Below are 52931 nucleotides of genomic sequence, written 5' to 3'. Positions count from 1 at the left end.
TTAAGGCAAAATATGTTACTGAAATATTAGAATATAAAGATACAAACCAAGCAATTACAAAAAATGTAGATGTAGATGACTGTAAAATATTTGAAGATTTAAAACCCATCCCCCAGACAGGGTTAACTTATAATGAAAAAATTCTTGAATAAAGCACAAAATGTTGTTTGTAATTGAATAATCCATGGTTTAAAGGAAACGATATTGCAGAAATTTTAGAATATAAAGACATTGATAAAGTAATTAGAAATAATGTAGATTGTTGATGACACAAATAATTATGAAAATTTAAAGGGGGACTCTGAGTCCCCATTAAGACGCAATGAAAAATCTTCAATATTTATCAGGAGTGAAAAAAATTCACCCCTGAAAAACGCTGTAATATTTATGGAAAACTAGGGGTGAGTAAATCACCCACCCCTTTAAACATGCAGCCAAGTACTTATACTGTTTTAAAGTTAATCTCGATAAAATCGAAACAATGCCAAATAAGAATAAAGAAAGAGTTGTGTTTTTGTGAGTGCACTGAAACATTAGAAACTTCAAAGTGGAGGAAAACGCACCCTTTAACAGGCAATGAATGACCAATACATAATTTGCTGTACATGTTTATGTATCTATTTTAACTGTTTTGATTTTCTCAGGAGTACCTGTATTATGCTGTTTAAAAAAATCTAGCATTAATGGTGGATATTCGTAATAAGTGCAACTAAACGTGCAATGTATTTATGAATATAATAATCTCAAAAAATGTAATATGGACGAATTAAATTCCACCTTCTACACAGTAAATATGGTAAACATTATACCCTAAACAACTAAACAATAGTAGATACCATTATCTTTCTATAGTTACCTTGGTTATGTAAACAAATACATCTGTTTTCCTAGGTGTGTTATCTTTAGAATAATTAATTTCTCCATTTAATCTAATTAAACTTGTTTATAAATTCCTAATAATCTGTAGTAATAAAGGGCAGAAGACAGAAACGCTAAAATCATAGATCTATTTTTTAAGAATAAAATCCATTTCGAAGATATGCGAGAAAAAATCAATAGTTTGTTGGACAAAGAATACCAAATACAATGTTTGGATTTAGTTTCACTTAAAAATGGTTGTGCAAAAATTATGGTAAACGACAAGGAAGACGATCTTTTGTAAAATTAAAAGATTTAAATAAAGTAGAAACAAATATATTAAAAAGATTCTTAAGGCAATTAATAAATGTTATTTGGAAGAAAATGGTTCGGATTCAAGCGAAGAAAGCGTAACAGATATCGATAACTATTATAAAGGCAATTTTCCATATTAAGAAGTTGTAAAAGTGCACATGGTCGAATTTACAGAAGACGGATTTAAGGTTTTGTGTATTTTTAGGTAGCACTGTTTTAGTGATACCAAATGTTTTATAAATTTTTATTCCAATTATTGGTTGGAGGAAGAGATTAAAGTAGTTCAAAATGGTTCAAATGGCTCTGAGCACTATACGACTTAACTTCTGAGGTCATCAGTCGCGATTAAAGTAGTTAATTCGCAATTCAATGTTACAGTAAAACATCAAAAAATGTATTAGAACTTAAAGCGGTAATGAAAAATCAGCTATTTTTTTCTGTCTGCTTTACATTCTTTAATTTGTTTTGTTTAACATCTGCAAGGACTAAATTTTTAATCTCTGGAATTCCATAATGACTTTCCTTAAAAAAGGAAGACATCGATTTTTATGCAATGCAGTGGCCAGAAAATCGACCAATAAACTCAAAACGAAGATAAGTTAACTACGTTCGAAAGGAAGATGAATTAAACTTGGAACGAAGATTAATTAAATTAGAAGCGACAATAAAACAACCAACCGTTAAACAAACTGACTGTACAACTAAATGACTAAGACTGACTAACAAACAAATTAACTGACTAACTAATTGACTAACTGAGTGACTAACCAACTCACTAACTGCTTTAAACCATGGATTATTCTCTTTATCAGTTATCACAAACACATCTTCATTCTTATAAACAATGCTATTGTTATTCTGGATAAATTCAAACAAATTCATTGTAGATGGAACCTATTGGTAAATTATCTGCGAGTGCGCTCAATTCACCCAGTTACCACTACCAGAGTTTAATTTAAGTCAGTCATTCATTTAACCAGTAATACCATATATTTTTGCTTTCAAAATTTAGTTGTTAAGAATAAATAACATCAAACTCAGTGCTTCCACATTCATTTATTATCACGTGTGCTGTTGTGTTGTGGAAAAGAGTGACAAACTTCTGTTGCCACGCCAGTAATTAATTATTTGCTTAAATTTCTTTGCTATTACCTTTCTAAAGATGCTTGAGATTCATTCCCCTAGCGGACTGGCGACCGCTGATTATTCACTTTTTAGTCAATCAGTGTTTTCTTTGTGTTATCAGTGATTTTTGTTGTGAATATTACATGGTACCCATTTTTCCCTGTGTGGTTCGTGAGCGATTGTACTATAATCCACGCATTTCAAAATTATCATCAGTATTTAGTTTAAGTTTAGAACAGATGCTTCCTTCAGAAGAGCCTGTTGTGCACTATCCTAGAACTAACCGGCGTTATTTTCCTTCGGTAACGATAGCCTTACTCACTGTAAAATTTCGCTTGGCATATGCGATCACAGTCAGTTATATCGCAATCCAGTAGGCCGATTAGGAAGTGGGAGGTTACAATGGGAGGTTACAATGGGACCGTCACCACCCAGAATTTGAGTCAGAAAACAATTAGTTCTTTATAGGGCGAATCGACAAACCTAAAAGTAAATTTTGGAGAACCCTACTATCTGCAACAACATGTAGATAAATTAGCCACCCACTCCGGATTCGCACTGGTAACACTAAGTATCAACCGTTGGATGGTTCTTCTGGGGTGGCAGTAATGATTTACATACAAGAACCTTCCTCGTGAATCAGTCTGTCTATTAATGAAAACTATATTCAAACAAAACCTTTACTGTCGTTCCTGAGATAGGACTTCACTTTTCTTTCTTTCTTACCTTTCTTTTTTTTTAATCATCAGTCTTCTGTTTTCATGCGGCCCGCCATGAATTTCTCTTCTCCATTGCCAACCTTTTCATCTCAGAGTAGCACTTTTAACCTACGTGCTCAATTATCTACTGGATGTATTCCAATCTCTGTCTTCCTCTACAGTTTGTGTCCGCTAGAGCTCCTTCTAGTACAGTGGAAGTCAGTGCCTGATGCTTAAGAGATGTCCTATCATCCTGTCCCTTCTCCTTGTCAGTGTTTTCCACATATTCCTTTCCTCTCCGATTCTGCGCAAAACCTCCTCATTCCTTACGTTATCAGGCCACCTAGTTTTCAACACTCGTCTGTAGCACCCACCCTCAAACGCTTCGATTCTCTTCTGTTCCGGTTTTTCCACACTCCATGTTTCACTACCGTACAATGCTGTGCCCCAACCATATATTGTCAGATATATCATCCTCAAGACCTATGTTTGATACTAGTAGAATTTTCTTGGCGAGGAGTGCCCTTTTCGCCAGTGCTCGTCTGCTATTGATGTCCTCCTTGCTTCGTCCGTCATTGGTTATTTTGCTGCCTACGTATCAGAATTCCTTAGCTTCATTTACTTCGTGACCATCAATCGTGATGTTAATTTTCTCGCTGTTCTCATTTCTGCTACTTTTCATTACTTCCGTATTTCTTCGATTTACTCTCAATCCCTATTCTGTACTCATTAGACAGTACAGTCATTCAGCAGATCATGTAATTTTTGAAACTTCCTGGCTGATTGAAACTGTGTGCCAGACCGAGACTAGAACTCGGGACCTTTGCCTTTCGCGGGCAAGTGCTCTACCAACTGAGTTTCCCAAGCACGACCCACGCCCCGGCCTCACAGCTTTACTTCCGCCAGTACCTCGTCTCCTTCCTTCCAAACTTTACAAAAATCTCTCCTGCGAGAGGTTGAGCACTTGCCCGCGAATGGCAAAGGTCGTGTGTTGGAGCCTCGGTCCAGCACACAGTTTTAATCTGCCAAGAAGTTTCATATCAGCGCACACTCCGCTGCAGAGTGATAATCTCATTCTGGAAACATCCCCTAGACTGTCGCTAAGCCATGTCTCCGCAGTATCCTTTCTTTCAGGATTGCTAGTCCTGCATGGTTCGCAGGAGAGCATCTGTAAAGTTTGGAAGGTAGGAGACGAGGTACTGGCGGAAGTAAAGCTGTGAGTACCGGGCGTGAGTCGTGCTTGGGTAGCTCAGTTGGTAGAGCACTTGCCCACGAAAGGCAAAGGTCCCGAGTTCGAGTCTCGGTCCGGCACACAGTTTTAATCTGCCAGTAAGTTTCATATAAGCGCACACTCCGCTGCAGAGTGAAAATCTCATTCATGTAACTCTTCTTCACTTTCACTCAGGATAGCAATGTCATCAGCGGATCGCATCATTGATATCCTTTGACCTTGAATTTTAATTCAACTTGTCAACATTTCTTTTGTTTCCGTCATTCCTTCTTCGATGTACAGATTGATAAGAAGGGCGAAAGACTACATGTCTGTCTTACATACTTTTTAATCCGAGCATTCCATTCTTGATCGTCTCTCTTGATTCTTTTACATATTGTATATTACCCTTCACATACAGACAGATAAAAGCGGTAGCGGACTTCAGTGCCTCATAGACGAGCAACATGCACGAAATAGCTATCAACTGCACATCTGAATCTTCCTTCTAAATCATCTACCTATTACTGAAAACCGTATCAAAATCCCTATAGTAGTTCCTGAGAGAAAGGCGGCAGTAGACTTCACTTTACAATATGTTCTAGTATACATGATGTTTTTGGTAACATCGAAAGCTCTGTGACACTGTTCCTGAAAGACGCCGTTGTGTAAACTTGCTGTGAGTCTAGAAGACTGTAGTGAAATTTAGCAAGACCTAGAGACGATCCACAGTTGGTGTTGTTTTCTTCATTCTAAAGAATGGTTTGAAGCTGTTCTCCATGCTAGAGTAATCCTGTGCGTACCTCTTCATCTCCGAATACCTACTGCAACCTGCATTCTTCGGCATCTGCTAACTGTATTCATCTCTTGGTCTCCCTCTAAAATTTTTACCGACCACACTTCCCTCCAGTACTAAATTCATGACCCCTTGATATCTCAGAATATATCTTATCAACTGATCCGTTCTTTTGGTCAAGTCGTGCCAAACATTTATTTTCTCCCCAGATCTATTCAGCACCTCCTCATTAGCTTCGTGTTCTAATCATGTAACCTTCAACATTCTTCTGTAGCATCACATTTCAAAAGATTCAGTTTTTGTAGTCAATGCTTCACTTCCATACATGGCTAGACTCCAGACATATACCGTCAGAAAATCATAGCTAACACTAAAGCCTACAGTCGACAACAAATTTATCTTCTACAGAAATGCTTTTTTTGCCATTACTAGCCTATATATTACATCCTCTCTACTTTAGCAATCGTCAGTTATTTTGCTGCCCAGATAGCAAAACTTATCTACTACTTTAAGTGTCTCGCTTCCTAATCCAATTCCCTTAGCATCACCTATTTTAATTTGACTATATTCTGTTGTCACTGTTTTGCTTTTGTTAACGTTCATTTTATATCCTAGTTTTAAGACACTATCCATTCCGTTTAACTGCTCTTACAGGTTCATTGCCGTCTCTGACAGACTTTCTGCCTCATCAGCGAAACTCAACTTTTTTTTTCTTCTTCCTGAACTTTAGTTTCTACTCCAAAATTTTCTTTGATTTCCTTTAATGCTTGCTCAGTGTACTTATTGAATAACACCAGGGACAGGTTATAACCCTGTCACACTCCCCCCTCCACCACTTCTACCCCTTCATACCTACACCTCGTCTCTTGTAACTACCGTCTGGTTTCTACACAAGTTGTAGATAGCCCTTCGCTCCCTATATATTACCTCTGCTACATTTAGAATTTCAGAGAAGGGTAATCCTAGTCATCTTTGTCAAAAGCTTTTGCTAAGTCTACAAATGTAATAACCGTACGTTTCTCATTCCTTAAACTACACTCCTGGAAATGGAAAAAAGAACACATTGACACCGGTGTGTCAGACCCACCATACTTGCTCCGGCCACTGCGAGAGGGCTGTACAAGCATTGATCACACGCACGGCACAGCGGACACACCAGGAACCGCGGTGTTGGCCGCCGAATGGCGCTAGCTGCGCAGCATTTGTGCACCGCCGCCGTCAGTGTCAGCCAGTTTGCCGTGGCATACGGAGCTCCATCGCAGTCTTTGACACTGGTAGCATGCCGCGACAGCGTGGACGTGAACCGTATGTGCAGTTGGCGGACTTTGAGCGAGGGCGTATAGTGGGCATGCGGGAGGCCGGGTGGACGTACCGCCGAATTGCTCAACACGTGGGGCGTGAGGTCTCCACAGTACATCGATGTTGTCGCCAGTGGTCGGCGGAAGGTGCACGTGCCCGTCGACCTGGGACCGAACCGCAGCGACGCACGGATGCACGCCAAGACCGTAGGATCCTACGCAGTGCCGTAGGGGACCGCACCGCCACTTCCCAGCAAATTAGGGACACTGTTGCTCCTGGGGTATCGGCGAGGACCATTCGCAACCGTCTCCATGAAGCTGGGCTACGGTCCCGCACACCGTTAGGCCGTCTTCCGCTCACGCCCCAACATCGTGCAGCCCGCCTCCAGTGGTGTCGCGACAGGCGTGAATGGAGGGACGAATGGAGACGTGTCGTCTTCAGCGATGAGAGTCGCTTCTGCCTTGGTGCCGTGATGGTCGTATGCGTGTTTGGCGCCGTGCAGGTGAGCGCCACAATCAGGACTGCATACGACCGAGGCACACAGGGCCAACACCCGGCATCATGGTGTGGGGAGCGATCTCCTACACTGGCCGTACACCACTGGTGATCGTCGAGGGGACACTGAATAGTGCACGGTACATCCAAACCGTCATCGAACCCATCGTTCTACCATTCCTAGACCGGCAAGGGAACTTGCTGTTCCAACAGGACAATGTACGTCCGCATGTATCCCGTGCCACCCAACGTGCTCTAGAAGGTGTAAGTCAACTACCCTGGCCAGCAAGATCTCCGGATCTGTCCCCCATTGAGCATGTTTGGGACTGGATGAAGCGTCGTCTCACGCGGTCTGCACGTCCAGCACGATCGCTGGTCCAACTGAGGCGCCAGGTGGAAATGGCATGGCAAGCCGTTCCACAGGACTACATCCAGCATCTCTACGATCGTCTCCATGGGAGAATAGCAGCCTGCATTGCTGCGAAAGGTGGATATACACTGTACTAGTGCCGACATTGTGCATGCTCTGTTGCCTGTGTCTATGTGCCTGTGGTTCTGTCAGTGTGATCATGTGATGTATCTGACCCCAGGAATGTGTCAATAAAGTTTCCCCTTCCTGGGACAGTGGATTCACGGTGTTCTTATTTCAATTTCCAGGAGTGTATCTTGTAAACAAGTTCGCGTGTTCCAACATTTGTCCGGAATTCAAACTGATCTTGCCCGAGATCGGCTTGTACCAGTTTTTCCAATCTTCTGTAAAGAAATCGTGTTGGTATTTTGCAACCATGACTTATTTAACTGATAGTTCGGTAACTTTCACACATATTACTAACTGCTTTCTTTGGAATTTGAATTAATGTATTCTTCATGAAAACTAAGGATATTTAGCGTGTCTCATACATCTCTGACACCAGAGGAAGAGTTTTGTCATGACTGACTCTCCCAAGGCTATCAATAGTTCTAGGGGATGTCATCTATTCCCAGAGCCTTGTTTCGACGTAGGTCCCTCAGATCTCTGTCAAATTCTCCTCGACGTATCATATCCCCCATCTCATCTCCATCTACATCCACTTCGTTTTCTGTAATATTGCATTAAAGTTTATCTCCCTTGTATAGACCCTCTATACACCCCTTCCAACTTTCAACTTTCTCGTCTTTGCTTAAGACTGTTTTACCATCTGAGCTGCTGGTGTTCATACAGCTGCTTCTCTCTTCACCAAAGGTCTGTTTAATTTTCCTGTAGGCGGTGTCTACCTTATTCTAGTGAAAATACTTCTAAAAACCTACATCTCGCCCCTAGCCATTCCCGATTAACACCTTGTATTTCATGTCAGTCTCATTTTTTAAACGTTTTTATTCCCTTTTCCTGCTTCATTTGATACATTTTTAAATTTTCGTCTTTCATCAGTTAAATTCGATATTTCTTGTGTTATACACAGATTTCTACCAGCCCTAGTCTTTTTACCTGTTTGATCCTCTACTGACTTCACTATATCATCTGTTAAAGTTTCCCATTCGTTTTGTACTGCATTCCTTTTCCCTCCTCTAGTCATGTTGTCTAATGCACGCTCTGAAACTCTCCACAACCTCTGGTTCTTTCAACGTATTCACGCACAAATTACTTAATTTCATACCTTTTTGGAATTTCGTCGGTTTTAATCTAGAGTTCATAACCAATAAATTGTGATCAGAGTCGACATCTGCCCCTGGAAATGTCTTACAATGAAAAATATCGTTCCAAAACCTCTGTCTTATGATTATATAATGCCCGAAACCTTATGGTGTGTCCAGGTCTCTTCCATGTATAGAAACTTCTTTCATGATTCTTAAATCAAGTGTTAGCGACGATTAAATTATGCTCTGTGCAAAATTCTTTCTTGTGGCTTCCTGTTTCATTCCTTTCCGCAAGTCTATAATCATCTATTATTTTTCCATTAATATTGTGCAGCCTAAAATCGTTTGGTATTCTCTAGGAGAGTTTGCCTTTGAGTAGCATGCAAACAGTGGGATTCTGTTTTATTTCCTGTGTAGCAGGTGCTTTATTATTGCTTTTTCTTTAGTGTATGAAGTAGTTAATAAGTTGCCAGCATAGACCCTTGCTGCAGCTTCACTTTCAGGGGCAAAAAATTATTCTCATCACACTCTGGATCATCCGTTTCGCAGCTGAGAACTGCTCTACAGCGGTGCCCACATGTGTGTGCTGTCGGGACGCTCCACACGGCAGCGCACGCCGTGCTGGACACGACACGGCTCTGAGCACCGCGCAAACATTTCTATATTCATTCTCACCAATAAACTCTCAAATTAAATACAGTTCTGAATATTGAGTATTTTTGGAGCTCCCGTAACTAGTTGACATGACAAAGAAGCACATAATATAACATATATAAGAAGGGTAGAAGGACGGATCCTCAAAATTACGGACCAATATCCTTAACATCGGTTTGTTGTAGGATTCTCGAACATATTCTCAGTTCGAATATAATGAATTTCCTTGAGACAGAGAAGTTTCCGTCCATGCATCAGCACGGCTTCAGAAAGCATCGCTCCTGCGAAACGCAACTCGCTCTTTTTTCACATGATATCTTGCGAACCATGGATGAAGGGTATCAGACGGATGCCATATTCCTTGACTTCCGGAAAGCGTGTGACTCGGTGCCCCACTGCCGACTGCTAACTAAGGTAAGAGCATATGGGATTGGTTCCCAAGTGTGTGAGTGGCTCGAAGACTTCTTAAGTAATAGAACCCAGTACGTTGTCCTCGATGGTGAGTGTTCATCAGAGGTGAGGGTATCATCTGGAGTGCCGCAGGGAAGTGTGGTAGGTCCGCTGTTGTTTTCTATCTACATAAATGATGTTTTGGATAGGGTGGATAGCAATGTACGGCTGTTTGCTGATGATGCTGTGGTGTACGGGAAGGTGTCGTCGTTGAGTGACTGTAGGAGGATACAAGACGATTTGGACAGGATTTGTGATTGTTGTAAAGAATGGCAGCTAACTCTAAATATAGATAAATGTAAATTAATTCAAATGGATAGGAAAAAGAATCCTGTAATGTTTGAATACTCCATTAGTAGTGTAGCGCTTCACACAGTCACGTCGATTAAATATTTGGGCATAACATTACAGAACGATATGAAGTGGGACAAGCATGTAATGGCAGTTGTGGGGAAGGCGGATAGTCGTCTTCGGTTCATTGGTAGAATTTTGGGAAGATGTGGTTCATCTGTAAAGGAGACCGCTTATAAAACACTAATACGACCTATTCTTGAGTACTGCTCGAGCGTTTGAGATCCCTATCAGGTCGGATTGAGGGAGTACGTAGAAGCAATTCAGAGGTGGGCTGCTAGATTTGTTACTGGTAGGTTTGTTCATCACGCGAGTGTTACGGAAATGCTTCAGAAACTCGGGTGGGAGTCTCTAGAGAACCAGCATTTGAGGCTGACTGCAGTACAATTTTACTGCCGCCAACTTACATTTCGCGGAAAGACCACAAAGATAAGATAAGAGAGATCAGGGCTCGTACAGAGGCATATAGGCAGTCGTTTTTTCCTCGTTCTGTTTGGGAGTGGAACAGGGAGAGAAGATCCTAGTTGTGGTACGAGGTACCCTCCGCTTCGTACCGTATGGAGGATTGCGTAGTATGTATATAGATGCAGATGTAGGTTTCAGAATGAACTGTTGCTTGACATATTCTGAAAGAAGGAACAACACGCAATTGCACATCGCATTGTTCACGGCACTTACGCGACTGCTTCCCTCTTTTGTTCTTGATGCACGTTACGCGTCTCCCTACTAGTCCGTGTCGGTTTGCTGACGTTTCAGCTTTCCTTGGAAACTGCCATTCCGCAATGGGCGTTCCCCACCAGATTAACGACCTCCAGATGCTTTCCTTTCTTGCTTCTATGTCTCTAACTACCGCAGGGTGCTCCCTTCTTGGCAGTATGTGGGTGGCAACCACACCGGCCCTTAAGCCGTCGGCACACGGACCGTGCTGTCGAACGTCAACGTTGAGCGTGCCAAGTTCAACGTGCTGCTGAACGCTCAGGAACGATGCGACTTGTGCATACGGTACGTGGGCCCCAATGTGGTTTCGTCATTCCCAAATTTTAGTAAAACCCCAGGGTCAGTCTTACTTGATCACTGTTCCTACCCAGTAGCAGAATCTTTGCAACATGTGAATTACGAAGCGTAAAAGGAGCAAAATATCTTTATACAAGTAGCGCAAGCTGTCCCGTAGATTAAGCCAATCGGACAAAGTCACCCCTCAAAAAAAAAGGTGAACTTATATTTACATAACATCAAATATTATAGTATATACTTATATCAAACTAATAATAAAGTATCAGAACCTAATAAAAACGCGAATGTTAGGAAAAAAATTTGGAAGTGTTACGACGCGAACCACCGCCCCATCAAAAACTCATTATTGGACAGAGACGCTACTCACTACGCTCAACCTACGATAGCCCTGCATTGCGTCATATTATCTTAGCCATTGGTAAAAACGTTAATCGTAGGTAATTATGTTACTAATTGAAATTTAATTATAACAAATTGTATCAAGAACAATGCATTTTGGGTGGATCTTCAGTGTGTCGCTGCCTTCAAATAGCCTACTCTCATAATACGCAGGTTACAATAATTCTTTGGCTTCGAATATGATGTTTCTCATTAATTTATTGGATAGAATCACACAACTAACAACGGGTTTTCCAGTGATTCTCAATTTGCTGGTGGTCAGAAACGGTATATATACATATAGGCTTGAAATGAATGCCAATATGGCGCCTCACAACTCTGTACTGAAGGAAGACGGCGTGCGTGTGACGTAGGTGGCGTTGTTCCATCTCATTGGTCAACGCTCAGACGCACGCTCAGAATATCTGACATGCCAGATATTGCTCTGCACTTTCGGAAAGACTCCCGAACGTGCTATTCCACGCTATGACGTCAGAAACTCGGCACGCTCAACGCTCAACGTTCGGATGCACGGTCCGTGTGCTGACGGCTTTAGCTAAGTCTGGCATTGCTTCCACTTACTTGTGTCAGACTTCTGCTTCCTTCTTTCCTGTCGGCCTCTCTTGGTCAACTCTTGCTGCTTCGACCCCGACGGTATTAGGTTGCGAGGCTCAAGAGTGTCTTTCATTTTCATTTTCTTTTCTGGCTATAACCGAATGACTCCCGGTATAAGGAGACCGACCTTACCAAGAGCCAACAGCCAGTAAGGGGCGGATGAGCGGGTAAGCAAGGTGCACCTTCTTGTCCCAGGGATGAGCAATTGTCCCTAAAGGCGGAGGAACCATTAACATGGTAAACGGCAGGAGGATGCAGAAGGCAACGGGAAACTACTGCATTAACGATCCCATACAGGATTCCCAAATTGAAATATGGGTATATCCAATTCAAAATTTTCCGGAGTTTCAATTCCCACATTCGGATCTCGGATCTCCGGGGGGTGGGGGGGGGAGGTTGTGGGTGGGGGGAATGTCTTGCGAAAGGCTGCAAGGAGTAAAGGAATGAAAGAACACTTCCTGGCAGATTAAAACTGTGTGCCGGACCGAGACTCGAACTAAAGACCTTTGCCTTTCGCGGGCAAGTGCTCTAAAATGAAAAATGAAAATTTCATTCTGGAATAAAAGAACAGATGAAAATTGGAACATGGAAGGTCAGAACCCTATTAAAATCTGGGAAACTAGAAGAGGTTAAGATGTTAATGGAAAAGTCACAGCTGGATGTACTAGGAGTCCGTGAAACTAGATGGGGCGTCAACGGTGATTTTATGTCAGGGAATTTCAGGATCATTCGCAGTGGTAGTGCTCGAACAGGAAGCAATGGCGTCGCTATAATTTTGAGAGGAAAATGGAAGAACAGTGTGTTGAACACATACCACTGCAGTGATAGGATAATGACGATTAAAATTAAAGCACAACCCACGGATTTGTGTGTAATTGCAATTTACTTACCAACAACAAATAGCAAGGATAAGGAAGTAGAAGTAGTATATGAGCAAATTGATGACTTAATGAAACTGGTTAAAGAAACTGACAATCTTACCATAACTGGTGCTTTCAATGCATCGATTGGTGAAGATAACAAAGGATTGTAGAATGGCAAGTTCGGGCTAGGAAAAATTAATGCTAGAGGACAAAGGTTGCTAGATTTCTGTGAACAGTATGAGATGACAGTCACCAAAACGTGTTTTGAAATGCCCAAGAGAAGAAGAAATACATGAAAAAGTCTAGCAGATGGCACAAGGTATCAGATAGATTATATCCTAGTCAAGAAGAAATTTATGAATCAAATAAAGTCTATCCACTCATACCCTGGATATGACGGAGACAGTGACCATGTTCTACTGATAAAAGACTATAGTAACAGATTTAGGAACTAAGCAACACAGATGGTTTGTAGAAAAACTTACGGAAAAGCAAGTAACTACGGACATGAAAGAATTGACCGATAACGTGATAAGTAACAGTTAAGGATGGGAAGGATTCAAAGAGACCGTAGAAGTAGCTGCTAAAAGACTATTAGGATTAAGGAAACTAGAACCGGGGAAACCATGGATGACCAAGAAAATACTAGACCTTACTGAAGAACGAAACAGGCCGAAGAAAAAAGATTTCGATAAGTACAAAAGTGTAAAAAATGCAATTACAGAGAAATGTAGATCTGAAAAAGGAAAGTGGATGCACGACAAACATAAGGAAATTCAACAAGATCTAAGTAGAGGTCAAATTGATAGGTCCTACTCTAAAATTAGATCAATGCAGATGAATCCAAGAACAAAAACAAATATGGTCAAGAATAAAAACGGTGACCTACTTTTCGAATTAGAGGATGTATGCGAAAGATTAGGAAGACGAATTGGAGTTAATAGGAAAACCTACTTGAGCTTTATAGATTTACAAAAAGCATTTGACATGGTTAATTGGAAATTGTTACTCCGAACAATGTAGGAAATAAATCTTGATTGGAGGGACAGAAGATTAATCTGGAACCTGTATGAAAGGCAGGAAGCAGAGATAGAAGTGAATGGTGTGAAGAAGAAAGCAAAAATAAGGAGGGGAGTAAGGCAAGGATGCCCATTGTCACCATATTTGTTCAACTTATATATTGAAAAAACCACTGAAAAACTGAAAAGAATAACCAAAGGAATTAAAATTAACGGGGAACGAATACACTGTATCAGTTTGGCAGATGATATAGTAGTACTTGCTGACTCAGTAAAGGAAATGGAGTTTAAGTTGCTAAAATTTGCCAAAATTCTAAGAGAATATAATCTAAAAATAAATAAGAATAAAACAAAAACTATGATAGTAGGGAAGACAAAAGAAAATGGTAAACTTAATATAAAACTAGAAAATGATGTTCTAAAGCAGGTTGAGAACTTCTGTTATTTGGGGAGCACAACCACTGACGACAATAAATGTATCACAGATATAAAGACAAGAGTAGCCTTGGCAAAGCAAGCTTTCCAAAATAAAAGGAATTTTCTAACAGACAATTATATAAGCATAGAAAGTAGGAAAAAGTTTGCCAAAACTTTTGTCTGGAGTGTCTTAACATACGGATGTGAAGCGTGGACTCTGGGAAAGGCAGAGAAAAAGAGACTGCAAGCAATGGAAATGTGAAACTTCCTGGCAGATCAAAACTGTGTGCCCGACCGAGCCTCGAACTCGGGACCTTTGCCTTTCGCGGGCAAGTGCCGCGAAAGGCAAAGATCCCGAGTTCGAGTCTCGGTCGGGCACAGAGTTTTAATCTGCCAGGAAGTTTCATATCAGCGCACACTCCGCTGCAGAGTGAAAATCTCATTCTGGAATGGAAATGTGGATGTGGAGAAGGATGACGAAAACAAGCGGGGTAGACAGAAAAAGTAATGAACAGGTCTTAAGAGAAGTGAACGCGAACAGAACGCTGCTAAATCACATCGGAAGAAGAAAATCAAAAATGAAAGGGCACATATTGAGACACAACCAGTTCCTAAAGAATGTATTTAAAGGAAAAGTTTTAGGGAAAAAACCAAGAAGCAGGCCAAGTGAAACGTATTTTAATAACATCTAAGAAGATATGGGGATAAAATCGTATGAAGAATTGAAGAGGATGACAAGGGAGAGAGGGACGTGGCTAAATCAAAAAGTCATAGCCTTTAGTTTATGATGATGATGATGTCTCTAAGTCTCTTGAATGAAGCTGAGATGAAATTCGGTGACAGAATTATTTTTTCGGGAATGCGGCTTGTAAATGACATGAGTATTTAGCACGCAAATGTCCAAGTGGTAAATAAAGAGCTTTTTGTACCATTTCAGTGGTTGTGTACACATTCCGCTGAGCTAAGTAGCGTGTCGTATTTATCCACTGAACCCTTAGACTCGTTGTAATCCACATCAAATTTTGTTAAATTTTTCGGTATTAGTTCTGCTGTCCATATCCACGACTGATATCACTGCAACTGTTTGATTGTGTGTGTCTTTACGTATTACACCAACCACTGTTGAATACCATCCACATGCGATGTGGCCATCATATGGCTGGATTAACAGGGGGCATCGAGTGTGTATTTAGAGTAGTAGTGTAACTTGTTTCGTCGACTAGAGAATGTAACAGAAATTTTTCTCCCAAAGCACAGTGCTAATATACAGCTTAATGTTATTCATTCTTATGGCAGCTAAATTTAATAAAGTGGCACGGCTGGTGCTTTAAAAAAAATCTGCTGCCGCTGCACTTATATCACACACGTTCTGTCTATATGTTATTGGTAGCTTAATATTACTACATCACAATGGTATATTTCAAAGAAAATGAGTCTTACTTATAGTACATCACTGCCTGTGATACATATAAATTAAGAAAACGTCAGTCAGTTTTATAAAATGTTAGTTTATTTCATTAATTAATTTTCTAACCCATTCAGCCTCATCTTCAGATGGTGTATATGGAAATCACATGTTTATTTCTAGTGTGTGATGCTGGGTACGCTGTGGAAACAAACACGTAAGTACCAAGAGTACCATTGGAAGATGAGACTCGAAAAGTTAGTAAACTAATTAATTGATGGAATAAATGAACATTTCAAAAAACTGGATGATTGCAGGTTTCTGTATTTATATTCAGTTCATAGTCACATGACCTACAACATCTGTAACGGATAAGCTTGATTTTTCAGGAAACTTTACAAAGAACAGTTGTTATGTAGCCAACAGTAATTTCTATCCCTACGCCAAGCACTTCACGTGAGTTCGCAGACTATAGGTGTAGACGTGGAAGATGGAAGGCTCTACAAGCGGAATTAGAGAAAAAGGATGAAGGTATTAGCTACTATCAGCATTTCGTGGAAGTTTTTTATAAATGAACTTGAGTATTTCAAGCTTTATTCGTAGCCATTTTGAGTATATTCGCAGCACATACATTCAAATATCAACATTTATGAAGCAGCAGACCATTTCTCCCGGTCAAGTCTTCAGCGGCAGCCGACCTGGCCACGGGATACAGGTCACGCGAATGTAAGACCACCACCTGGAACATGGAAGTGTTAGATTCAGACTGCATATCAGTGATACAATAATTACATAGTTTTCTAGTTTCGTCAGTTTATTACTGGTGTTTCTCGTCGCTATTTCCCATAATTTACTATACCATTTGACAACTGTTAAGCGATATATATCTGCTCCTATATATCAGAAATATAAATGAAAGAACTTCGTCACACAATACGAATGTGAAACATATAATAATCAAATTTAGTTAAGCACTGTATACTTAAGCGAAACTCTTAGACACTTGTGTGTGCTACAATTCTAATTTTAATTCTCTTTCTAAGAGCTGTGTCATTGTGTGAGTTTAACGTAAATTGTCTGGTTAGATGTAAGACAGGACCTGGTGACATTAATCATGTTAGGATAAATAAGATAAGTGCTGGGTTGGAATGACTAATTGACGTAAAATCGGAAATATTTAGCCTGCACGAAAAGATTTACGCATCAATTTTTTCCACTTGCTGATGTCGGGTCGAGAGACAGAGATGTCAGTTGAAAATCAGGCCTTCTAAATTCTATTATGTAACTGTGTGTGAATTGCAGAATAATTAACGTTGCTTCTCTGACTAAGAAACATGCGAACTCATGAGCAACACACTTTAGTTGCAGTATCGAGAATAGGGTACAAACGTTTGCAGAGACAGAACAAAATGGAGCCTTAATGCTGAATGAGAAAGAGTTTGGAATGCAGCCCTTGAGTGGTGTTATACATTAAATGAATTCATCAGCTGTAGAATGGAATGACGACAATGAAAACTTGTATCCGGCCAGAGCTAGAACCCGGATTTTCAGCTTATCGCAAGCGGTCGCCCCACCATTTGGCTATCCGTGTACCACCCTCTGCCAGACCCAAACTTCCATATGTCGTAAATATGCGTGCATGTCGAAAGAAACTTTGCATCGTAATCGGAATAACACAGGCATTGCGATATCGTATCAAGTCGTGTTGGGCACTCACCGCTGGAGGGCGGGCAGTACTTGAGCGTGCAGGTCCAGGCGCCGCCACTGGAGCACGTGCACCAATTGCAGCCGTCGTACTTGCGGGAGCCCGGCGTGCAGGCTGCAACAGCACACACAGCACTGCTATCACACTTCTCCGCCACTTGGCAACTCACACACACACACACACACACACACACACACAGCAGCTCATGTAATCTAATACACGGCTCGCGTACTATACGTGCCGTAATGTTGATGGACCCGTTCCTCGGCACTCGCTACACGAACTATTCTTTCGTGTCAGTCCACTTACATGAGATAATTACAGAAACTTCCCAATAACTACACTACTGGCCATTAAAATTGTTACACCAAAAAGAAATGCAGATGATAAACGGGTATTCATTGGACAAATATATTATACTGGAACTGACCTGTGATTACATTTTCACGCAATTTGGGGGCATCGATCCTGAGTAATCAGTACCCAGAACAACCACATCTGGCCGTGATAACGGCCTTGATACGCGTGCGCATTGAGTCAAACAGAGCTTGGATGGCGTGTACAGGTACAGCTGCCCATGCAGCTTCAACGCGATACCACAGTTCATCAAGAGTAGTGACTGGCGTATTGTGACGAGCCAATTGCTCGGCCACCATTGACCAGACGTTTTCAGTTGGTGAGAGACCTGGAGAATGTGCTTGCCAGGGCAGCAGTCAAACATTTTCTGTATCCAGAGAGGCCCGTACGGGACCTGCAACATGCGGTCGTGCATTATCCTGCCGAAATGTCAGGTTTTGTAGGGATCGAATGAAGCGTAGAGCCACGGGTCGTAACACATCTGAAATGTAACGTCCACTGTTCAAAGTGCCGTCAATGGGAACAAGAGGTGACTGAGACGTGTACCCAATGGCACCCCATACCATCACGCCAGGTGATACGCCAGTATGGCGATGACGAATACACGCTTCCAATGTGCGTTCACCGCGATGTCGCCAAACACGGATGCGACCATCATGATGCTGTAAACAGAACCTGGATTCATCCGAAAAAAAATGACGTTTTGCCATTCGTGCACCCAGGTTCGTCGTTGAGTACACCATCACAGGCGCTCCTGTCTGTGATGCAGCGTCAAGGGTAACCGCAGCTATGGTCTCCGAGCTCACAGTCCATGCTGCTGCAAACGTCGTCGAACTGTTCGTGCAGATGATAGTTGTCTTGCAAACGTCCGCAACTGTTGACTCAGGGATCGAGACGTGGCTGCACGATCCGTTACAGCCATGTGGATAAGATGCCTGTCATCTCGACAGCTAGTGATACGAGGCCGTTGGGATCCAGCACGGCGTTCCGTATTACCAACCTAAACCCATCGATTCCATATTCTGCTAACAGTCATTGGATCTCGACCAATGCGAGCAGCATTGTCGCGATACGATAATCCGCAATCGCGATAGGCTACAATCCGACTTTTATCAAAGTCTGAAACGTAATGGTATGCATTTCTCCTCCTTACACGAGGCATCACAACAACGTTTCACCAGGCAACGCCGGTCAGCTGCTGTTTGTATGAGAGATCGGTTGGAAACTTTCCTCATGTCAGTACGTTGTAGGTGTCGCCACTGGCGCCAACCTTGTGTGAATGCCCTGGAAAGCTAATCATCTGCATATCACAGCATCTTCTTCCTGTCGCTTAAATTTCGCGTCTGTAGCACGTTATCTTCGTGGTATAGCAATTGTAATGGCCAGTAGTGTATGTAAACTTACTGGGTATAGACTATGATAAAATATTACGTAAACACTTTTGTTCACTTACGAGTAAAGGTGCTTTTATGTGGTCAGGATGATCCACCCGTGGTCTACGGTAGCATGAGTGAGTGCCTGGGGTAGAAATGGTGCAAGAGAGAGTGTAGGCTTTCGCCCCTATGACGGAAAGAAAACGGAGGTGAAAACTGGGATTAAAATTTAAGGTGAAAGGGTATCAATGGTAAGATTCGCTGAGGACATTGCTATCCTCAGAGAAAGTGAAGGAAAATTACAAGACCTGTTGAGTGGAACGAACAGTCTAATGAATAGAGAAGATGAGTTGATAGCAAAACTAAGAGAAATGAAAGTAATATGAAATGGAAAAAATGATAACAGCGAGAAACTTAACGTCAAAATTGCTGATCACGAAGGAATTCTGCTACCTATGCAGGAAATTAGCCCATGTTGGGCGCAACAAGGATGACATAAAAAGTAGACTATCACTGGCGTTCCCGGCATAAAGAAGTATCAAACATAGATCGTAATTTGAGAAAGAAATTTCTGATAATGTACGTTTGGAGCAGAGCGTTGTATGGTAATAAAACATCTTCTTTGGCAGAACTGGAACAGAAGAGGATCGAAGCATTTGAGATGTGGTGCCACAGAAGAACGTTGAAGAAGAATGTTGAAAAATAGGTGGATTGATAAGGAATGACAAGATCCTATGCAGAATCGGTGATGAAAATAAAATATACGAAAAAAACGCTGGAAAAAAGGAGGGACATGACGATAGGACATTTGTTAAGACGTCAGGGAATAACTTCCAATGTACTAGAGGTGGCTATGGATGGTAAGTTGTAGAGGGAGCCAGAGACTGGAATATATCCAGTAAATAATTGAGGATGTAAGCTGCAACTGGTACTTTGAGATGAAAAGGTTAGCACAAAAGAGGAATACATTGCAGGCCACTTCAATCGTGTCAGAAAGTTTTATAGCAATAGCTAGACTTCACATGAGAACTTTTGTTTTGGACAGTCCATTTTCCGCATCATACATCGAATTTTAAATTGGAAATGGAATAAGTTGACAAACTGCCTATTCGCTTCTGTCTCGGGTTCTTCGGCCGACGTTCATCACTCAGTGGCCGCGAGCTCGGCTCCAGTCACCACCGGCAATGGAGGGTGAAGCTTTCACAATGCCAGCCACTCGTGCTGGCGAAACGTCAGTAAAATCAAGATGAACGTCGGCCGAAGAACCCAAGATAGTAGTCAATAGGCAGTTTGTCAACAAGTGGCCACGAAAGCCTTAATAATTTTGGAATAAGTTGCCTTGGATCGCTAGCAGTTTGTCAGCAAAATAATACCGGGTGGCCCCATTTTTCCTGACTTTAAAAACGTAGTGCCGAAGTGACCTAGAGTCTGCCGTAGCAGTATACAATGTAGCTAACCAAGGTAGCGTAATTCGTCCACTTGCTGGAGTTGACAAAAAACAGTTGTACACACAAGGAAAATACATGATCCTCGACTGAAGGTTTATGTGAGTAGTATGCACACAAGTGAAGAAAAGGTAGAAATAAGGCTGATCTGTGGAGAATGCAGTTTCGCCGAATGTACGAGTGTGTCCAATAACTAATAAAACATATTTTTCTTCTGAAAGCAGGTTGGTTTTCTTCAGCATTCCAATAAACAATATTACTCCCCTCTTTTATAGTTACAAAACGCCATCTTTCAACATAATCTACGTTCAGTGCTACGAGCTTACGCCACCTTACTGTGAAGGCCTGTGAGCTCGCACGGTTCTACTCTACTGGTCGACGTCGAAAGCACCGTCTTGCCGCATCAGTAGCCTGCGAAGAGCATGCTTCATTGGGCCGAACGGATGGAAGTCGGAAGATGCGAAATTCGGGCTGTATGGTCGAAGACTACAAACAGTCCAGCGAAGTTTTGTGAGCTTTTCTCGGATGCGCAGACTTGTGCGAGGCCTTGCGTTCTCATGGCGAAGGAGAAGTTCGTTTGTGTTTCTGTGGCGACGAACACACTGATGTCGTTTCTTCAGTTTCCTGGTGCTAGCACAGCACATTTCAGAGTTGAGCGTTGCACCATGAGGAAGAACAGAAAACAGAATTACCCCCTCACAGTCCCAGAAGACTGTCGCCCCGACTTTACCATCTGAGGGAGCGGCTTTGAACTCTTTCTTCCGAGGGGAGGTTGTGTGGTTCCACTCCATGGATTACCATTTTATTTCCGTTTTCAAGGGATGAACCCATGTTTCATCGCCGCGACGATTTTCTCCATTCGTCTTCTAACGCATAAGGAATTCCATCCAGATGGTCTTCGTGTTCTTCTATTAAGCGGCGCGGAACTCATCGGGCACACAGCTTCGTGTAACCCAACTGGAGTCAGCACTACCAACACAGAAGTCCCAGTTGAGAGGAGAGCTATTTGATTATGATTCGTCGATCATCTCGAATGCGAGTGTTCGCACGTTCTAATATTGCAGGAGTCACAACTGTATGCAACCGGCCACGGTGCGGACGATGTGGCAGGTTTGGGCGACCTTGTTGCGATTATGGCGGACGCCTCGCCCAACGACTCACCGCGGTTTTTATCACTGCCAGGACTCCATAGACGTACTGAAGGCGCCTGTGAACAGCTACGATACTCTGGTTTTCCACCAAAAGATAATCAGTGACAGTTCTCTGCCTGGAACGTGCCTCCGTTACAGACGCCATTCTGAGGCTACGGATAGCGGCACAACCTATCGGAACTTTCTAGTAGCTGAAGCGTAAATATTCCACGTCGTCCCACATTTCGCATTATCTCAACCGATACTGTCCGAAAAAGAAATGTGTTCCGCTGGTTACTGAACGTCTCTTGTAAGTTAGCAAAACATTACTGCAGTTACTGTTCTGTTAACCTGCACTGTCCACAGATCAGTAGCCCTTCCACTTACTTTTCGTTGCTGCACGCTGTACTCAGACAAACTTTCAGCTGAAGGCGGTTGACCGAATCACCAGTGTGCATTTTCCTTGTACTTCTATTTGTTTACTCTGAGCTCCAGCAAGTGTATGAGCATCGTTATCCCCAGGTGCCATCACTGTGAGCTGCCACAGGACATTCAAAGTCAGCTTTGTGTTAGTTTGTGACCTTCTACAGAAACAGTTCCTTAGAGAATAAGCAGCAAGAAAGATTTCGTGAGCGAATGGCCAGACCTGCTTGCGTGGGAGGTACAACCATATAGGGGTGGAGATAAAAGATCTTTTGGATAGGGTGGATAGCAATGTGCGGCTGTTTGCTGATGATGCTGTGGTGTACGGGAAGGTGTCGTCGTTGAGTGACTGTTGGAGGATACAAGATGACTTGGACAGCATTTCTGATTCGTGTAAAGAATGGCAGCTAACTATAACTATAGATAAATGTAAATTAATGCAGATGAATAGGAAAAAGAATCGTGTAATGTTTGAATACTCCATTAGTAGTGTAGCGCTTCACACAGTCACGTCGATGAAATATTTGGGCATAACATTACAGAACGATATGAAGTGGGACAAGCATGTAATGGCAGTTGTGGGGAAGGCGGATAGTCGTCTTCGGTTCATTGGTAGAATTTTAGGAAGATGTGGTTCATCTGTAAAGGAGACCGCTTATAAAACACTAATACGACCTATTCTTGAGTACTGCTCGAGCGTTTGGGATCCCTACCAGGTCGGATTGAGGGAGGACATAGAAGCAATTCAGGGGCGGGCAGCTAGATTTGTTACTGGTAGGTTTGATCATCATGCAAGTGTTACGGAAATGCTTCGTGAACTCGGGTGGGAGTCTCTAGAGGAAAGGAGGCGTTCTTTTCGTGAATCGCTACTGAGGAAATTTAGAGAACCAGCATTTGAGGTTGACTGCAGTACAATTTTACTGCCGTCAACTTACATTTCGCGGAAAGACCACAAAGATAAGATAAGAGAGATTAGGGCTCGCACAGAGGCATATAGGCAGTCATTTTTCCCCCGTTCTGTTAGGGAGTGGAACGGAGAGAAGATGCTAGTTGTGGTACGAGGTACCCTCCGCCACGCACCGTATGGTGGATTGCGAAGTACTTATGTACATGTAGATGTAGATCTTTGACACTGTAGGTTTTAGTTATTGAAAATAGATGACACAAGATTTAAGTAGGAATGTTTTGTTTGTTAGCTAAGCACTCAAGAGAGCAGGGAGGTGGAGCACCGTCGTGTGGCATCTGCATTATTGTCCATACCACGCTTGTGAGGGGCTTTGTGGGATGATTGCTTGTTCCACACGGTGGTCGACAGTAGCTCCGCCCACTCATTGAAGTTAAACCTGTGGTGTTAGTTCGCTGCCAGCATACCATGTGGATTCTCCGCAGCCCAAAGGTGTTTGTGGAGGGACTGACGAAGTCACTCCTTGTAAACACTGCCTCATCTGCTAATAGGGCGGTTGACAGAAATCCCAGACCCATGACGGCCCGGGCGGTAAACCAGCTACAAAACCGTCCCACCAGATGCAAGTGTAAATCTAATGATGCATGCACACGTCGTAAGTCATACAGACAGTGGCAGCTGCCCCACACCGTCGTCTGGCTAATCCCACGCTGGCGGGCCACCTGTCTGTAGCTGACGCAGCGGTCGTTTTCAAAAATCTTTTACCTCCACCTTCAAGTGGCCGTACCTTGGAACCCATTTCCGCCCATGTACTGTCCTTATCGCCTGTTTTTGTCCCTTATCCTATCATTCGTTCAGTTTTTCCATATTTAGCAAACTCTACCTTATATATGGTATTGAAAAACGTTTTGTAACAACTCACTTCCCTAGATAAATACCGAATCCCAAAGTCCAGTTGACTGAGAGCTCTGTTCAAACACCACTCACCTAAAGCCTGCTCGCAGACCAGGGCAGCAATCAGCAGCACCAGGAAGAGGGCCAGTAGTTTCGCCATGTCGCGCTGAGCGAATGATACTTCAGCGGTCCCCTGTCGCCGTCTTATATACGCGGGACTGTGACCCAGCACGCTACATATTGCACGCAGGGATATACACAAAACAAGTGCATGGGGCATGTGTGCTTCCCCGCAGGCGTGGAAAATACAGATGCAGCAATTTGTCACGCGCGGCACAGTTTCCTCGTGTTATCACGCAGGCTGAACGTCAACAAGAGCAAACTGCCATTCAGATCGCATCACGATATCCTTCTCTAAGGCGTTCTCGTGTGCCAGTTCTATACGCGATCAAACGCTTGCTATACCTGCCTATAAACAGGCATAGTGTGAACACTAAGACCGAAACGGCCCGATTTAGATGAGTGTCGGAGTACTAATCAGGGGCCACCAGAAAGTAAAAGCTGTTGAAGATTTTGAGTTACTACACTTCCGTTTTAGAAATACTACCGAGTTCGGACGTCATTACTTAGGATCATTTGCTGGCTCTGCTCTGTCATTTAGAGAACAAAACAGGAGCTTGCTGCGTATCAGACGGTGACTACATTCAGTATTTCGTAGCCGATTAAAAAGTTTGTTTTTTCGAGGATGTAATGGAGAAATCAAAACGTAATTTTGTATGTACATATACTAGTGGCCATTAAAATTGCTACACAAAGAAGAAATGCAGATGATAAACGGGTATTCAATGGACAAATATACCATACTAGAACTGACATGTGATTACATTTTCACGCAATTTGGGTGCATAGAGCCTGAGAAATCAGTACCCAGAACAACCACCTCTGGCCGTGATAACGGCCATGATACGCGTGCGCATTGAGTGAAACAGAGCTTGAATGGAGTATACAGGTACAGCTGCCCATGCAGCTTCAACACAATACCACAGTTCATCAAGAGTAGTGACTGGCGTATTGTGACGAGCCAGTTGCTCGGCCACCATTGACCAGACGTTTTCAGTTGGTGAGAGATCTGGAGAACGTGCTGGCCAGGGCAGCAGTCGAACATTTTCGGTATCCAGAAAGGCCCGGCCGTGCATTATGCTGCTGAAATGTAGGGTTTCGCAGGGATCGAATGAGGGGTAGAGCCACGGGTCGTAACACATTTGAAATGTAACGCCCACTGTTCAAAGTGCCGTCATTGCGAACAAGAGGTGACCGAGACGTGTAACCAATGGCACCCCATGCCATCACGCCAGATGATACGCGAGTATGGCGATGACGAATACACGCTTCCAATGTGTGTTCACCGCGATGTAGCCAAACACGGATGCGACCATCATGATGCTGTAAACAGAACCTGGATTCATCGGAAAAAATGACGTTTTTCCATTCGTGCACCCAGGTTCGTCGTTGAGTACACCATCGCAGGCGCTCTTGTCTGTATTGCAGCGTCAAGGGTAACCGCAGCCATGGGCACCGAGCTGATAGTCCTTGCTGCTGCAAACGTCGTCGAACTGTTCGTGCAAACATCCCCATCTATTGACTCAGGGATCGAGACGTGGCTGCACGATCCGTTACAGCCATGTGGGTAATATGCCTGTCATCTCGACTGCTAGTGATACGAGGAAGTTGGGATCCAGCACGGCGTTCCGTATCACACTCCTGAACCCAGCGATTCCATATTCTGCTAACAGTCATGGGATCTCGACCAACGCGAGCAGCAATGTCGCGATACGATAAACTGCAATCGCGATAGGGTACAATCCGACCTTTATCAAAGTCGGAATCGTGATGGTATGCCTTTCTTCTCCTTACACGAGGCATCACAACAACGCTTCACCAGGCAACGCCGGTTAACTGCTGTTTGTGTGTGAGAAATCGGTTGGAAACTTTCCTCATGTCAGCACGTTGTAGGTGTCGCCACCGTCGCCAACCTCGTGTGAATGCTCTGAAAAGCTAATCATTTGCATATCGCAGCATCTTCTTCCTGTCGGTTAAATTTCGCGTCTGTAGCACGTCATCTTCGTGGTGTAGCAATTTTAATGGCCAGTAGTGTATATATACAGGTTGCCCCATTTATCTTTACCACCCTAAATAACTGTCTGTTCAGATGCAAATTACAAAACGTTTCAAGCAAATGTTCTTTAGCCGTCAGGGTGACATCAATCAGCATGATTGCCTTCGTTGTAGCTTTGTTTTTTACAAAGATATGAACAGCGGTATGATTTTGTAAAATGCACCCTGTATTTTTTATTCGTCCTCTCCTAAAGACCTATTCAAAAACGTATCACAGTTTACCACTCACTGAAACACAACCATTATTAATTACTTAACACAGCATTGACGTTGCGGTCCCAGCGCTTAGTGCAGGTACTCGGGGTAATGGAACACATCCACGTGCTGACGTTGACAGAGGGCAAGTGTAAACATAAGTAGAATGCACACCCGTCATTCTGTCAACCATCGTCAGTTGGAGAGTTGTATGAATAGAATGTACACCAACGAAAACCAGGTAGAATGTAACTTAGCAGAACAGTAATTGCAACACAGTTTTCTTATATATGGGTACATTTAGTACAGTAGCTTAGTTCTTTTAAACGCTAGTGTGTAGAATAGGCATACAGTAAAGGCTGTCCTTTCTACAACCTGCATCGACATGACGTTCCTTTTATAGTTGTTGTTGTTGTTGTTGTTGAAAGTAGGTGAAATGCTACGCAGGCAGCGGAACTGTACAGAGAACGATATCCTGACAAGAACCTACCTTCCCGACAGATGTTTTCTCGTCTTGATGCGATGCTTCAGGATACGGGAAGTTTCAACCCACGGCAACGCAATCGCCGTAACACTCGCACAGACGAAGCTCCTGAAGTTACTGTTCTCGCTTCCGTTGCTATGAATCCACATGTGGGCACACGACAGCTTGAACACGAGATTGGCATTCCTAAAACCAGTGTACATCGTATTCTCACGCGTCACACGTCACCGGATCTATCCTTACCATGTACACCTACATCAAGAACTGCGCGGAATGACTTCCAGAATGGTTTACAATTCTGTGAGTGGGCACAGCAGCAAATCCTCGCCAACCCGAACTTCTTCTCCGATGTTCTATTTACCGACGAATGTTCCTTCTCAAACAAAGGACAGGTAAATACAAGGAACACGCATTTCTTGCCAGCGACAATCCATCATGGCTTAGACAGGTGGAACATCAGCGTCAATGGAGAGTTAACGTCTGGTGTGGGATGCTTGGTACTACAATTATTAGCCCTTATTTCATCAATGGTAGTCTAAACGGCACAGCGAACGCCAACTTCCTGAGACGAATTTTTCCTGCTCTTCTAGATGAAGTGCCGCTAAGAGTCAGAATGTTTATGTGGTATCAACACGATGGATGTCCAGCACATAATGCCTTTCGTGCACGTCGTGTTCTCTGAACCGAAGGTATCCTGCTAGATGGATTGGTCGAGGAGGAACAGTTAATGGCCTGCTAGGTCTCCTGGTTTAAATCATCTTGACTTTTTTCTTTGGGGGTGCATTAAAGATGTTGTCTATAGCGATATTCCAACAACTCCAGAGGACATGCAGAAACGTATCGTGCTTACTTTTAATTCTCTTCAACAGGCAACACTGGAAGCCGTAAATAATTCTTTCATTCAACGTGTGCATCAGTGTATCGGTGTCCAGGATCACCACTGAGAGCAACTTTGAATGTTCTACTCCTGGGCAATGCTACAGGAGAGTGAAAGCCAATTTTGTGTAATGTTTTTACTTGGTTTTCTTTCCTTTTCTGACAACTCCAGCAGGTGGACGACTGATCCCGGGCTCAAAGTGAATGTTGTGTTACGTAATTAATAACGTTGTATTTCTGTGAATGGTACACTGTGTCATATTTTTGAATAGGTTTTTAGGAGAGGAAATGAATTACCGAATAAAAAATGCAGGGGGCCATTAAAAATGTCATACCGGTGTTCATATTTTTGAAAAAAACAAAGCTACAACGAAGGCAATCATGCTGATTGATGTCACCCTGATGGTTAAAGAACATTTCCTTGAAACATTTTGTAATTTTCATCTGGACAGACAGTTATTTAGGGTGGTCAAGATAAATGGGACACCGAATATAGTGAGTGGCAATATGTACACACACACACATACACACACACACATATATATATATATATATATATATATATATATATATATATATATATATATAATAGCAGACATATATATATATATATATATATATATATATATATATATATATATATACATCTGGTATTTTGAGTTCAAAATTTGTGAAACCCTCCCTTTATTGGTCTTCCTAAAGATCTTTCACCTCTTGATTTATATTATACTGTCATTTTATTACATTGCACACACAGTTTATGTGCTCTGTTGTGTCTGTTACGTTTTGCATATTCAGTTCTGCTCGAATGTCGCCTTTTCCCTTTTTATGCACTAAATTATATCCGGCCACGTATCTAAATATGTTCATTTCAAATGATTCTGTTCTCTTTTCATCTGCTTGCCCAAGCTTCTAGCTATCGCATCCATTGAGCAGTGTTGGTATAGCTATAACCTTATAGAACTTTATCACAGTATCACTCTGGGCTTTCTTCCCCAGCGTTCTGCGTATAGTTCCACTGTAATAGTTGAGTAGGTCTAACTCATTTCGTATTTCATTATTTACGCCATATGTGATCCCACACCCGAAGTACTTAAATGTATTAAATTGCTCAGCGATCTGCTTATTAATTTCGATCTTAAGTCGCATAAGATAATGTCCTACACAATGCTAGAAAGTAGTGTGTTAACGTCACCATTTTTAGCTTAAATATGTTTTATTGTCTATACCCAAGCTTTTGTTACATGATCGATACAGTGATTCAGCTGCCCCTCCCTACGGGTTTTATGCGACCCGCATAGCCTTCAAATACGATACGCAACATTTTCATATTCTCTCGTTCGCTAGGTGCAAACTATTAGCCCTACGAAAAAAGTAAACAGAACTATCTTGTAGGAAATTTAAGGTAGTTAAATTTTGTGCGGGGGATATGTTTTCGTTAGAGACCGCAGTTTACGAATTATTCAAGAAAAACCAACGAAAGTAACCTTCAAACGCGTATTTCTTGAATAACACGAAAATTGTTTCCTACAAAAACGTTCTGTTTATTTTTATGTGGGGTAAATAGTTTGCGCGTAGCGGTCGAGAGAATATGGAAATTTCACGTGTGCTTTCTGAAGGTGTTGCAGGTTGCAAAAACTCAGGTAGCTGAACCATCTTCTATATTAAAAAGTCTAGTTGAAAGGGAACATCCTCATCTAACTTCTGACTTTATTTCCGCCATGTTATACTCACTGCCCATTTCTTTTATTTACATTTTGTTATTCGTATATAAAACTTATACAGTTATTATGACATGAGATGGGATCTCTCTGTTTCTTACCATTTTCCATACTTTTTATTTCGATTTACTTTAGAAATCCCATTTCGTAGTCAGTGGAGGCAAGAAAAATTGGTAAACTGAATTTTTTGTGTTAGCAGAAGAGCCAACACCGTGTTACGAGTGGAGGCCGAAATGTACGCGTTTTAGCTCAAGCAGGCTAGCGTGAGGAGGGAAGAACTATATTGACGTGAGGTCTGGAACATGACAAGGAATGAGAATTCACAAAGCGGACGTAATTAGTTTGATACTTAACTTTAATCCATTAATGATGAACGTCGCTCTTGACGGTACATGGTTCACAATATTATCTGTTCAGAATGCATTCTTGAAGATAGTTCTTATAGTAACTGAATAGGGCGCCTTGCTAGGTCGTAGCAAATGACGTAGCTGAAGGCTATGCTAAACTGTCGTCTCTGCAAATGAGAGCGTATGTAGACAGTGAACCAACGCTAGCAAAGTCGGCTGTACAACTGGGGCGAGTGCAAGGGAGTCTCTCTAGACTAGACCTGCCGTGTGGCGGCGCTCGGTCCGCAAGTGGCGACACGCGGGTCCGACGTATACTAACGGACCACGGCCGATTTACAGGCTACCACCTAGCAAGTGTGATGTCTGGCGGTGACACCACAGAATTCGTGCTGCTTTTCTATTAGTTGTTTCACAGTGAAGATACGGTCCGTGCATTATCTTCTTTTGCGAGGACCATGTTGGGCATCTGATAAAATAGTCCCAAGGACTGGCAACAGTCGTTTCTTTACAGTTCTAGCGTATAGTGTATAACTTGCATTTAGAAGGCTAATACCTCCATGGTTGAGACAGCCATATCTGTTTTCTTTCTTACAGACAGAAAATTCCTACGGTGCAATCCTTTCTCCAGGTATATAACCACTTTGGAGAACATATTCATTAAATCGAGTATTCTTATTTTTGCAATACGTGGTGATTACTTTGTCAGTTATACACTGAGTTCTTAGCTTTTATTGTTCTTACTATCCGTAAGAAGATTCATTGTTCTCCTATTGTTCGCAACTAGTTTCGTGAATATAAATTCACTTCCCCAGGTGCCAGACAACTAACATACAGAAGACCCAAAAGCACTTAACCCTTTTGTTAACCTACGTAGGGTAGACCATATGATAAAATTCTTAATTACATTATGAATAACAAAAGAAAGTCCATGGACTTTTCTAGCTAGAAGCCGTCCCTCAATAAAACGTATATGTTTCCTGTCCTCATGCTGATCGCAGCGCAAATCCGGAGCTGTCAAAACACTTGTCATGCTTACTGAATTAACTTCAATGGGAGACGCTCTAACAGTGACGTCGTTCGTCACGGGGACGTTTTAGGATGAAATTTCGAGAACTTACCTACCAAGAAGAGAGAGGCTACGTGTTCCTAACTCCAACGTACGTCACGCAAAGTAGCCACGACGAAAACTTCTGAAATATTTGAGCCCATAAGGTGGAATTTCCTATAGTCGTTCTTCCCATCCGCCATTCGTGTATAAAAGAGGTCTTTATCGGCTCACGTAATAACTGCTGTCAGAGGATATCACGACCTTAGGGCAAGGTCACGGCAAGGGGATAAAAACCGCTTCGCTTAGAGCTATGCACTGCTGCTCAAAGAAAGCGCAATCAAAAAGGTCGCTGAACCGTCTGTGCCTCTGACTTCGACGCCCTACTCAGCTCTGCATCCAACGGGCCCGCACTAGCTCCTGTCAATCACACTACAGATACATTGTTTACATCCGTCCGTTGCGAAATACGACGTATTAGCCAGTGTTCTCCAAGGGGTCGAGAATTGTTTACGTTTAGCTGACGTTTGCGGTCCTTCCTATTCTTTCAAGCGTCTATTAGCGTTATAGATACACAGTTCAAAATAACGGTGTGATAGATTATTTCTCTTGCTATGAATGATCTCCCGGACACCTGGCAGTTCATTAACACCGTCGTTCGCGTGAGTCACTCAGATTTGGTGGTGATAGGCGACATGCTTCAGTACCACAAACGAGTTACACCAGTACCAGAGGATGTAAGGGAGACGTGGACACATTTACGGGGATACCTTTTCGAAATTTTTGTAAATTTTTGGTTAGATTTTCGTGTTTCAAATTGTTTAGTCGTATAACATGGTTATTGTAGTATAACTTGAAGTACATACTTCTAACTTAACATTACATCTAAGAGAGGAAAAGAATTTTACTGATGCTCCGTCGAGTCCATTAACGTGCCCTGGTTCAAATGGTTCAAATGGCTCTGAGCACTACGCGACTTAACTTCTGAGGTCATCAGTCGCCTAGAACTTAGAACTAATTAAACCTAAGTAACCTAAGGACATCACACACATCCATGCCCGAGGCAGGATTCGAACCTGTGACCGTAGCGGTCGCTCGGTTCTAGAGTATAGCGCCTAGAACCGCACGGCCACTCCGGCCGGCAACGTGCCCCGGGTATGGGGCATTTTTACGTACCCAAGGGGGCACGTTTACGAATATCACAGAACATAAAATGCGTAATCAAAAACCCACCTAATCTTTATTTCCTTTTGTTTAGTTGCATAGTTTCAAGCAGTAAATATAAAGGCTGTTTTCATACTCTGCATGAGGCTGGTGGAGGTCGTAACAGAAAGGAAGACGAACTGGATGAGATATTCGTTAAGACGGGAGTACCTGCTAACGGACACCTTGGATGGACGTTTGTGAGAGGAGGTTAAGAAGGGGGAGAAGATACAAGATGGTAAAGGGAAGCGGAAAGTACGCGGACCCAAACAGTATCACACGAGACCATGCAGAGCTGAATTTTAGAAAAACTGTAATGATGACATCAGAAAAGGCCTCGCCACATTATTGCTCTCATTATTTCTGCTTGGGATTCATTACGTTCAAATAGATTTTTTAGTAAATTCTACATTTTACTCTCATGTACCTTCATACTTTTAGATTTCGTTCCCAACTGGTGTTCACTTAATGTTTCGTTGACTGGGTTAATGGTTAGGAGGGTACTGCAAAATAGTGCGTGAACATCTCCTAACAGAACGGCGTATGTGTTCCCAATCGCCTTGTTTGAATGAGTTTCGAAGCTACGGTGGTAACTTTCAGGCTTTCATATTACACAAATGTACCTTTTAAAGTAAAATACGCTTCTCTAAACGAACATGTACAACATATACTTATCTACTGCCAATTCTTAAAGGTATGCTCCCTAGGAGCTGCGATGTTTGAGAAACAAAATTTACTCACCTTGCACAAAAAGAACAATATATTCTTCGTGCTAAGACATTTATGCAACTGGTACCGTGAAGTTTGTAAGAGCCCTCAGTAGATGGCAGGACTGCGAGTAATCTTCGATTCTTGGCAGCGCTGTAGCAAGGAAGGTTCCCGAGAAAAGCGCTCTGATTAAACGTGGCCCCCGTCTCCCCTACATAAAGCAGAAAAAACTGAACAGAATGGCCTCCATTCCACCGTCTACTGGGGTGTTACGGAAAATGAAACATGTCTCTGCTATCATATTAACGAGAAAAGTTGAATCAGATATGCAAATAAAATGGATTCGCGTTGAAACTACCCCCAATGCTACGAGTGTACCTGTGAGAGATATGAATATTCCACATAATTCTGTGCCTTCCAATACAGGGCCACCCCTACCACCTGAAATCAGTGATCTTCATGTTAGAGTGATGTATGTAAACCTGACAGAGCGTTAACCTTTCTACCAAGAACAACAGATATAATGACACGAGTAATAGAAAGTGCCGAAAGTTCAACTGGTAACTTGTTCCCAATTGTCTAGGGAAAGTAAAATTCACTGCAGGTGTAATAGCCAATCAGAACATACCTGCCAGTATGTCCGTTTCGGCAGCTACGCATTCATCGCAACGGATTGTGAACAGAAGATGCACAGGCTAGATTGATGGCTCGGTCGGAGATTTTCTCTCCTCAGGGATTGGGTACTGTGTTGTACTTTAACAAATAATGCACAAAACAGAGCCACCAGTTTTATTCTTTCCCCGTGAAGCGAAGACTAAAATCAACCTAAACACTCCCAACAAGACCACAGAGATTTACATAAATGTTGGAGATGGTTGGATTCATCTTAAACATGCTCAGCTACACATGAGTTTCAGTATTATTGGAGCTCATGGTGCAGATTATGCAACATATGATGGAAAATCCATTAAAAAATTGATAGACAGCTATGTGGCCAAGCTGTTGGAGGTTAGAAGCGTAGGGAAAGGAAATAATATTTTGTCTAGAATGGAACATCCTTTTATTTCTTCATCGGTCCCTATGTAATTGTTCTGATCTCTAGCCACTGCATTAACAATTCGGGGGGAGGGGGGGCATATCCTCCATAAAAAGAGAGATAAAAACTAAGAAAAATGAAATAATATATCCTTTAGAATTATTTGGTGGATTTTTCAAAGATTATAAAGAAATAGTATGGGAAGGAGATTTAACTGAAATTTTTACATGGTCTTCAAGTGCTAGAGATGCTATTTTTCCCTGGACTGACCATAATCAGACTGGCGTTGAACATGCGACTACACTTCCTAAGGAAGGCAAATTCGTTGTAGAATCGATGGAAATTCGAGTTCCTGTGTTTAGGTATGAACCAGTATAATCACACGAGCTAGAGCAAGAGAGACTAATAAATTCGAAGCATCCCATATCTTTCTTTGAACCACAAACCATAGATGTTGGTTCCTAGAATCCTGGAGAATTTTTTACGCCTTATTTAATTATTGTTGTTTTACAGACAAGAAGAAGGAATAATAAGTTGATAGACTCTTCCTTGTTCGAACACATTCCATCACAGAATGTCTATCTAAAGAATGGAAGAAAAAAAGTTTCTCCTCAAGAAATGTGGAACCTCAATCCACCAAATAATTATCTGAAATCATATGAAATCTAGCCATATTTTAAGAGAGTCACGTTGTTGAATAGTGATGTCCATTTAACTCCCTTCAATTTTATTAATAATTATCCTATCTGTGTCATAAACATGACTAGGAAAGTGAATATGTTAACTATTCAGAGGCCGGCCAGTGTGGCCGTGCGGTTCTAGGCGTTTCAGCCTGGAACCGCGTGACCCTGCGGTCGCAGGTTCGATTCCTTCCTCGGGAATGGATGTGTGTGATGTCCTTAGGTTAGGTAGATGTAAGTAGTTCTAAGTTCTAGGGGACTGATGACCACAGATGTTAAGTCCCATAGTGCTCAGAGCCATTTGAACTATTCAGGTAACAACAATGAAGCTGTGTCCTACATTCATTGATAAAACTCCGCATGATACACTTGAGTATATAAGCATGTATGACAAGCAAAATTTAAAATATAATGTCCAGCATAGAATTTTGAGTGAACATTTTTAATCTTAATAAAATTTTAATCTATATAAACAGAGGCTACACTGAAGAAGCTCAATAACGCAAACAGTTCTGATATTTTCAAAAAGATTAGTGCATTACAAGTAAATAATTTATATTACATTATTGACTGTGAATATTTGAAAACCATATATGGTGAAAAAATTAGTATGAAAATTGATAGTAAATTTAGAATTATTTTGCCAAAGGACTCAGTAAATTAATTAGTGATTAGGAATTTCATTTATTTGAATATGGAAATATTAAAATGAGATATATGGGTATGAAGGAATTTCAAAATAATGATACTCAAACTCATGATCTAGAACTTTTGGTTTTATTGAAACTGGCTGCCGCCACCTGGTTATCGATTTTTAACTTTTTTGTTCAATAATTAATTTTTTTGTTAAATTATACTAGTGCATGCTATACGTGAATGCTGTTGATTTTTATGTAGACGATATTGTTTGTTCAGTAATTTGTGTCCAAGTGCAGCGATCGGGCCCACTTACTAGTTGTATCACCTCGCGTATTCCTACGTTCCTCCGGAATCCAATCTGTCCGCTTCTGCTAGTTTTCCCATTCTTCGGTACAGGATTCGTGTTAGTATTTTGCAACCATGACTTACTAAACTGACCGTTATGCCATTTTCACACCTGTCACCAACTTTTTCTTTCTAATCGCAATTATTACATTTTTCTTGAAGTCTGAAGGTATTCCGCCTATCTCATACATCTGACTCACCTGATGCAAGACTCTCCTAAGGCTGTCTGTAGCTCTGACGAAATGTCGTCTACTACAAGGGCCTTGTTTCCGCTTAGGTTTTTCAGTGCACTGTCAAATTCTTGTCACAATATCTTATCTCTCATCTCATCTTCATCTACGTCCTCTTCAGCTGCTATAATATTGCCTTCAATTTCATCGCACTTGTGTAGACCCTGTACATACTTCTACCTTTCAGATTTTCTTTTATTTGCTTGATACTGGTTTTCAATTTGAGCTCTTGATATTCATACAGCTGCTTCTCTTATCAGCAAAAATCTCTTTAATTTTACTGTAGGCGGTATCTATTTTTCCCCTTATTGAACTACGCATATAAATCCTCACTTTTGCCCTCTAGCCACTCCATTTTACGCTTCTTGTCAATGCCATATTTAGACGTTTCTATCTCCTTTCGCCTGCTTCACTTGCTGCTTTTTTACATTTTCTCCTTGCATCAATTAAATTCAATATCTCCTGAGTTATCCGTGGATTTTTACTACCCCTTGTCTTTTTACCTATTTGCTCCTGTGCCACATTCAGTATTTCATCTCTCAAAGCTACGCACTCGTCCTCTGCTGTATTCCCTTCCACTTTTGTCAACAGCTGCCTAATATTCTCTCTAAAACTCAAGAGCACCTCTGGTTCATTCATATTATCCAGGTCCCATCTCCTCAATTTTCTACCTTTTTTCCATTTCTTCAGCTTTAGTCTGCAGTTCATAACCAAAAAATTGTGGTCAGAGTCCACATATGCCGCTGAAAATGTGTTATAATTTAAAATATGGTTCCGAATTCTCTGTCTTACCATTATATAAGCAGTCCAAAACCAACTCGTGTCTCTAGGTCTCTTCCACCTATAGAACCTTCTTCCACGATTTCTAAACCGAGTATTAGCAATGATTAAATTATGGTGTGTGCAAAATTGTACCAGCGGCTTTTTGTTTCATTCCTTTTCGGCAGTCTATATTCACATAACATTTTTCTTTCTCTTTCCTTCCCTGCTATCTGTCCAGCTCCATCGAAAATTAAATTTTCGTCTCACGTAACTGTCTGAATAATTTCTTTTGTCTCGTGAGATATTTCTCCAATCTCTAGATCACTTGTAGAGCTAGTTGGTATATAAAATTTTATTAGTGGTACTGTACGATTGTCGTAGCTAGCAATATTTGCGTATGAATATTGTCACGTAGACGACGGTGTAATTAGATAAATGACAAACACTAACTTCACTTAACGAAGGTTTATTCAACACTAGCACATACAGGAGCGCGGAGCAAACCGCCTCCGGCCGGAACACTTACGGTATAGATACAGCTACAGAACATTACAGTACAATGATGCTTGACATTTGTGGACGCTTCTAGAATGTACTCGAACCAAATATAGAAATTAAATTGTGCAGTCCAGGTGAGTTTTGAACTTACGACCCTCCATACCACAGTTTAGTATCGTAACCACTACACCATGGTACTACTCAGCTTCTTCTGCGACATTGCTCCCTCCTTGAGATGACAGCGTCTCGGTGTTACGTCGTCCTAGTCCGGGAACGAGTCATCGGTCCTGCATACTCCGACTCCCGATGAATGATGCTCGCCCTGGCGGTGATCCTCTTAGAAACTCTTTTGCCGCAACGCTCTTCGTCATCTTTCCGCTTGTTGCCTGTCGCTGGAGCTTCGAATTTACCCTGGGTTCCAAGATACTTGCAGGACTTCATTCGAAGGACGTGGACCGTATCTCTGATCTTTCGTCGTCTTGTGTCGGGGTCGAAATCTTCAACTTCATAAGTAACAACAGGTAACTGTCTTACAACCTTATAAGGTCCAAAGTAGCGCCTGAGGAGCATCTCAAAGAGACCGATCTTCTGAACAGGAGTGAAGATCCAGACGAGTTCACCAGGCTGGTAAACAACAGGGCGGTGACTCGTGTCAGACCTTCGGCGATCGTTTTCTTGAGGTTGCAGTGTGCAGAGTCGAGCTAACTGCCGATCTTCCTCAGCTCTGGTTAACATTGACGAACACTGATAACATGTCTGTCAAGGTCTTATTAAGGCGTTCAGTAAGACCGTTAGTTTGCGGATGGTAGGCAGTCGTCATGTGATGAGTAATGTTGCACCAATGGTTTATCTCTGTCACAAGATTCGATTGCAAAACTTACCCCCGATCCGTAATTAACGACCTTGGGGCACCGTGTTATAATACAATGTATTCCACGATGAATTTGGCTTCCTAGAATGCTTCGGCTGTATTCATGGCTTTTGTAATGGCATAGCGTGTCAGATAATCAGTGCAAACAATAATCCATCTGTTGGAAATCGTCTGAGGAGGTCAACCCCAACTCGCTGGAAAGGCCTTTCGGCTGGTGGAATTGGTATGAGTCGGCCAGGTGGTTTCTGAGGAACTGCCTTTCTCCTCTGGCACTCTCGACAGTGCGACACATAGTGACGGACACTCCTAAATAAACCTGGCCAGAAAAGTCTCTTGCTGATTCTATCGTATGTCTTAATGAATCCTAAATGTCCGACCTCAGATGTGTCATGGAATTTCTTTAGAACATCTAAGCGCATGTGTTTAGGAATCACTGGTAGCCACCGCTTCCCAAACGCATCAAAGTTTTTCTTGCAAAGTAATCCATTAACTACCTTAAATTTTCCTTTCAAATCCTCTGACCGATTTAAGGCAAGCATAATTTATCTTGGCGTCCTTCTTCTGCTCAGCAGAGAGATCCTGGAGTGCAGCGAGACAGTCACTATCTTCATCGAAGTCTTGATGGTCTTGCACAGGGTTTCTTGAGAGACAGTCGGCATCTTGGTATTTTCTTCCACTTTTGTACACTATGGTAACGTCATACTCTCGAAGACGTAGTGCCCACCTGGCGAGTCATCCTGTTGGATCCTTAAGACCTGTGAGCCAACACAGTGAATGATTGTCTGTAACAACTGTGAATGGCCTTTCATAGAGATGCTGTTTAAATCTGCACATGGCCCAGATCGCAGCAAGACGTTCTCTTTCTGTAGTTGAGTAGTTTCTCTCGGCTTTTGTAAGTGTCCTAGAAGCATAGGCTATAACCTATGCACCGATTCCATACCGACTGGGATCTGTGTATAGTTCTGTAGGTGCTCTCTCATCATACAGACCAAGTATAGGGTTAGTCGTCAGAGCTTTTCGCAGCAAATCGAAAGAATCTTGTTGAGCAACACCCCAGATAAATCTAGCATCAGCTTTTAACAACTCTTGGACTGGCTGGCTTTGATACAAAAGTCTTTGATAAAGCGATGGCAGTAAGAGCATAATCCGAGGAAGCCTCTCACATCTCTGATACTTTTAGGAACAGGAAATTCCTTTATAGATCTCACAGACCAAGTATAGGGTCATTCGTCAGAGCTTTCCGCAGCACATCGAAAGAATCTTGTTGAGCAACTCCCCAGATAAATTTAGCATCAGCCTTTAACGACTCTTGGAGTGGCTGGCTTTGATACAGAGGTCTTTGATAAAGCGACGGTAATAAGAAAATACTCCGAGGAAACTTCTCACATCTCTGATACTTTTAGGAATGGGAAATTCCTTTATAGACCTCACCTTTTCTGGGTCTGGCCGCACACCTTCGTTTGACACAAGGTGTCCAAGTATTTTGATTTCTTTGGCTCCAAAAGAGACACTTTCTTGGATTAAGTTTCAGTCCGCCTTGTTGGAGACATTTAAGAACGGCCCTCAGTCTTTTTATAAGTTCATCAAATGTCTCTGACAACACTATATCATCTAAATAACAAAGACACATTGTCCACTTCAGGTGACGTAGAAGATGATCCATCATCTGTTCAAAAGTTTCTGGTGCATTACTCAAACCAAACGGCATTACCTTAAACTCATACTGGCCCACAGGCGTGTGAATGCAGTTTTCTCACGATCAACATCATCTACTTCGATGTGCCACTGTCCCGAGTACATGTCCATGGTTGAGAAAACTTAGCCCCTTTCAGACAATCTAGTGTATCATCCATTCGTGGAAGAGGTTGAACGTCCTTTTTAGTTATCTTATTAAACTTACTGTAATCAGCACAAAAGCGCCAACTGCCATCCTTCTTCCTGACGAGGACCACTGGTGACAACCATAGGCTCTGAGAAGGCGGAATGACGTCATTCTTCATAATTTTCTCTACCTCGTCGCGAATTATTCGACGTTCCGTTGCTGACACACAGTATGCTCTCTGGCTTATTGGTTGATGGTCTACAATGCAGCCGGCCAGGGTGACCGAGCGGTTCTAGGCGCTACAGTCTGGAACCGTGCGACCGCTACGGTAGCATGGATGTGTGTGATGTCCTTAGGTTAGTTAGGTTTAATTAGTTCTAAGTTCTAGGGGACTGATGACCTTAGAAGTTAAGTCCCATAGCGCTCAGAGCCATTTGAGCCATCTCCAATGCAAATCCGGTGCTTCACTGTCGATTTGTCTAATTTGCTCTTCACCTGTGGATTGAAGCATTTAGAGAACTCTTGAAGAATCGCAACTAGCTTCTTCTGTTGTTCCGTAGTGAGGTCTGGTGATAGTCGAGCTAGAAGATCTGGTCTCGTAGTGGTAGCGCTAATTTCGCCCACAGACTGGGCATGGGAGGTTTCTGTGAGGCTCAGTTATTCTTCAAGTAACGGCTCAGCGTTTGCTACGCACATGCGTCTTGGAACGATCTGCGGTTCTCGGCGACAGTTAACTATCCACAATTCACCGTATCCGTTCTTAAACGAGACGACAGAGGCTGGAATGTCCAAGTTATTCTCCAGTGGTATGCTTCTCTTACATTCCACTACAAAATCCATAGGTTGATGCATGGCATGACACGTGACAGCTACCTTTCTAGCGCTGAAAGCAGGAATGATCACTTCATCCAGCACACATAGTCTCCAGACACTCGGATGCACATCTTCCTGCCCACAGTATCTCATCCCGTCTAGCATAATCTTCGAGTGACCACAATCTATAATTGCCTGAGAAGCTTTCAAAAAGTCCCATCCGAGAATGACGTCATGCCTACACTCTCGTAAGACCATGAATTCTAAGGCCACTTATACCCACACGAATGGCACATCTTCTTGTAGATTTCACATATTTCCCATTAGCGCATTCAGCAGAGATGTTTTGCTGTCGACGAATACGGTTTTCTGCAACTGGCGACGGTACCTCTCCGAAATGACTGAATATGATGCTCCAGAGTCCACAACATCTTGGGCTGGTCGGCCATTCATGAGGATATCGACGAAGTTTCCTATCATTTTTGTAGTGATCGACGGCGGAGGATTTTTCTCTTTGGCGGCCTCACCTCCAAGGATGGACGCACCCTTTAGTTTTCCAGGTTACGGCGGCTAGATGATCGGCTGGAGCTTCTAAACGGCGATGGAGACCTTGCTCGGCGTGTTGGGGAGCATTCTCTCCAGAGGCTAGCTTGCGGCGATGGTGACCTACGTCGTCCTGCACCCACATCTTCTTGTTCATCTTCGTCGTCCCGGAGTTCAAAAAATGTTCAAATGTGTGTGAAATCTTATGGGACTTAACTGTAAGGTCATCAGTCCCTACCTAAGCTTACACGCTACTTAACCTAAATTATCCTAAGGACAAACACACACACCCATGGCCGAGGGAGAACTCGAACCTCCGCTGGGACCAGCCGCACAGTCCATGACTGCAGTGCCCCAGACCGCACGGCTAATCCCGCGGCGCGTCCCGTTGTTGCGGTCGGCTGAGATCGGTCTGTTGTCTTCTGGCGCGGGCGTCATCAAATATTCGCCGCCTTTCTCGAAAATAGCGTACCACATGTCCCTTTCGTCCGCAGTGGAAACACACTGGTTGGTTATCCAGGGTCCTCCAGACGTCAGTCTTCCTTGGTGGCCAAACAGGATACTCACGCGGCATTGTAGGAACGTAACTTCGCTGGTTCTCGACTTTTTCACCGTTTTAAAGGGAAATGAAGGATGAGAGATTGGGTTCAATGTCTGTTCCACTTCCTCCCTTATGACCTCTTGAAGCGTCTCGGTTTTTTGTTCGCCGTGCAATCCAAGTGCCTTCTGCACTTCCTCTCTCACTATCTGACGAAGAACACTTTTTGAAATCAGTTGTTTCCTCCATCACAGACATCGATACGACGTTTGGAAGCCATTCCAACTTCTTGCGTGTAATTCTTTTTTGATGCATTTTCTCGATATACTGACAATATTTTATGAAGTCGTCTGCTGTCGAAACTTCCTTCAGGAGTAGGGCTTGATACATGTTCTCAGCAACACCATACATGAGATGTGCAGCCTTATTTTCCTCCTCCATTCTAGGATCCACTATTTTACACAGCTCCAAGATGTCGTGAATGTAGGATGCTGTAGTTTCTCCTGAAAGCTGTGCCCTGCACTTTAATTTATCTTCAGCCTTGCACTTCTATCGTTATGTGTCATCGAAATACTTGCGCAGTTCCGCCTGGAATACTTCCAAGCTTGTGAACTTCTCTTGATTGTTCTCATACCATTGCTTAGCAGTGCCCTCCAAGTAGAAAAACACGTTAGCCACACACACACGATGTCATCCCATCTGTTAAATTTGGCTATACGCTCATATACCTTCAGCCACCTGTTTGTATCTTGGCCATCGTCAGCAGAGAACCCGGAAGGATGTCTCATGTGGTGGCACACCGTTGCTGTCATCGTAACGCCCTCTTCTTCTTCTGTCTCCGGAAGATTGCGATCCGTTGTATATGGCTCGATCTCGGGTTTCTCGCCGCGTAAACGGCTGCTCTGTCGTGGCCTGATGGGAGCCACTGTGTCTTCGATAATGTGCGGTATCACAAGTTCCAATACCCAGCGTCTCCACCAGAATAATTTCATGTAGAAGACGATGTACTTAGATGAATGACGAACACTAACTTCACTTAACGAAGGTTTATTCAGCACTAGCACATACAAGAGCGCGGAGTGAACTGCCTCCAGCCGGAACACGTACAATATATAAACAGCTATAGAACATTCCAGTACAATGATGCCTGACATTTGTGGTTGCTTCTAGAATGTACTCGCACCGGATATAGAAGTTAAAATTGTGCACTCCAGGTGAGTTTTGAACTTACGACCCGCCATGCAACAGTTCAGTGTCATAACCACTACACCATGGTACTACTCAGGTTCTTGTGTGACAATATAAATAAACGGAAGTCATTCCGTGTAAACAAGTGGAACAATCAATAAATTTGTTCTTGCATAGGTTCAGCCTTGAGCAGATACAACTTTCTCTTTTTTTCCAGACATGTTTCGCTGAACTTACAGCATCATCAGTAGACTTTTTTTTTCCTATTGAGGAATAGAAAATTGCTCATTACTATATGTACATACAGAAATTTCAGTTTCTATGAAACGTATTCAAAAATTTACACTGAAGTGCAGATCTCAAGGACGAAAGTAACTTTCGCATAATGTGGCACTAACAAGTCACATAGCTCGAAGAAACCTGAACCATACGTAGAAACCACAGCTACGGCTTAGTACAGAAAGTAACTGAAAAAAATACACAATGAGACGAATAGAAGTGAATCTTTTATTCAAAGACAATTATTACAGTTAAGTCACGGCGATTTATGATGGCTCACTGGACGTTACAGAAGACGAGACATGGTTGTTAATAGATCACCACAGACGGCAGTGTATCCTCTGGAACGTGCTCCCATGCTGGTGACGAGGTTAGTACGGAGTTCTTGTGGTAGCTTCTTCCATTCCCCCCACCAAAGAGGTTAAGAGCTGGTCATGTGGACGTACAACGGACGCCACACGGACGGCCCAGTCCATTCACCGCATATCATCCGGTCCAAGTGCGCCTATACCTGCACGGTTCGATGGAGTCACGCATTGAGATCCATAAGAATGAGGTCAGGGCCGAATGCACCCCGGAAAAGACATACATATGAAAAGAGTACAGTGCCACGATAATGTTGACCCGTGAGTGTAACATGTTCAAAAATTTCGAGGTCAGTGCACTTATGCAACGTTATGACCGTCCACATTGTAACACCTGAACCACCAATACGAACGTGTTCGACGATGCTGGGCATTCCCTCATGTGGCGATAGGGCGGGCACGTAATGTGTTAACTGGTAATGACACATAATTCAAAAGTTAACTTTGTCCTCAGGTTTTGTACAGCAGTGTACTTCGTTACAACGTGCTATAGATTCGATGATTTTCTGTATTTTGCGATACAGCTGTTTTCCTTTCACTGTTTTTCATCTGGAGTCTTACCCAACGTAATGTAGTACTTTTTAAATCGAAAATTTACGACTGGAAAGTATATAATAAAATTATTTGCATGTTGCCCAATTTGTGAATACGTTTCTTAGAAACTAAAAATTCTAAATATACTGATAGTAGAGAGCAGTTTACCTGTCATTTAACAGAAAGAGAGTGAAAGACACAGTGATGATTCTCTAATTCAGTGAAATGTGTCTGCGTGAAGAAAAGAAAAAACTATGCTTGCTGAAGCCGAAAATAAATCCCTTTGTAAGCAATCATGTTTACAGATGTCAGCTTTAACCTTAACGTGAGCAAATATCCATTAGAATTCGGTTATACTGCTGGCGATAAGTAACTGTAAAAAGTAAAAACAGTAAAATACCTGGAGGTAATAAGTACGAGCGGTCTTCAATGGTCATTTAAAACTAATTCTAAGAAAAGGCCAGGTAGATATTTCCTGGGAAATTATCACGAAAATGTTATTCATGCATGGAGAAAATAGCTTACAAAACGTTTCGACAGATTCTTGAATAGTGTGCAAGGGAGACTTATAAAGGTTCTTTGTTTTTAGGGCATGAAGCGAAGTTTCAGAAAGAAGTCTGTCAGTGAGGGTCGAAGGAAGTGGTCTGACGCCGCAGTGAAGTAAGCGGTTTCGAGTGTTTTGAAAAACGAAAAGAGCGGAACGGCTGCTGTCTGTTGTTTCAGTGATCCTACACCGACAATGCAAAGGAGATTTAAACCCGTTGCACGGAATCACCAAGACGTCTATGACATCTGAGATGGGATTTTTCAAACCATGATTGGTCGTGGGGAATTTTTTGAAAAAACTGCATCCATAGTAAAAGATATCAGTCCTGGACACATCAACTGCGTGCAGACGTTAAGGATTCAGCTGTTTTAACGACAGTTCCGATAATTAGACAAATATCGTTTAGCTAACTTGCGTTATCTGAAAGAACCAGAAACATAAATCAGACCAAAGTGTTGGTTCCCAAAGCAAAACTTACTTTTCTATTATATGCTTTTACTTTAATTTTTTTCATTGTATTTTATTATATTCTACTTTTTATATACAAACGGGTTACATCGGTTTTCGAATCACAGAAACACAGTTATTTTAAAACCTAAATTTTGTTGTGTGGCCAACTTTCCCCCACTATTTTGGTAACATCTCGAATGGTAAGTGTTAGTAATTTATTTTTTGCTGTGTATCGTTTTGATTAAAAATCTTTTCCACCATTTACACAAAAACAAATGTTCAATTAAATTTGTCGCAATTATACCAATTTTAGCTTAAGTGGTCCATACTAACCATCGCTCTCCTATCTTAACTGGGTGGTATATTTTCAATTACTTCAGTAGTGTATTTCCTTACATTCTTGTCGGAAATTTATTTGCACCGTACACGGAATATGCACCGTATGTTACCATGACAACATTTTCACGTTCAGATGTTTACACCGTTCTAGAGAATCATAACAGCTGTAAGACAAATTTGTTTCAGCTGCTGTGAAAATACAAACAATTCAGCCTTTTGCGAAGTCTCTCGCAGTCTAAACAACACAGAGGGCTTTGCATGCAGTACACAGTATTCTGTAAATGGGTGTTTTTACCTGAGTGTTTATGTCATGCAACAGGGTGTGTTGCACTTCCTCATGTGTTTTGAAAACAATGTTAATGTTGTTCAGCCTGAAAGTATTTGATGACTTGTAGGAGAGTCCGCCTTTGAATAGTGTGCAAGCAGTGGGATTCTGCTTTATTTTCCGCATAGTAGTTGGTTTATTATTGATTTTTCGTTACGGTATGGGATTGTTAATAATTGGGTCATCATAGCACACGGAATGTGGACGGTACGTACACGTTACCATGACAACATTTTCATGTTCAGATGTTTACACCATTCTATAGAATCGTAACAGCTACAAGATAAATTTATTCCAGTTGCTATGAAAATACAAACAATTTACCTTTTTTTTAAGTCTCTCTCAGTCCAAACAACAAAGAGGGCTTTGCATGTAGTACACAGTATTCTGTGAATGCGTGTGTTTACCTGTCGGTGTGTTTATGTTGTGTATCGAAGTGTGTTGCACTTCCTCACGTGTTTTGAAAGCAGTGTTAATGTTGTTCAGCCTGAAAGCATTTGATGTTTTCTAAGAGAGTTTGCCTTTGAATGGTTTGCAAGCAGTGGGATTCCGTTTTATTTTCCGCACAGCTGTTGGTTTATTATTGATTTTTCTTTACGGTATGGGATTGTTAATAATTGGGTCATCATAGCCCCCTGCTGCAGCCTCACTTGCAGGGGCAGAAAATTATCTGGATCATCTCTTTCACAGCTGTGTGCTGCTGTACAACGGTGCCCACATGTGTGTGCTGTCGGGACGCTCCACACGGCAGCGCATGCCGTGCTGGACACCATACGGCTCTGAGCACCGCGCAGACACTTCTGTAATTATTCTCACCAATAAACTCTCAAATTAAATATTCTGTGTATTCTGTGTTGTTGGAGTTCCTATAACTAGATAACACGACAAAGAAGTACATTTCAGAATCATTTTTTGCGTGATGTACTTCGAAATAAGGCACAATGCACAGTCCCACAACCCACTATTTACAGCACTAACGCGATTCCCTTCGTCTTTTGTTCTTGCTGCATATCACGCATCTCCCTACTGGCCCGTGATCGTTTACTGACGATTCAGCGGTGCTTAGAAACTGCCATTCCGCAATGGATTTTCCTCGCCTGATTGACGACCTCACGATGCTTTCCTTTCCTGCTTCTACGTCTCAAAGTCCCTGGAATGAAGCTGACATCGAAACCTTCACATGTCAGACATTCAAATCGCTTCCAAATGTTGTGCGTCGATAGAATATGAACCAAAACTCAGATTTCTTTCTTTCTATGAGCCGTTGTCTAGCAAATCGAGCCTAAACGTTAGTTAAAAGTGATTAAAGAACTTTGCAGCACATTGAGATGTGGCGCCATTGAGTGACTACACTGTTCTGTCTGGCGCCACTGGCTCAGGTCTAGTATAGACTAGCTCTCTTGGGGCCCAATTGCCACTATATATGAGGAAGAGTTGGTATCTGTGCGTTGTGCCCTTAGAAGGTCTTTGCTTGCCGGTATATATACGGGATTCGCTGGCCCTAATGGATGGGCACAAAGTTTGGGGATTGGCGGAAGCGTCGAGACGAGAGGTGGTCACGAGGTCCGACCGGCTGAAGCCACGAGCTGCGCAAGGGGGGCCTGCGCAGAGCGAAGATACCGGAGTACTTCACCGGGGTCACCGTCGGCTACAAGCAGCAGCCTGACATACCGTCGGTTGGTTGGCAACATTCGTGTCGGACGACCGCTCGTGGCCTGGCTGCCCTCTTCTACCTGGCTTCCATCGGTACCACTCAGTAATGACTGCGACGCACCGTGGATCCATGGAAGTGCTTGCTGCTAAACTGCTAAAGGGGAGCAACATTCTGCAATCCTCGTCGTGATTTGTGTCATTGTCTACCTGCCCTGATTATTTTCTGGTTTGTACCCGACCCTCAGAGCTTTACTCTGTCGGCTCTTTGGTCGTAAATATAGGCCGTAGTTTTGTACTAAGACACTACTTGTCGTTTGAAAATTTGTCCCGCTATTATATTGCCTATCCTTTCTGGTTTGTACCAGATCATTAATGTTCTAATGGATCAGCTCCTGGTCTTACAAACAGCCGGAACAATTGTACTAAGGCACAAGTTGCTGTTAAACAAAACAGGGGTATTGTGGTTAGATTAAAATGTTAACCAGTTCAATTTTGATTTTAATTGCGTTTCTCACTCGTTAGTTATAATCTGAACAACCTGTTGTACTATGCTGTTCATAGCTGTGTTTGAAAGACCGAGTCATTCTTGATGTATTTTAGCTGGATCTTGTGGTTCAAATGGCTCTGAGCACTATGGGACTTAACTTCTGAGGTCATCAGTCCCCTAGAACTTAGAACTATATAAACCTAACTAACCTAAGGACATCACACACACCCATGACCGAGGCAGGATTCGAACCTGCGACCGTAGCAGCAGCGCAGTTCCGGACTGAAGCGCGTAGAGCCGCTCGGTCACAGCGGTCGGCGATCTTGCGGTTCCGCCAAGTGTGTTCTCTTGTAATAAGTGTTCACAGGTAATATCTTAAGATGTTCCTTCAGAGCGGTCTTAATAACTGAAACTCAGTTTAACTTTCAAAATATTGACAGCCGACTGTCACCAGGGCTTTGGTCAAAATAAAATTGTCAGAAGGGACGGGTTGGTATCCAGTCGCACCTAGGTTGCCGATTGAAATTAAGAGGTTGGTTGTTTTGAAGTAAGCATTATGATTGTCATACTGTTTCCTAATCTGTTTAACCTTGAAGCACAGGTGCGCACCTTAATCTTGAACCTTTCGACATACAGGATTCAAATTAAAAGTTACGTCATCTGTTTTGAGTAATTGAATCACTTTTGTCATCAATGATGCTTCTATAGTTTTCATGTGTTGCAGAAGGGCATTTAATAAGACAGACTGTGTCCAATGTGGTAGTAAACACCGCTGTTTCACCCGATAGCGGGAGGGCTGCAGGCCGCCGTCTTGTAATCATGGTCATATTGTTTGCTATTTTGCAATATAGCACTTCAGATTGCTTTTGCAAAAATTAAAAACTAATTCAACTTAAGATTTAAGGTCAAAAGAATTTTACAAACTGTTCATTTCGTTAAAGAAAATTTTATGGTTTTATATTGTTAAATAAACAGTTTGTGTGAAAAGAAAGTTACATTGGTAGATGCTCCCTTCCACGTTTTCCTTAATTCCAGTAAGTACCATGTATCACACCGGAAAAGCATAGTTGTGAGTACCTACTATGCATAGCTCCCGTGGGGAAGTTTGTAGAGTGTTAGATCGTCGTACCAAGGGCTCTGGGTGCAAATCCAACTGATGACATTCTTTTTTTACTGTATTATGCGTGAAAGTGTTATGTGAGTCTAATAATACTTCCCCATGTATGATGCAGTTGTTTCTTTATTCTACTGCTCTAATATTTTATGTTTCTCCTGTGTAACTGCAAATGTAATTATGTACCCTCCTGGTTTGCTACTTTCAACTAACGAAGAGAAAGAAGACTGCCAAAAGAACATTTCTACAAAGTCCGAAAAGTCCTTTTACATGTCAGGAAAATGTTCTCCCATATAACAGTTTCACGTGCAAGGAAAAAAGAACTCATCTGTTGGGTACGATCTATGGTACGACCACATCATGCTCTACCAATTCTCACTCGCGATATCTACAACGACATAATCATTCACAAATACACTTTTCCTATATCCATAGGTCTGGTGTTACTTTTAATTACCATTTACGCATGTTCCCCTCGACGACAGCACATAGCACGAACTAAATCGCTCTTTCTGTTGATACTCTATCGACATGCAACACTTAGTACCGATCTGGATGTCTGACGTTTGGGGGTTTGGATGTGAGAAGAAATTCGGCCACTGAATTATTCTTTCCGGTATCCGGCTTGCATATGACATTGATATTTAGGACTCATGTCTCCAAGCACTGAAAAAAATTCTATTTGTACTATTTCAGTGGTTTGTGTTTACATTCCGCCGAGCTAAGTAGCATGTCGTTTTTGTCTACTGAACCTATAGACTCGTAGTAATTCAACTCTAGTTCTGATTTAAATTTTTCGTTATTAGTTTTGCTATCTATTTTCACAGCTGATTTCACTGAAATCGTCTGATTGTGTGTCTTTATAATATACCAACCATTGTTGAATACTTTTCACTTGCGATGTGGTCCTTATCAGGTTGGACCAACATGTGACAGAGTGTGTACATTAAGAGTGGCAGTGTGGCTTGTTTCATTGGCTAAAGTTTATAGCAGTAATGTTTCTCTCAAAGCATATTATTACCATATGGCTTAATGATATTGATTCTTATGTCAGCTAAATTTAATAGAGTAAATGAGAAAAATAGTGCATTAAAAATGCCTGTTGTCATTTTAATTATGCTGTACTTCTTCTGTTCATATGCTGTTGGTAGGTTAATATTGCTAGACTACAATGAAATTTTTTGAGGGAAAGAGTTGATTTGTAGTACATTGTAACTTGTGATACATGTAAATAGAGAAAACTGTGACTATTCATTTTTTTTTAATGTTCGTTTATTCCTTTAATTAATTTTCTGACCCGTTCAGCCTCATCTTCAGATGGTGTACGTAGAAATCACAAGTTTATTTCCGTTGGGTGATGACTGGGTACGCTACGGAAATCAACACGTAAGTTCCAAGTGTACCATTAAAATATGAGGCTAGAAAGTTTAGAAAACTAATTGGTGGAATAAACGAACAATTCAAAAAACGTGGATGATTGCAGTGTTCTGTATTTATATTCAGTACACAGTCACAGGCTCTACAACACGCGAAATGCATAAGCTTCATTTGTAATTAGTCTTTACGAAGAACACTTGTCGTGTAGTCAACACAATTTTTTATACCTGTACCAAGTACTTCACATGAATTCGCAGACTATTGGTGTAGATGTGGAGGATGGAATGTTCAAGGAGCAGAATTGGGGGAATAGAATGAAGGTTTAAGTACTATCAACGTTTTATGGAAGGTTTTTAGAAATGATATTGTGCAAAATTGAGTATTTCAAGCTTTATTTGTAGCCATTTTGAGTAAACTTGTTGCATATACATTGAAATTTCAACATTTATGGGGCAACAGAAAACTTCTCCGGGTCAAGTCTTCAGCAGCAGGTGACCTGGCCACGGGATACAGGTCACGCGAATGTAAGACCACCACCTGGAACATGGAAGTGTTAGATTCAGACTGTTTGTCAGTGAAACAATCATTACATAGTTTTCTAGTTTCGTCAGTTTTTACTAGTGTTTCTAGTACCTGTTTCCCATAATTCACCATACCATTTGACAATTGTTAAGCGATATATGTCTGCTCTTATACATCAGAAATATAAATGAAAGACCGTCGTCACACAATACGAATGTGAAACATATAATAATCAAATTTAGTTAAGAACTGTGCATTAAGCGAAACTCTTAGTTGCAAATCTTGTGTGTGCTACAATTCTAATTTTAATTCTCTTTCTAGGAGCTGTGTCATTATGTCAGTTTAACGTAAATTGTCTGGTTAGATGTAAGACAGGTCCTGGCGACATTAATCATGTTAGGATAAATAAGATAAATGCTAGGTTGGAATGACTATTGACGTAAAATCGGAAATATTTAGCCTGCACGAAAAGATTTACGTATTAATTTTTTCCACTTGCTGATGTCGGGTCGAGAGACAGAGATGTCAGTTGAAAATCAGGCCTTCTAAATTCTATTATGTAACTATGTGTGAATTGCAGCATAATTGACGTTGCTCCTCTGACTAAGAAACATGCGAACTCATGAGCAACACACTTTAGTTGCAGTATCGAGAATAGGGTACAAACGTTTGCAGAGACGGAACAAAATGGAGACTTAATGCTGAATGAGAAAGAGTTTGGAATGCAGCCCTTAATGGTGTTATACATTAAATGAATTCATAATTGCGAATGAGGACTACCATCAGCTGTTGAATGGAATGGCGACAATGAAAACTTGTATCCGGCCGGAACTAGAACCCGGATTTTCAGCTTATCGCAAACGGTCGCCCCACCATTTGGCTATCCGTGCACGACCCTCTGCCAGACCCAAACTTCCATACGTCGAAAGAAGCTTCCCATCGTAATCGGAATAACACAGGCACCGCAGTATCGTATCGAGTCGTGTTGGGTACTCACCGCTGGAGGGCGGGCAGTACTTGAGCGTGCAGATCCAGGCGCCGCCACTGGAGCACGTGCACCAGTTGCAGCCGTCGTACTTGCGGGAGCCCGGCGTGCAAGCTGCAACAGTACACACAGCGCTGCTGTCACACTTCGCCGCCACTTGGCACCTCACATACACAGCAGTTCATGGAGCCTAATATATGGCTCACATACTAAATGTGCCGTTATGTTGATAGACGCGATGACATGTTACAGAAATTACAATTCTATGGTATAAATGGAACAGCATATGAGTGGTTTAAATCATACCTACAGAACAGAAAGCAGAAAGTTTCCTTATATGGGTCAAGTGATTTAAATAAGTTTGCCACTTCATCTAACTGGGGTGAAATTACATTAGGTGTTCCACAGGGTTCAATCATGGGTCCCCTTCTGTTCTTGATATATGTGAACGACCTCCCCTCCTATCTGAAACAGGATGCTGAACTGACACTGTTTAAAGATGATACAAGCATCATTATTAATCCAGTAACTCATATAGCCTAATATATGGCTCACATGCTAAATGTGCCGTAATGTTGATGGACCCGTTCCCCGGCACTCGCTACACGAACTATTCTTTCGTGTCAGTCCACTTACATGAGATAATTACAGAAACTTCCCAATAGCTACACTACTGGCCATTAAAATTGTTAGACCAAACAGAAATGCAGATGATAAACGGATATTCATTGGACAAGTATATTATACTAGAACTGACCTGTGATTACATTTTCACGCAATCAGTACCCAGAGTAACCACCTCTGGCCGTAATAAAGGCCTTGATAAACCTGGGCATTGAGTCAAACAGAGCTTGGATGGCGTGTACAGGTACACCTGCCCATGCAGCTTCAACGCGATACCACAGTTCATCAAGAGTAGTGACTGGCGTATTGTGGCGAGCCAATTGCTCGGCCACCATTGACCAGACGTTTTCAGTTGGTGAGAGAGCTGGAGAATGTGATGGCCAGGGCAGCAGTCGAACATTTTCTGTATCCAGAGAGGCCCGTACAGGACCTGCAACATGCGGTCGTGCATTATCCTGCCGAAATGTCAGGTTTTGCAGGGATCGAATGAAGCGTAGAGCCACGGGTCGTAACACATCTGAAATGTAACGTCCACTGTTCAAAGTGCCGTCAGTGGGAACAAGAGCTGACCGAGACGTGTACCCAATGGCACCCCATACCATCACGCCAGGTGATACGCCAGTATGGCGATGACGAATACACGCTTCCAATGTGCGTTCACCGCGATGTCGCCAAACACGGATGCGACCATCATGATGCTGTAAACAGAACCTGAATTCATCCGAAAAAATGACGTTTTGCCATTCGTGCACCCAGATTCGTCGTTGAGTACACCATCGCAGGCGCTCCTGTCTGTGATGCAGC

General features: G+C 42.2%; 1 long non-coding RNA gene across 1 annotated transcript; it reads right to left on the bottom strand.

The window, feature by feature from the left end:
* Nucleotides 1–16153: 16153 nt before the first annotated feature.
* On the bottom strand, nt 16154–51619 carry LOC124711968. Its single transcript, XR_007005550.1, has 2 exons — nt 51516–51619; nt 16154–16315 (listed from the first exon to the last, which is right to left on the bottom strand). It is a non-coding gene; the product is annotated as an uncharacterized LOC124711968 (long non-coding RNA).
* Nucleotides 51620–52931: the final 1312 nt, after the last annotated feature.

Source organism: Schistocerca piceifrons, chromosome 8 (genome assembly GCF_021461385.2).
Source record: "Schistocerca piceifrons isolate TAMUIC-IGC-003096 chromosome 8, iqSchPice1.1, whole genome shotgun sequence".
In the NCBI taxonomy this organism is placed as follows: domain Eukaryota; kingdom Metazoa; phylum Arthropoda; class Insecta; order Orthoptera; family Acrididae; genus Schistocerca; species Schistocerca piceifrons.
This window is presented reverse-complemented; position numbering and strand designations above follow the sequence as displayed.